Source organism: Leptidea sinapis, chromosome 1 (genome assembly GCF_905404315.1).
Source record: "Leptidea sinapis chromosome 1, ilLepSina1.1, whole genome shotgun sequence".
In the NCBI taxonomy this organism is placed as follows: domain Eukaryota; kingdom Metazoa; phylum Arthropoda; class Insecta; order Lepidoptera; family Pieridae; genus Leptidea; species Leptidea sinapis.
In genome coordinates, this window is record NC_066265.1 from 24,679,107 (window position 1) to 24,751,195 (window position 72,089).

Genomic DNA, 72,089 nt, shown 5'->3' on the forward strand with positions numbered 1-72,089 from the left:
ATTGGTTTGAACTGATACTGGGTTGCGCAAGACCAGGGATGACAGCAATCAATGCGAATGTAAGTTTGTTTGTTACGCTTTTACTCCTGAGCTACTGAACCGATTTTGATGAAATCTGGTAAAGCGATATACTAGAGCTTGGGAAAGAACACAGGCTACTTTTTATCCCGGGAAAATTCATGGTTCCCGCGGGATTTGTGAAAAACTGTAATTCACGTCGATGAGCTATAACTATATGAGTAGTAGGTTTAGTTTGCCGTACCAATCTTCCTTGAAATAACAATCATATAAATGTTGTGACCGGGAGCGAAAACGGGATCCGGAACTGGACTGGACCAAGATAATCTTCAATTCCAAACTTGCTTATTATTTTTAAAAACTAGGCCGACGAAGTCGCGGACTACACCTAGTACTTTATATTATGTGACTGTGGTTAGTGTCCATTACTTCTATCAAAGATATCTTGTGTACAGCTTATAATTGTATCATTAACGTATTACATAATAATTAATATCTACATGTAAATGTTTTATTTTAGATCATGAATCGTACCGTAGGCAAACGTTGTCAGTTGCTAGGCAAACGTTTGAACTACGTGCTACGTAACGTTCGGATAGGTACAAAATCACGTGTATAATTTTTTGAGCACAATTCATATATTATCTAAATATATAAAAGAAAGTCGTGTTAGTTACACTATTTATAACTCAAGAACGGCTTTACCGATATGGCTGAAAATTGGTTAGGAGGTAGCTTAGAGCCAGGAGACGGACATAGGATATAATAAGTCATAAAATATAAAAAAAAAATACGAAAAAATATTATTATAAAAAAAATATTTTCTGATACATTTTGTATGGATTGACATTTTGATGACATCTCGAGAATAGAAAGAATTCAATAAAGTTTTTTGTTAGTTTCACGCTACATGAGTTATAAAATACAACTGACCGTGCACGTCATGTTATTCAAGTTGACCGGTTGGTGTGTTTGTTTCGAGTTTCTATTAGCTTATTGTGCTGATATTATCATTAACAATGTCACGACCAAGACGATCAAATTATTCCCGACAAAGACATAATGCAACTAGGATTCGAAATATTGCGAATGAAAGGACTGAAGAAGAACAAGAAATTGCAGGTGAAAAGAACCGCGTTTGTATGGATCGTCTTCGTGCTATGAATCACAAGAGCAAAGCGTAGCAGCCCGTAAAACGGATCGGCTGGCAATACGAAATCATCCAGTAAAACCTCAGAGATCAACAACCTATAGATAATTTTCGACGCACAAGAAGAAGTTTATGAAGTCCTGATTTGAATCAAAAAGCGTTTCGATACGATTGCAGTATTTATACTGTACTGTAATACTGCTTGCATACTAGCTTTCGCATTGGGCCGATGGACGTTGTTTGCGAGTATTCTGCGGAGAAATGCAAGAATTATGCTGCCATGTTCTAGAAAACACTCAAAAATACAATGTTTGTTTCCAAATGACCTCATTTGGGGCAGACATTTAAGAACGAGGATTTAATCCGACATTCAAGGTATTTATTTATTTACATACTTACACACAATACAGTAAAAGAATAACATACGTACTATACTTATTCCTATGTATTGTGTATGCTAATTCTAAAAAAAGTGTTTATAAATCAGTAATACAGGTTTTGCTTTTGATATTGTAGATATAAGGACAGATTCACCATCGTATTGGATCACTGCAACCTCTCGAAGATGCACAGCTTTAATTTTTACAATTATACTTCATGGGCAATGTGGACAAATAACTTGATCGATGTCAAGAGATCAATGCAGCAATGATAATAGCAATTCTTCAGATCTGCAGCAACTACTTAATGAACATTTTGCATCCGTCTCGCATTCGCCCTGACCATTCAAATCTTAAGGCTTCCTTGAAAGTTTGTGGTATGAATCAAGACAATCCATTTCCGAAGTTCAATCTCATCACTCATCACGATATCTCTGAAACCACTAGAGCTAAAGACTTGAACTTTGGTAGAAATATTCTTTTCATCGAGTAGAGGTGTGCTAAGAACGGATTTATCAAAATTCCATCCGCAAGAGTTTTTTTTTTATTATGAACAGAACAACGTCTGTCGGGTCAGCTAGTAATATTATAAATACGTAAAGTGTCTGAGATTAGGTAGTAGGGGCTAATTTCTGGATCTACTTAACCGATTCTGAAAATTTTGTTGTCAATAGAAAGCCACTTTAATGTGACAGTCATAGCTTAATATATAATCCCGAAAAAGCAAGTCTTTGTAATCATTGAAATTAATTATTCTTATTTTTAATAATTTTGTTATCAATCCTATAACGCGGTATCCTTATAACGCGTCTTCGTATTAAGCGATTTCAATCCAATTCCGTATAACTTGGACAACTCGCCATATACCGCGATTTCCCACATACACATTTCTGTACTGTCAAATTTATAATGATTTGTACACTGCATAATTAGTTTCGCATACCTTTGTGCGTGTGTCATTGGTGTGATTAGAAAATTAAACTATTTAATTAAATTTGTGTTTTTAAAAACGATTGGAGATACTTATTACGAGTTGTGATTATTATTATTATTATGAATTACGAGGTCGGCAAAAAGCGAAAAGACCTCTATAGCTCGGAACCACTCGAACACTACCGCGTTATAGGAAGAGATTACCTGTATTTCGTAATATGCATGTAATGGCAACATTGGAACATTAACTTATATGGAAACACTGGTCAATGCGAACGAAGTCGCGGATTACAGCTAGTTTGCAACTAAAGCAACTGAACAAGGAGCATGATCGAGTATGTCATTTAACTTGACGCACGTACATATATGTGTAAAGCACGCTAATGGGAAGGACATGAGCCGGCGGGATTTAAACTTTTGCGTTGTGAAAACAGGTTTGTAGTTTAATGATTGAATGCATTTTTTTTTAAATTGAGCGTATAAATGATGATAATGAGCGTGGAATCATTCTTTACATAATCATTTGAATTAAGTAACCTATTTACAACCATGATCCATTCCCAAACAACCAATTACTTCCCCTCAAAAATTAATATCTGTGATTCTTAGAACATTTACGTTAGTTACCAGTAACCCTGTATATTATCAGTTATCAGAGGACGGATAGATAAGAACCTCCAAGTTCACTCGACCAAGACACCGCCCGCAAGACGGCGCTCACCTTACGATGACCTCATAGGGGAGCATCCACTCTCCCACTAATTAAAGAAGAAAATGACTTCAAAGGAGACTCCCGGTTTAAGAAGAAGAAAACCCCAAAAGGAGTATCCGTTCCCCACCCGACGATTTGGGCATCTATATACCCAGCAGTAGAAACTTGATCAAGAGGGCAAATTAGCCCCGAAGATCAGACCCCATGAAATGTAAGATGACATGCCATGATGATGGATAACTTAGATTGGGCTACAAACGCCAGGTATAGGCAGAGTTTCTTTGCGAGATCGAATCAGACATGAGGAGATCCGTAGGAGAACCATAGTCATCGACATAGCCCAAATTATTGCGAAACTGAGATGGCAGCGAGCAGGGCAAACAATTCGACGGACGAACCCTACCACATACCGGAAGACGCGTTGGTAGCCCCCCCCCACAGAATGGATCAATGATCTATTCTCCGGCATACGTTGGATGAGGAAAGCGCAAGACCGATCATTGTAGAGAGGTCTTCAGACTGATATGAGATGAGAAACTTAGATGTTGAGTACAATTCGGACCGATTCGGACTGGTAGATTTAAAGAAATCTCAAAAATAACTACGAAAATCAATTAATTTTTTTGGAATAACTTTTAAACGGCTTTACTACTAAAAAATAATCAGCTGATCATTAAGCCGGTGCCATCAAAATCGGTTGATGCGTTCGTGAGTTATCGTTGACGAAAGAAAACCGAAAAAATATTATTTCGGAATTCCTAGTTCGTTCAATTAAAACTCAATGATTCTTTATGAGGCTCAAAAAACTGCGTTGAATGCCGCCAACTGAGTGAAAATCGGTTCATTCATTCAAAAGTTTTCCGTTTGAAAAATCACAAAATAGTGTTTTATTACTTTTGTTAGTCAAAAGTTAAAATTTAATATCTGATCAAATTCATTTTCTGAGTCTTTTATAAAATATAAAAACGTATATACGTTTGGTTTAAATCGATAAATTTATTCGAGAGATAACAAAAACAGAAAAATAAAATAAAACTTCTCAAAAAATTTCTATAATTCTGTATCGAATCAAATTTATACTCACAATATTTTCAAGAAAAGATAAAAACTATGTCAATTGTCGTCAAACACGTGAAAACATTATATTGCTATGTGCATTAAAACTTTGCAAATTCATTCATTGATACGTTTTATAAAATTGAATTATAAAAATAAAAAAAGAAATGTCAATATGAACTTAATTGACATTACATCAAATTGATGGATTCCGATATATTTTTTGCGGGAAGTCGTAGGGATGGCCTTTAGGGTCAACCATTTTCCTAATATTTTTTGGAGTCCGATCCCCACCTTCTACTTCATCAACAAATAAGTAAGATAATACACCACACATATTCATTAAAACCACTTTTAATTTGATTGATTACATTTGCTTTAGTATCTTGTCACCATCCGTAAATCAGTCCTAAAACGTCAGAGTCCTGACGTAGATGGACTTGATAACCTCTTCTTTAGTTTGACGTCAATTTTATATTAAATAAAATCAGGTCAACTCATTACTGATTTCCATGAGCTTCTTAACTATATGATATACTTTAAACAAACATTAATATAAAGGCAATGATATTATATTATTAAAAGAGGTAGATATGTCACTAGCGCGCCGAAAATCAATCGCCTAAATTGAGTCAATTGGTTACTTTGGTCGTAGTCGCTCTCTCGATACGAAAACGGTACACACGCGTTTGTTGTTGACAGAATTGCTTACAATTTGATATTGGTACAACATTAAAATGCCGTCTTGTGTTATGGGAAGATGCACTAATTACGAAAGAAAAAAATCATAGAATTACATACCACAGGTCAGAAATCATGAATTAAACATTTTATTTGATTTCAATATTTATCTAACAAAATAAATATGTCGCCATGACAATGCCGATCGCCGCCAAGCCGATCATAGATTAACGTACAGAAATGACCAAATATTGATGCTGTCTGTTGCGGGATGATCGAGGTAGAATATTTTAGGAAATGATGTAAAAAAGTCGTTGTTGCAGTGAATGTAATACGAAATGTAATAATTTTTTATAAACAAGTGCCTATATAGGTAGCTGAACTATCACACTACTAAAACAAATTTTAGGGTAGGTAGCGGATGTAGACAGTGAGTGCTATTTGTTTACGTAGGAGTCTTTTCAGTAACACTGTCCCTTTCAGTATATCCCTTGCTAACTGCAGAAGAATCAATGGGTCATTTTCTTCTCCTCCCATTACCTTATTGTAATAAACCCTCAAAAAAAGACATTCATAAATAATATAAGATACACAAAATAATAATTGTAATCTTAAATCTTTTTGAGAGCCTAAGAACCTTTCGGTTTTGTTTTGGTGTCTGTATGTTTTTTATTATTTTATGTATAAATAATTGATATCATCAATGTGGCTAAATCTTATAAAAAATATTAAATATTTTTTATATAAAATCAATGACACATTATCTACCTAAGTTCAGTGCAGTTTTACTACTTTATAGCTTTTACTAGATGAACTCATGAATGAATCGTAATTTAGGCATAAATCAGGGTGTACGGTAAAAAATCATATCTGATGAATTAAATGTATTTCTTCTATACAAATGCGAAGCAATTAGCAAATTAGAGTTATCTCTTTTTCGCTTGCGATAATTGCATTTACTATCCTTCTTTGATGTGTAATCGTAATGTAGTATGCTATTGAAATGTTAAATTATTCATGTGAGCGTTAGTGTATCATTTTCAAACACCGAACGTCTAAATCGAACGTCGAATAGTCTACGTAACCTATCTATACTTTTAAATATCATTGTATAAAGGACGACACACCAACAGGATGCAAGTTCTATTAAAAAGGCATAAATGGCATTTATTTTCTCAATATTGATGCCTTTAGAATTCTTATTGATGTCATTTCTATTACTACTACCGCTTCGGAAACAAATGGCGCTCTGATAGGGAAGAAGCGGCGCAAGAAACTCTCACAGCATTCTTTTTGCGCTCTTATTAATAAAGTATATACAATATTGTTATTTTTATTGCCATAAAATAATCATAATCTAGTCCCAGTCAGCTGTGGAGTCGTAGGATTTACAACAGAGCCATTTTTTTATAAAACATTTAAATTTAACATAGATAATGCCTGAACAGTGGCTGGGACTTAATTATAAAAGTATACAAGTATTATGTATCTAATGAAACCTACTAGAATTAGTTACAAGTAATCCCTTATTTTTATTGCTATAATAATGAAAATCACTATTACGCAAGGGACGTTTACTCTGACCAATAAGTTGGAAAACGTGAAAAAATAAACATTAAGCTCCTAAAAATATGGGCGATAGATACCGCACATACAGAATTGTTTTTGGTATTAAAAAAAAAATTTGTTTAGTTTTTTGTTAACAACTTAAAAACTATAAATATCAAAGAAATTTATTATATATATATTATATATATATATTATTTATTAATTTATTGTTTTAAGTATCCACATGAAAGCATTATTGACATATTGAGATTTTAAAATTATCGTTTAAATTTATAAAAAAAAAATTATGTGATACACTCTCTTTTACAGCGGTACGCCCGTGCTGTAATGGCATCATGGAGCACTATTTTCAGCATTAAATTAAAATTAAAAATAATGGAGATAATAGTATTCCGGGAGTCGGGACATTATTATTGGAAATTCTCTTTTCCGTGAGTAATCATTTTTCTAAATTTCTTTAATAATGAATGTATGAATGAAACCTTTATTGCAAGCAAAGTATAAAGGCACATTTTTAACTTATTTTACAACTTAATTAATATACTAAATGATTGTATTTCACCTAATATATACTATATCTTATGTTAATCATTGTTCGCTTGTCCGCAGACATAGACAGTCCAGCAATCTTTTTGAAATCATCTTCCCATCGTTTATCTTTTTAATATTAATAGTTTATTATTATTAATAAAAAACTTAACGCCCTTATTATGGTTTTTTTTGTTGATAAAATGTGTACGTTATGGTAAAATCCTTAAAATACATTTTGCGAGAGGTATTTCGAGTTCATATTTTGAGTAGCTTTATATTTATTTTTCACCTTTGTCAACTTGTGGACTAGACTCATTTCCACTTTTGAGAGCACTTACCTGTTTTATAATTATCAAGTGTTTATGTCTTAGATTAAGGGTTGGACTTCGCTGCGCTCCATGTAGATACCGCACTACCTAAGAACAATAGCTGTTTATTACGGTTACTATTAGATGCTTGTGTGCGTGGCATCTTGACACTCAATGGCATCTTTCAAAATTGTAACATACGCTTCGTGTTATTTTACTTTGAAATTAATAAAATACACAATACTGACAGATGATATGTGATCCCAGTGTTTTTCTTATTTCTTGTAGTATTATTTTTACAAAGTTTTACTTCGTAGCACGGCATTTCAGTTACAATTATTAGCAAAGTTTAACAGAGCATGTAGCACGTCAACGTCACACATTGTTCAAGACTGGCTCGAGTACGCCCACTTGGGTGTAGCAATAGTTGCCGCACTTTGCGAATACGCCTGCGATATCTAGTTAGAGCGCAGTGGAGACGAATCCTAAATGTGAGGCTTTTGTATTAAAATTTCACATGTTCCATTTCCAGGCACATGTGGATACATTTATTATAATTTCGATCAAATGCGGCTAATTATGATAAAATGACAATCATGATGGCCGTACTTGTCCGTTAATGAAAAATTGTAGTTCTATATTTAAAAGCTGAAATTAAATCTTGTCGTATAATCTAGGAACTGAAAAAGTGGCCGCAAGAAAGTTTCTGGTGAGTTCGTAGTTCACGGCAGCCAATGAAGTTCAATCAATGGTTATGCTAAGGTAAGGATTGGTCTTGCGGTAAATTAGTCGATAGTTCCGAATCGAAGTTTGTCTGTTCTCTAACTACGAGCATTCCAAAGTTGGAAGTGAATTGCAGCGGTTAATTTTGGCTTAAATTTATTCTATACTAACCGTTCTCGGCAAATGAAATCAATGTGAGGATTGGGCCTAAACTGCGTCATTTCATACAAATATGAAGACATATTATATATGTTAATCCATTGATTAATTAATTATTCAATAATAATAATAAAATATAAGACTCCCATTTAAGCGCCAAAAACTAATTAGCGTATATCTAATATATAAAATTCTCATGTCGCGGTGTTTGTAGTTAAACTCCTTCGAAACGGCTTGACGCATTCTCATGAAATTTTGAGTGCATATTGGGTAGGTCTGAGAATCGGACAACATCTATTTTTCATCCCCTTAAATGTTAAGGCGATGTGTTATGTGTGAATGTTAAATGTTAAAGCCAATTTATTTTTTTTGACATTTATTTTTAAATTTGTTTGATTATGAGTCAGCATTAAAAAATACATACAACTTCAAATTTTCACCCATCTACGATCAACAGTTACTTTTGTATCGTGATTTTAATATGGGCAATACAACGTTTGCTGGGTCACCTAGTAACGCTATAAATATAATCATAAAAAAGCTTATACTTAATAATATGCATTGTTGTATCAAAAAAATGTAAATTTATTTTGTGGGAATAACGTAATAATAAAGTTAAGTAATTATTATAGAATTAAAATGTTCAGTTGTTAGATTGAGTATTGGTCTCCGCTGCGCTCCAACTAGATACCGCACTAACTGAGAATAATAGCTTTTTTATTACGGCAACTATAACGTGCTTGTGTGTGTGGCATCTTGACACTCAGTGGCACCTTTCAAGTTCGCTTCGTGTTATTTTACATTTAATAAAATACGTACTGATACGTAATCCATGATAAGAACACAAATAAAATTTGAAAAACAAAATTTTATGAACGATGCGGGATTCGAACTCACGACCTCCAGCGTTCCGTGCCGGTGCTCTAACCAACTGAGCTAACCGTTCGAATACCGCCTCGTTCTAAAATTCTGTTTTTTTTTTTTTTGTATTAATCTAGAAGTGAGGGTTATCACTTTAAAAACATAACATATTGCCATGGTAAGAAGTTAAATAAAATAAATATAATATAAAAAGAAATTACTTAATTTACACACGTGACTTAGAAATCTTTTTTTCAATTTTTTCATTTTTATTATTCTACTATTTATTACAATATTTATAAATTTTAGTTTTTAAATTGTTAAAATTACTGTCTTATAAACGTAGTAAAAATTATGAATGCTGTGGTAGCTTGTAAATGAATTAACTCTTATCCATATTATTATTATATTTTAAGTTTGAGCTTGTTAAGAGTGCAATTTGTTAGTTGCCCAAATAAATAAATAAATATGTGATCTCATTGTCTTTCTTATTTCTTGTAGTATTATTTCTACAAAGTCTTACTACGCATTAGCAAAGTTTAACAGAACATGTAGTACGTCAACGTCACACATTATTGAGACTTGCATGATTACGCCCACTTGGGCGTAGTATTAGTTACCGCACTTTCAGACTACTCCTGCGGTATCTAGTTAAATTTGAAAGTAAACGTCGACAATATATTTAATATATATCGTTAACAGAGAAGGTGCAGCATTATTAGTTAATATATTAATTAATTCTTAAAAGTTTTATGCAAATTACATGCAAATATAACATTCGGAATTGAATTTATTACATAGTTAATGTAAGCAACTACTACTTGGTTAAATAGAGCTGAAAGATCTCTAAAGAGATTTCGTTCTTAGACGTAGTTTCTTAATTAGAAATTCCAATGTAACGGGTAACATTCTCAGCAGACCACGGAGCCTTGGAACTCACAGTACAAGAGTTTTTGGCTCAGTTAACTGCTTAATTAAATCATCAATACTCAGTTCCCAGTGGAGTTGTGTGACCCGACTAACTTGATATATTGGATAATGATCACGACATACTAATGGAATTCTTTGTTTAAACACATACAGAGAATTACTTAGACTGTATTATGATATTATATATCACTTTCGAAATATGTTTCTACACAATAGTGGGTACATCTAAACGAAAAAACAAACCATTCTTGTTTTATCTTATTTTATTTTATTTTTAGGGATAATAAACAGTTGTAACTTTTATTAATTTTATTCAATTGTAATTTAGAAATTAAGACTTATAACTAATAATATATATGTCGGAGAATTAGAATATTAAAGTAATATGGCCTGAAATATTATATTCTATTCTTTGTATTTTGGCCGAACTGATGGCGAACGTCATCTGTCAAAGTGTGTTTGAAGTTGTCATTGTGTACGTCAATATTGGTCTGTGACCTGATTGAAGTATTGATCGTAGTACACTTGTCGGCGGTATCTCTTCGACGGTCACAGGCGGCGCTATTCAAAGGCAAGGTCGGTCTTCGTACGGTGTAGGGTAAAGACATCTTCCATCGATAATTAGCTTTCTGTTAAGGCAGTTGAAATCGATAAACAATAAGTTGTTTAAGTTTATTTTAAAATTATTCTGTAATGATTATTGTAAAAATACTACAGCCTAGGTATTTTTATAGGTATAGGTATTGTTTCATAAACATAAAGGGTGTCTGGCAAGGGGTTACCACGATGGTGTCTGGCAATGAATAACGTGATTTTGAACAGTAACATTCTGCTGGTAATACCGAAAACTCGCACTTTATTCTTTAATCTACTTATATCGGTATTTTACACACACATTTTACCTTTAGTGCCGTTTACCTGCCAAAGCCACTGCAAAACAAACTCCATAATGTACCATCGTTCTTACCTGTGTTGGGAACATGCGCTGACAAACTTTCAGCTTTTATAAAATGACGTAGGTCTGGAGTCCACGGGCTCTTGCTCTATAAAATTAATAATTGTAAAACTCACAATATTATACTCAGTTAGGAAATCTTAGGTCTTCGTATTCTAAAACGATTATAATTTTATGATGCTGTATTTTTCCATACATTTGAATTTAATTAACATATATGAATTATTAAAAAATTGCACCAGTGCATTATTAAATTACACTAGTCTAAAGCAGTGCCGTACTCAATTGACATGTGTGTACTAAACATACACAGAGAAAACAAACAAACGAGGCAGTTGTTTTGTAATACAGCTTCTTATAAAACTATTGTAAAGCAATATGAGTAATCTATTGTAGCCTTAAGAATTATGTTTTATATTATTGTTTTTATAATAACTGTATCGCGCTTGATTACTAATAAATAAATAATTCATGTACATAAATATTTTCTAGAACCTTTTGAAATTGGTGGTAATTGTGACCAATATAATAATTTCGCATATGCATAACATTTTTGTTACTTTTCAGGAGCTGGTGGTATAATTATCCAAATAATTTATTCTACGTTGCAGCAGTCAGTAACTCGGTAACATACTCCTTTCAATACCTTGGTACCCCAATATCAGTTATACCGATCATAAATAAACCTGAATGTTCACTATCTTCGTTCAGTTGAATACAGTTCACTGAATGAATCATCGAACCAAGGGTGCTTCTATTTGTACAAATAAGAATAAATCTCAAATGTTCTCGAACAAATTGTTTACAAAATCCGCTAGGTATGTCAAGGTCAAGGTATCTTTACGGCGGTAAGTACCTATTTTTAGGTCGTCTATTAAAACGATTTCTTTGCAATAAGCACTTTATTAAAATATATTATAATGACTTCACTTAATACTTGGAACAGAGAACTGATATGTATTTTAAGGCGACCACTCCGGTCAACTGTTGAAGATCAACTGGCTTGCTGATCGTTTGCATTAAACACGTTAGTAATCGACTGACAACTTACTGAGCAAAGACTAGATTAAGTTGTCAGGAGGTAGATTAGAGAGAAACAATGTCTATGGAATTTAAAGTATAGTAGACTATAATTTTAATATTTGTAACACTATCGAATTCCTTAACTCTCGCGAAAATTCGGCGTAACATTATCCAGCTACAGTACAAGCACTTTTTCTTGTATGATTTGCCTATCTTGGTAACGATCTTGGTTACTGGTTGCTTACCACGCGATCGAGCTCTACTTTACAGATATAATCTTGTTAGGGTCTCTCGTTAAGTTTATTAACGTAACGGTAACATCACGGAAGATAGATTAATTTGAAGATTTGATCCATTATTTGGTTGGGAGTGATAGAAAATTTCTCGAAAAACAGTGACTCCTGTGGAAAAATTACTCTTGTTGTGTGTTCTGACGATTAATAAAATTACTATAAATTAGTAGGTTAGATACGTATTGTATTATTTCAAGCTCAAACTTCTACAAAAACAGAGTAAATATGTTATATTAGTTTACTTATGGATGGAGACACAAATAAAGCCCACAATGAACTATTATTGCGATTCACTTGACGATCTAAAATGAACTACTTTGCAATTTCATACGTCGTCATTGGAGCGATCGAATTTAGATTGACGTCAAATCAAGTCGGAATTCGCAAACTGTTTTAGTTCATTCATTCATTCGTACCATGAGGTAATATTTCAACCTCAACTGTATAGCTTATGTGTCAAAGTTTCTTAGCGGAAAGTGAATCTCTTAAAAAAAAGTGAAACAATACATAAATCATGCAGAAAAGGAAAATGGAATTGATGAAAGATGAGATGAGAATACTTTAACAATACTTTACTTTAAGAATACTTTACTTAATAATTTAATTTAATAAATCTTGATAAGGTAGTAGGTATCTAGCCTGTGTATAGTCCAGCAAATATGGGAGTCCCTTGGAACATAATATAGTAAAGAAAAGGGTGATTTGCTTCAAATTTCGATATTCTTGAGACAATCATTGCAGATCTGGTAGATATTACAGCAGCTGCAAAAATAATTAAAATGTAATCATTAAAATCACTATGAAGTATAAACTATCTATATACACTATGTTAAAAAACCCTATATGATAATTAACACGGATATGAAGTTCATTGCCTGATTTTTGGAGTTTACTCTTTAAGAATCGATTTTCATAAAAGGCGCCCTGTATGAGAACAATATGGATAATAAAATCTACTCATCAAATCTCATAGTAACGTTTTTGGTGCGCATCATTTCTCGCGCACCTTTCACTGTTTTGTATTTTGAAGTATAATATTATATAAATTATTGAAATTGATTTATTATTAAACTTTCATAAAGTTAAGTGAAAATTCTATAAATTATGGAAGAATGTGGTGTAAATAATAGTGCCGGAAAATCTGATAAGCACGTAGGTACTAAGTAAGTTACAATTCATACATTACAACACTATGACATGTTTTGAATATAAAATAAAGATGTGTGCTATATATTTATTTATTAAACATTGAATTATTCAATATAGTTCATACAAATTTATATGAGCTATGCACATAATAAAATGTTTAATTTAACATGGAGAGTATACATATCGCATTCCACGCCAAATAAACAATTTTTAACCTAACCTATTATTTTATTTTTTAATATCTATAATTTTTTTAAAGTTATTATGATTTATTTTCTATTAACTATTTTTGTAGTTTCAGTTACGATAATTAATGATTCGATAATATAATTATAATTATGTTATCATGTAAGATTTACTTAAATGTAAAATATTTGATATATTAGTATAGTCGTAAAAAATGTAATAAAAATAAAAATATATATATTCTTTAAGAATTTTCATTAATGCGTTTATTTACCTTTACATATGATGTCGATCTTTTTTAATTAATACGCTTTTATTAGCCTCTGCTGTATGTCTGTTTCAGGGGCGTGCATTCAATATAGGCAAATAGGCAGATACAAATTAATATTACTTGAGATATCTGTGATGGTGAAAATTTTGTTCGATCGCTATTACTTTACAATACCTTCAAGTAACAACACGAAGAACACCGCAAAAACAGGGGTAAGCGAATTAATATCATTATTACCTGCTAAATATTAAACCTACTTACAATATGTAGAAAAATTTATTAGTTTTGAATGATAAGCAGACCGATTGTACTGTGTAATTTGTATTTAGAGTTTATAAGTTTGAAAATTATATGGATTGAGATTAAAGTTGTTTTGAACAAATATTTCAAATACATATTATTACAATAATTATTAGAGTTCACATTGGATCATGGATGAGAGATAGCTACTGCCCCTTCTGGTGACTTAAGAAATATGAAAGTACACAATACAATATCAGGTCATTATAATATTATTAGTGATCTTGAAATCGATGTTAAATTTATGCAACATCATAAATGCATGGAAAATTTACACAGTGATTTCAATTTGTGTCTTTACCGCTAGAGGGCGGTAAAAATGAAAATATCTATATCATAGTTAATTTTAATAACAAAATCATTAAAAAAAAACTACGCTTATCTGTTATGGAGCTACAATAGGAATTTTAGAGAAAATATACGATGAATAATTAATTAAAATAAAATTGTGCTGTGCAATACCTAAATTTTTAACAACATAATTTCATATTATTAGGTACTTGTACCTACCTAGAGTGATAAAAATTTAAATATTAGGTTGACCAATTAATGGTCCCGAAACTATACGCGTAACACAAACAACTTCAATATTTTGATCTTTTACCTAGTGCTGTCAAACTAAGCCCAACTACAACTAGTTTCATCTTCATGCCTACCTTGCTGGAAAACCAATGCACGCCCCTGGTGTGTTTGTAACCGACTCCATTGGACATGATTTTGTTAAGTACCTGTCCAAAGACAATCGTTCTTGAGGAGTAAACTCCAGTCGTGCGTCGGAGCTGACACACACACTTTTTATTTATTTTATTTTTAGTGTATATATATAGTGTATTATACTTAGATTTAATGATACATTGAAAAGAACATTTTATATTAAATGTTTGCAAAAATCTTAAGAGCCCCTGACTTATTTATTCTATTAGTAATCTAAGGTCATCGCCCTGGCCTCGGTCCAATGGCGCCAGCTGCGCGGCGCTGCGTCTCAAACGAATAAGGCGGGCGATGTTTATAAAAAACTTTCGTTTTTGCCGCCGCCCGCCCGCCGCGCGATCGCCTTCGCATGGTACATGAATGAAATGAGTGTGTGGGCGGGGAAAAATGGCTGCAGGCAGAGGTGTCCAAACTTTTGTAATTGGGTAGATACATTTATAATCTTTTTTTTACTTTTTTTAAACGCTTTTTTCCTGAAAATCAATATTTATTTGTTCTTACTACTAGATACCAATATACGTCTCCAAGATAAAGTACAGGATTTCTTAAACACCACAAGTGTGTGTATTATAACATAGACGGTTCATCTCACTTCTTGAAAAGTGGCATAATGATCAACATTTGTTTAAAATTAAAACAAAATTTATTTTTCTCAAAAGTTATAATTTATTTTAAAAATTTAACAACGAAAATTTAACTGGACCCAGCGAATATTCCCGCGAAGATTGGTGTGTTTTTGAACAGAATGTAGTAAACAAATGGTCGATCGGCGTCAAATATTTTAGGGGGCCCTAATACTGCAGTCGTACCAACCCGAATAGCTGTTAGTATAAAGTTATAATATATGAGAAAGTAAATAAGTAATAGGAAATTGTTAGAGTTTTTGGTAGGCAATCCTTAGGAAACTGCATAGTAAAATACCATTAAAAGTAAAAACTTTAATCAAAAAAAATCATAACTACATTATAAAACGTCACGGTAATAAAACAACGCCATGACGACACTCAACTACAAAAGAATACCTAAAAAACAGAATTATAGTATGATAAAAAAGCTACATAAGTGTGGAACTGGCGACGAGATCTACGAGGGTTTCATACTGATGAAATAAAAAGAACAAGAACAATAGATGAACGTTATTGAAATAAAACTTCTTTAGACGCGCTGAACACTTTATGTTGTGGGAATTGAATAAGGCTGAGCTGTTAAACTCGGCAATGTAATGTTTTTCGGAAAAAATGTCGGCTAGGATTAAAATTGAATAAAAAGATAGCAGCAAGTAAGGCATCGCGGTCAGTCTCAACAAAATTTACCACAATAATTTTAAGGCTAGTTTTCATCAACTTGATAGCCTAAGATCCCAATGCTCAATTCTGCTGGTATGTGTTTTTTGATAAAACTAATTTTGAATGGGAATTTTTTAACTGGCAACCATGGTTTATCGTAAAAAGTAAATATAGAACTACAATTTGGTTTTTAAATAATAAAAAAACTGGTGACTGTAAATAATCTACAATAATAGGTATACCTGTTTACACCTGGGAAACCTAATGTTGCGGCTGACTGAGAACTGGAAACCATATTATGTTCTCAATACTTTACATAATTTCCCTTAAAATGACGTCAAAATTTTTAAAAATTGCAAGAATTGCAATTTATATCAGAAAATTAATAAGACTTAGATGAATTAAAGGTAATTGTGGCCATTTTTGTATAGGCAACCTATCGCAAAAAAATTGCATACTCCCTCAACGTTAATTTTATAATTAGTTTTACCGAAAAAACACATATCTGCAGAATCAAGCAGCATCAAATCAGCATTGGGATCTTGTTATATGATATTATGTTACTTTTTATCTTGAATTTTAACTATGCCAAGAAATACGGTGATGCAACACATTCCGTAATCTATGTTAAATTTACCGTTACTGTTGGCGTTAAATTTGACTTAAACTTTAACTATAACAGCTAATATATGATGTAATCCAGCCTTAATTACATTAACCCTTTAAATAGAAAACAATAAAAAGTGTTGCATGTCATTTGATGAACCTCGCCTTACTGAAGTTTTGATTACTGTCGTCAAAATTCAAGTCAAAGTTAAAATAAGAATTCTCGAGCACGCAACGGACAGATGCACATCGTTGCTTGTTTTGATAAGGTTGTCAGTAAATGTGTAATATAGCAACAAATACCGATTTTCAATTTGATTTGTTTGTGTTAAATGAATATAAGCCTTATTTAATAATTTCTTTATCTTTTGGTTGAGTTGCTTTAGAAGCTTGTCTGATTTTGAAAGATTCAAGAGACCTGAGAGAGTATTCAATATGGAATCACATCTTGATTTTTCAACGGGCTTCTGAAAAAGAGCTTAAAAGGACAGATAGGACATTTTAACATATAAGTGATCCTATAAGAGGAAGTGTTTTTGTTTGAGAGGCGTTAAGTGGCCAGCATTAAAAATGTTACCGACCATTGTGAGTATTAAGCTCGGTGAAATCGGCGTATTAGGCTCGGTGAAAATTCAAGAGAAACATCTCAGTTTTAAGCATAGCATAATCTAGAAAAAAAAATATTAAAACTGAATTCATACCATTTGCCGCCGCTGCTTCAGAGCCTAATTCATTTACTATTATTTTTGCCTTTTGAATTGCTGTCGAAACATACAAGTATTCTGGGTATTGCAGTATGCCGGACAAACCAGTAGAATTAGTATTAAATATATCTGTAACCCCATTCTGTAAAAATACGATCATTTCGATAAGATGAAGCTTTAAGGAATACTTTAAGGAACTGGAACTGGGCTATATTTTGTAATAAAATAAATGGAAGACCATTAACGAAATTTGCAAAATGGAGCACTCTAGATTCTCTCATTATTAATCCTTAAATTGTTTTATATTCATTTGCTTTTCATTTTTTAAAATGAAATGTTTAATTTTGAATGTAATATAATAAAAATAAAATAATTGATGTATCAGAAATACAACTATTGCCGTGGAACTCTGTTAGAAGGTTGCCGATGGCATTTGGTGATGAATCCCGTAATTCCGTCGTAGTGTGTGGGCATGGTTGAAATACATCGCTTTGACATAATCATATCTATTTCGATTCAGGTATAGATAGAGAAATCATTTTTTAATCAGCAAATTAGTATTGTTAAGGCTTTCAAAGGTATTGAAAATCGAATAGACTCACGGTAGGCCTTTAAACGACAAGAGACATATGAGTACAAATCTGTGCCTAATTATGTGTTACTTATAGTTGAACCTCAACCAACGTGCGAATGCTCTAGAGCTCTTTTTAATATTAAATCACACTTCTAGAACACAAAAACTATTACTCTTGTACTTTCTTATCTTCGGCAAATAATAGTTGTTTTTAACCATTATAATAATGTAATTGTGGATTCTTAATAGAAAATTATATCTTACCTTTCTTAAAATTTCTTTTAAATCTGTTGTAGTAGTCGTATCAATTTTCGGTATCGAAACATTCACGTGCTGTTGGTGTAAGTTGTCAATGATATCCGATTTCAAATTTAGCATTTCTATACTTTGAGCGAGCTCTACTACATCTTGTTCAATATCTGGCAAAATTGCAACGAAGGAAAAGTTTTCACTTCTGTACGGAAGCTTTATAACCTTAAATTACAGAATATTTTTAGGTGGTAAATTTTTTATGAGAATAAGTGACGAGACTTAATGGTTAGCTCTACCAAATACAATGCAGTACCGCTCAGGATTCTAGAAGAACCAAGATTGTAATATAATCGGTATTGCTCCAACTTAACACCTCATGCATTGTTGTGTATTACAACTAGCACTGGTAATTCGATAAAAATATTTATTTAAATGGACTGTATTTGATAATTTTATACTTAAGGAATTAATTAATTCTCTAAGATCCGTGCCAAATCGGGCCAAAGATAAAATAGTGACCACTAATCTTAAATTTCCTCGCCTATTCCGGCCTCGGATCCAACACCTTAACTTCCAGCTCATGTATGTATCAAAGTGACCACACTTGTAGACATAAGATATTAAGTCTCATTAACACACTAATATCACTAGCTACGGCGTGTCTCAAACCGAAACAAACTAGCGAGTTTAAACTACTATTTGGAGCCGCTGTGTTAACCAGCTGGAAAGAAATCACACTGTTTGAAAAACATCGAATTTTTTTTATTGTGAAGATCATATCGATGTAAGTATTTCTTAACACCATTGTTATAAATTATTATTTATCTAAGTATACAAATAATTATTATATACTTAAGCAGACTTCAGTAACAAAAATATTATATATAATATTATTCTTTTAGTCCATATCCTGCTTTTGGCATCTCTGTAGCTGATTAATTTTACGTCTTGGTAATCTCTGTTTTATCTATTTATTGGATGACATATTGGCATATTAAGATTGTTATTTGTGTTATGAATTTAATGGGATTCTTAGAGCACTTTCGCACTACGTCCGATCCGAATTCGATCCGTATCCGTGAAAACACGATCCGAAATAGTCGTAGAACTATTTCTATGAAAGTTTACGCACTAGATCCGGCTTCCGTCATCCGATTTCTTTCTGTCAACCGTTAGAAATAGTTTTACGACTATTTCCGACTGTATTTTCACGGGTACGGATCGGATTCGGATCGGACGTAGTGTGAAAGCGCTTTAAATGTTCGATAAGATATATTGAAGGCGGCTTTAAATCAAAGTCAATTACGTAAACTAGAATATAACTTCAAAAAAGACATTTTGATAAATAAATTAATTGGTCAAAAAATTAATAATAATTATATTTTAAACTATTTTTCCTAATTTTTTACTTACCTTAGAGTTAATACGGTCTATATAGGCATACTGGAAATAGCTAACGTGGTTCATCATTTTAACATGGGTATGCTGATGTTCTGAGACATAAAATCTTTTTTTGGTGGTTCTTTTGGGATCAAATGGTGTCAGCCAGTTTCCCTGAGTAAAAAAAAATAATTATAGCCTTTTATAGTATCAGTACTCTTAACTCTAAAAATATAATGAGCTCTTATATCCGATATCAACAAATTTAGTTATTTTTAAAGTGACTTCATCATTTTTGGGATTAATTAAACAAATTTAATTGGTATCAAAGTTTATGGACAGTGTGGGATTCGAACCCGAGCTCTTACCAATTAAGCCGTACAAATGACGCACTAAATGGTATTGGTAAAAATAATCTTGGTATGGTTGGATCTAAAGTACCTGCTCAATCCCAATAATAAGAATAGTTGTTTTTGTAAATAAGAATTCTATGTTTACTTAATATTTGTATACAAGAACTTACAAATGCACATGAATATAATATTAAAATATTATTTAAGTATAAATCATTGGGGACCTATTTAAATTTGAAAAATTTGACCAAAATACAATAAAAACTTATGTATATCTGGGTAAATAAACATAAAATTTACACTCTCCATTTAGTACCTTTTCTAGTGTTGGAATAGTAGGTCAAAACATTTCCAACTACACAGTCATCTGGAAGGAGAAGCCAAATTGAACTTAAACAAGCGATCTGTCTGTGTGTTTATATCTATATTTTTTAAATGTTATATCTATATGTTTTATAATTTAATATTTTAAATAGTCTCTTGTCTGTTTGTTTACTCTAATACAAACCAGTATTAGCTTGGACTATTTGACCGCATGTAACACATAGCTGCTCAATCTATGAAGAATGCAGTAAGAATCAACGGCTCGATCCCTTGGTTTTGTGTATTCACATCGATTTTATCGTTTGATCACAGAATACAAACTGAAATACCAGTGTATAGTTCCTCCAGAGTGGGGTTTCCAGAGAATTTTCTTCCACTGACAACCAAACTGTGGAATTAATTTCTTTTTGCGACTTTTCTATATCGATAGTGACATTTCTGATATTTCTGGTGTTGCTACAAAGCATAGACGACGGGAAATACATAAGTGCGTTTATGCTATTTACCGCTACTATTGACCACTGGACTAGCGGCTATCAAAGTGCTTTGTGCCTGTTTGATATTCCCCATTTTGGCGCTATTGGCCATGTTGCGAGAGTCTGCAACGTGCAAAAGTGACGACACTCATAGCGAAACAAATATATAGAGGAACACAATTTAAATAAAATGTGTAGTTTATTACGTTGATTCCTGAAGTATAAATGAAACGGAAAACGACCGAAATTTATTCAACATACAAAAATATTTCAGTGTATTGTACGTTTCTCTCGCAGCCATTTGTATTATACGTCAAAATTAGTTCTCTGGACGCTCGAGAATGGCGCTTCAAATAGACACAAAAAATTTGCTGTCGAACATATGGAACAGCATGTCCAGTGGTACAGGTCAGTGGTTTATTGCAATGTAAAATTTGTATGTGAATACATATTATGTCAATGATAAAAGTCTACCTTGAAGTATATAGCATTAGTCAACACAAGTCTTGTATCTTCATCCAAACTGTTAGGAGATATTAAGTCATTGATGAGGTTATTTGTTTTTGAAGCAACCTGTAATAGAACGCGCGATTAGCTTACTAAAATATCATTATAAAATTCAATAATATTGTTTCCTTTTTTAATTGACATGATCAGATTAATTTGTTAATAACTAATAAAGCATCTTTTGAAAGTTAATATTTTAAATAATAATTATATAAATTTTGGTAAGTAGAGCAGATCCAGTTGACCAAATATGACCATAGAAATCTTCAAGCCATTTCACATAGCGCAAGGAATATGCCGGAAGCTCGTAATCTCGGACCTAAACTTTGAGAGTCATGTTATCGAACTGAGTTATAGAGCTTTAGACTCAAAATATAATATGGTACATTTCAGACTACTTAAGTAAAGACAGCATTAAACTGTGCGACTCTTTTGGCTCGTCTGAATTCAATTAAGGCGATACAGGTTATGGGTCGTGAAGTGGTAAAAGTGCCTGTGCATATTTATACACACCACTGCACACAGAAGAAGATTCATCTTCAACTTTCCAACTCGAAATCACTATATCACTCCGCACCTGAACATCGCCGGCAAACTCAATATGACGATGCGTAGGGAGATTGACTTGGCCAATTTTTTATTCGACATATATAAAAAGCAAGGGCCGCTTGGAATATCTCTTAAAAAAACCGAGTTGTCGCCATGTCTCAGGAACTATTTGTCATAAAGGACTTCCTTTATATAATATAATAATAATACTTATTCCCATGAGTATTCCTCTCCACACCATTTCCACTTTTCGTGAAAGCTTCCGATATGCTGTCACCATGTGTTGGAATAATATGCCACTCCCAGTTAGGAGTTGTACTTGGATGCATATTTTTTAAATTAAAATAAAAGAAATTATTAACACTATGCAAAAAGAATCCACAAATAGTAGGCAAAATTGTTCCCAGTACCTTAGATAACTAAACTGTATAATTCTCTCTTATGCTGGCTAGTGGCTAGTTTTACATTTGAAGCGCAACTATTATGCAATTATTGCATTTATTGTTTGTACCTATCATATTTTGTTTAAATTTATATTTTTTTCCTTATAAATTTGTATGTATTTGCTATGTCTACGTGATTGTGTTTGTTTTGTTTTCCCGTATTTATTTGTTGTTCAAACGTTGTAACATATGCTGAGCGGTAACAATTTTCACAGCAATCTCGTAATTCTATTTAGTTTAAGTGATTTCGCTGTGTATGATTGTATTTGTTTTCCTTTATATTTATAAATGTTTATGCTTCTCTATTAAAGTATATTTGTCTAAAATCGTAGAATGTATTCAATAATAATAAGGTTTTATAATAAATTTCTAGTTACCTTTAGTTAAAATTAAAATATTAATATGTAGATATATATGTTGTTCTTTTTATAAAGGCATACGATTTTAAAGAATCCATCCACAAGATACACATACTGATTTTGACGACCTGTATAGCCGAGCGGTTAGCGATCCTACCTATCAAGCTAGAGGTCCCGGGTTCGAATGCCGGTAGATGCAAGCATTTATATGATGAATATGTTTGTTTCCGAGTCATGGATGTTTAAATGTATTTATGTATATTTAAGTAAGTATATTGTTTTAAATACAATCGTTGTCTTGCAACCCATAACACAGGCTATATATGCTTAATTTGTGGCAAGATAATTTGTGTAAAAAGTGTGTCAATATTATTATTATTTTAACATCCATTAAGTAACTAGGTACGGAAATTCATTTAGTGATTAAGGATAAGAAATTCGAAGGGAGAAAACAAAAAGCAGTTTTTGAGAAACACAATGAATAACTTACCCAAGTATTAATTGTTTCCGCAGCCACATCAGGTTCAGAAAAGTCCAAATTTTGAGCCTTTGACTTAAAAATATGTTTGGTGTCCCGTTTGAAGCTTTTACTTAAGGGGTAGTTAATGCTTCCGTACACTTTTTCAGCTAAATTAAATGTTACATTTTGTTGTTGCGTAATATCGTCCAAATAATTTGGTATTGCTACTGCAATCTGGTATATTAAAAAAGACTGATTAATAATTAAAATTACATTTTATTTTATAAATCAATCAGTGATTATATAAAATCTTGGACTTAAACGAAAATTTATTAATTTCTCTATTAAATTAAAATTGTGGTATGCAAATGTATTCTAATTATCGTTGTACAAACCACGTTAAGAATTATATTATGTTCAATATTAAAATATTATGAGAAAATCCCAATGATTTCTTTACTGTTTATAGATTAGATTGCATATGTACATTAATAGATATTTTTTTATGACAATAAGGGACGAGACGGGCAGGACGTTCAGCTGATGGTAATTGATTCGCCCTGTCCATCACAATACAGTGCCGCTCAGGATTCTTGAAAAACCCAAAAAATCTGATTGACACTACAACTGCGCTCGTCACCTTGAGACATAAATAGGTCTCATTTGCCTAGTAATTTCACTAGCTACGGCACCCATCGGACCGAAACACATTACTGCTTCACGGCAGAAATAGGTGCCGTTGTAGTCTAGCCGGTATCCTGTGCAAAGGAGCCTCCCACTGGTAAATAATTATGAACTTATTGGCTAAAACTATCTTGCATTGTATCGTTTGTATTTTATAATATTTGTTTATTAACCTACCTCTTTGCGGTCTTTGATGTTCAAAAATTTTGCCAGTTGGTGATAAGCCTTTCCAGTTGCATACAGGGCTAGTTGTGATAAAAGGAACATCACACTAAATGGTGATCCTATAACACTGCTATCAGGATTCTCTTCGACAACATCCTATAAAAAAATATCTGTTTTAATTCCACCTTCGCACGACACGCCACAACTTAGGATATCATCCCCACCATCTGGATGTGTGGCGGTCCTCCACAGTGCGGTTTTCAAGGAGCTTTCTTCCACGATACGACATGGGTACCTTAAAAAAAAGCGCGTACACCTTCCTTAAAGGCCGGCAACGCTCTTGTGATTCCTCTGGTGTTGCAAGAGAATGTGGGCGGCGGTGATCACTTAACACCAGGTGACCCGTACGATCGTTTGTCCTCCTATTCCATAAAAAAAATTAATTACTCGATTAAGGCGAAACAATCATCTAGTACTCATGTCTGAATAGATGCGTTTTTCATAGTTTTTACACCGACTAGATCCCTGTTACTCATGTCCAATAACTCTTTATTCAAAGTTTAAAACTTTACAAAACCTCCACTTACCGGAGGGCTTATGGATGAGTCAGTTCAGATAAAACATAAGCATGTAATTACCAAATAAATCGTGTGTATTTATAAGTATTCATATAATGTACCATGAACAACAACCAAATTTAACAACAAAACATACATATAAATGATTTTAGCAACTTTTGCATTGAAATGTACAAAATACATAAGCATTATCGTGGTGGCTCATTGAGCGCTCGTTCTACTCATATAATAAATTTACGAAATAATTAAGTATTGTTATTTTGAGTAATAGTAATTAAGAATAAAAACTTGAACTTTTTTAACAGTTATTAAAGTAATTTTACTAATTTAGTAACATACTTTAGATTTCAGATAAAAAAAAATTTGATATCTGTAATAATTACGGTATAATTGCTTGTTTTCACTTAACGATTACATCCTGTATATTAATATTAATTAGACTAGAATTAAGTATTAACTTACGGAAATAAATTTCCCAGTGAATACGTTATTTCCCTGATCAAAGTCCTCTTTCCAATTATATTCCTTTGGTGCCTTTTCTGCAGTAGGCAATAACAGTCAATATAAATACCGTTCTATGATATTAAGCATATGATAATGATTACATGACATCAGAACAGAAAATTTTAAATATCGAAGTGAAAAAAAGTGCTTGCAAATATTAAACAAAGAGAAAGCTGCAAACCTCATTTTCAAAAACTAAATATTCTAACATTACCGTACACATATATAATCGAAATATGTAAGTTTGTAAGAAAACACCCAAATCTATACACTAAAATCATAGACGTGCCCCGGCACAACACACCTCGCTACAAAAATAATCTTAAGCAAACTAAATCTAAATTAACATTACACAGTTCCGGTCCCTTCCCAATGTCAGTTAAAATTTATAATAAGTTAATAGAACACTTAAAAGCCGAAACCAATATTAAAAAATTAATAAGCTCTTTGAAAAAGTTACTTTTGGAAAAATGTTACTATTCCATTAATGAATACCTAGAGGAAAAATATATTTGAGATGTCTGTCCCTCTGTCGTTCATTGCTATGCCTTATTACGAGGTGTATGTAATAATTATTTAGTACTACAATTTTGTTTAAGTCGCATGTAACGAATAAATAATAATTGTAATTCTTACTTGTTCTTTTTGAATGAGATACATTGCTCGCGGAAAAATTTGTATCTAAAACAATAAAAAGTAATTAAAGATTATATTAGACCAATTTTACTGTTCGAATTTTTAAAGAAAGTTAATAATATTATATATCAATTCTAATTACGCAGTAAAATTAGAAGATATAAAAATTCTTTTCTATTCATAATCGTTTCCAACGCAATCTATTGTACTGTGATCAAAGGTATACAAAACATAGCTCAGTTTATATTTTAATTATTATATCGTGTCCATTAATTGAACATGTAATGCTTTATTTGTTGTATCGTGAATTAAAGTCGTGACACTGCATAAAACTAGTAGTTTAATGAAACTAAATTATTTTTTCAGTTTATAAGCAGTTATCCAGAAAGAGCCCACATTGGCGGCGGCGCCCACATTGGCGGCGGTGATCACTTAACATCAGATGACCCGTGTGCTTGATTATTCTTCTCTTCCATTAAAAAAAGAGATCAGAAGGTCAACAGTAACCTTTTTTCTGCAAAAGTTATCAGGGGCGTGCATATCATATAGGCATTAAGGCAGTGCCTACCTCGTTAAGAACCTAAACAAATATAGCACTTGTGTTAAAGTGAATTTAGTTTAATTTTGATCCGTTATTTTATCACCAAACTTCTATTGAACACCCAATCATAAATTTTTTCCTTTCACTAGATACTAAATATCTACGGTAAGCAATTTTTGCTTGCTCCAAAGCTCAATTGGACATAGTTCCTGAAAACATTCTAAACCACAAATATAACATTTTAAGGAATTCGTGTTTAAATATTTGATAAATAAAAAGTTTTCCATATATGTATGTGGGTTGGGCTAATAAGTCATGATCTCATCTAAAGAGTGACAGTAGGGCTGCCATTTTTAGTCAGTTCGTTAATATGAATCACGTGATCAGTTTTGTGTTCTTAACTCAATTTCAACATTGTGGTTTGGAACGTTTTTCTGAAATTACGTCCATTTACGACTTGTTAGATCCACAGTGCCTACCTTGCTAGGAAACCAATGCATGGCCCTGATAGTAACTCAGCTCCCTGACCAGCGTAAATATTTATAACGCCTTTACTGTTATAAAAGTATTTCCGTTGAGTAAACAAAATAGCTAACCTTACCTTTACTTATCCCATTATAGTTATTTTTCTTATCTCATCAGATTACATTTGCACGTTTTATCCGAAAACCAATAAAGAGGTGGCTTGCTACCGAGTTCATGACAGCAATAGCCACGATGGATACTGGTGTTTAAAATAAAGCACAGCATTTCTTCAAGGCTGCCCACATTCTCGCGTTATACAAAGCTCAGGTCCAGCCACATATGGAGTATTGATGTCGGGTATAACTATCATCTCGGGTCTAGCGGACCGCAGTATCAGCTCAAATGATTTGACCCCAAGTGACGCAGAGCTGCTTGAATTGGGATCCAATGCTGTGTCAACGTATAGATTAGTGTTTACGTTGCGTACAGACGTCGCTTTATTGTGTGTATTCTACCGCATCTATCACGAGGAGTGTTCTGAAAAGCTGTTTTCCTGATTCCTTTTGCCGAATTCCACCTTCGCACGACATGCCATGATTTAGAATATGATCCCCACCATCTAGGTTTCTGGCGTTTCTCCACATTGTGGTTTTCAAGGAACTTTCTTCAACGTGCAACCAAGCTGTAGAATAAGCTTCCTTATGCTGTGTTTCCAAGATGATTTGACATAGACACCATCAAAAAGGGCGTACACCTTTTTAAAATTCCGGCGTGATTTCGGTGTTGCAAGAGAATGTGGGCGGTGGTGATTATTTAACATCAGACGACCCGTGTGCTTGATTATTTCTTCTTTTCTATGAAAAAAAGATAAGAAGGTCAAGGGCAGTCTTTTTTCTGCAATAATGACTCAGTTCCCTGACCAGTAAACAAAACAGCAAAATTTTCTCATTAATCGGTTTATTGGAAATTTCCGCTTAATATTTCCGTTACTGTGAACATTGTTGTGCTGTAATACACTCTCCAGAGTTATTCTTCTTATAATATCCTTTCTGGCAGCGACAACCTTTCATACAAGGTATTCTTGGCCTGTAGCAGTTAGTTTTAGTCTTCCCAATATTATCGCAACTTTGAGAAAGACAATATGAGTTTATGCAATTGTCGAGATATTCATTATTTCCGCATTTTTCTGAAAATATATATTTTTGAATAATATTGATTTATCTACATTAATTTATAGCTATTAAAGCAAAAACCATTTTTAATGATACAATTATTTGTTTATTTTTCTATAAAGATTTTTTCCATCTTCAACCGAACATTATTTAAATGTACGGGTTGCAAAAATATGCATTTAAATCATATAATAAATTAAAAGGATTATAAGAAAAGCCTTAAAGTGTGATTATCAAGGTCATTAAATCCAGATTTAAGCTATGATTTAATATAAATAATATCCCAAAAGACACTGACTCGATATCTGAGACTGCTGTGTATCACTTGCAAAAACATTGGCAGCTAAATCTATAAAAATACAATGTAGCTAAATACAAAAAAAAAAGTATTAACACTAATTCACTAGAGAATTGAATTTGGTTAATTACATAATGTAATAACGAGATATTTAGAAATAAATTCCACAGTTTTCATTTTTATTTCCAGCTTTCAATGCGATAAAAAAAGCAATCAAACAATTATTTAATAAGAATTCGACTACATTAATATAAATGGTTCTAACATAATTACTATTTATGCTAGTCGTGAAAAACAATCGTGACATGCTCATATGGTAATTACATACAAAAATCCCATGTCATGCAATTATTTAATGGTTGTATAGATCGTTTTAATAATGCTGTTATAACGATTCTGCAATATATAAAAAATCATCAAACACGATTTAAAAAAATTAGTTTCAAGGTTGGGGAAATAAATGAATAATTTAAATAAGCAATAAAGGCGCTAGAGACCGATGAAACACCGAAACTTTTTTGTCTGCAGCAGTTAAGAGATTAAAAAGATAATATTTCTGATGTCTGAAATAATAAAGACAGGATTTTTTATAAGTTTCTTTCTTAAGAATCGATTTAGAGTTATATCCACCAGGGGCGTGCATAATATCATAAAGGCAATAAGGCAGTGCCTACCTCGATACGAACCTTTATAAATATAGCACTAGTGTTAAAGTTCATTTATTACCTACAGTCTACACATTGCATATACGAGTACGAAGCACACTTGCTAGTAGAAGCATACTTGAAGTAGCGTTCCATACAATTTATGTCGTAATGTTAACTCCATTAAGCGCAACTACGACTACAACTAGTTAGATCTACCTTGCTAGAAAACCAATGCACGCCAATGATAGCCACCGTTAGAAAATTTTATGGAGTAAAATCAAGCGTGGCCCTAAATTAGCCCGTTACGTTACTGGTAATTTTTTTTCTTTTTTTGCACTGTACATCATGTACATTCAGCCAAATTGGAGACAATGTATGTGTATATGCCTTAGTGAGTTTTTTTAGGGCTGTTTTATTTAAAAAATAGGAATCACAAGAATACATTGACCTAAATAAGGGCAGACCATTATTTAACGAAAGTAAACTTTTTTCAAATTTATTGACACCTATTTTTGTTGGCCTTTCATGCGATGTTTGTTTTATTTTTTCATTTCGCAATCTTTTCTAATCATTTTTAAAACTAGAACATTAAAAATGTTCTAAACTATTATGAAATTGCAATATATTTTTAATGAATTACATGATTGTACCAAAAAGTGTATTCTTTGGAGCTGACACATTCAAATGTTTATTTTTAGATTTATTAAATTTTACATCAGAGATGACGTCACAAAAAAGTTTATAAGTGCACACTTCATTATAACTAAAGGATAGGTTCAGAAAAGGAATAAAGTCTTTGATCTTTTGTCATTCAATTTAATTATTTAAAAACTGCCACACTACGCTTCTTATTTCCTTACTCTAAACATTGTTGTGGGGTAATACAGTCTCCAGTATTATTCTTTTTGTAATATCCTTTCTGACACCGACAACCTTTTCTGCATGGTATTCTTGGCAAGAAGCATTTAGTTCTTGTTTTACCAACATTCTCACAACTTTGAGAATCACAATACGAATTGATACAGTGATCCAGATACTGATTTTTTCCGTGGCATTTTTCTGAAATGTACATAATATTATGTTGTATCTATTTCTTGTTACCATACGCAAATAACACCGTTTTATATAAACAGATGTTTTGAAAATATAATGGATACCTGATGCTAATTCGACTCGTGCATCAAGATTCTGTTCTGATGAATTAAAATTGTACAATACATAATATTATATTATTATCTTTCGGATTAAAGTAATTAAAGGGTGCAATTTACTCTTTGACATTAATATGATTGAGGCATTTAGGACTTTGGTAACAACTATAAACTTAATTTTGATTTTGTTACAGTTTCATGGGAGCGTCACACGTAAGTATAAAATGTAAATTTCTAGTTGAGTTAGATTTGCTACAATTTTTGCATCATAATTTCGATTTCAGTTTTCATCTTTCGCAAATGTGTTCTTCTTATCAATAAGTATCTTAAAAATTCCACTCAGAATAAATATATTTAAATTTGATTTGTTTAAAACAACTTACGACAGTCATCAGCAGATATGCACTCATTTATTTCATTTCTGTAGTACCCTGGCTTACACCTGCACGATGGCTTACAAATTGATGGCTCCGGCGCACATTTGAACTTAGCAATAATACTAAAACAAGTTTGTGGTGGACATGTTACGGGACATTTATCATACACTTCGTAGATACTCTTACAACTTTCTACAATAAAAAATCGGAAAATAGTTTAAAAAAATAAATACACGCTAAAGAGCAAAAAATGTACTATGATATTCGAAAATATTCTAATATTCGATAATGCGGTTAAAGATAATGTTTGAAATTTAAAATTAACATCATTTCCTGCCTTATCGACGATAGATGAAAATTATATAAATTAACAAAAATCTTATTTTGCAAATTGAGAAATGGAATAATTTTGTCAAATTAATGTATTGTCATCGGTCCTCGATAAATCTACGAATTTTTAATAAAATCTGGCCGTTTAAAGTGGGTAAAAATCGCGCCAAAATGAGTCGGTTACAAACAAATATACAAACAGATGAAAAAATTTTTTACTAGTTAGCATGAAATAATTAGCATGTAAAAATAAAAATAAAATTTGGGTCACTAGGACCATTAGATTTGTTAGGTTCTTTGATACTTATATTTTTGAAGAAATATATCAGAGATTAAGTACTCTATGTTTGGACAGCATTTTGTAAATTTAAAGTCACAAGAAATAAATTACTAAATTTATCAACAACATCACATAGCAAATATGATGACTGCATTATTCCGAAATTAGGAAACTGAATCCCTACTATTCGGATATCAAAAAAACTTAACGTGATAACAAGATGTATGAAAATCGTCAATCTTGCAAGTAAAAATTTTTTCAAAATTTAGACACATCGTTACTTTCTGGAACCCGCTAGTGTTGTTGCCCATTTATTAACACATCAAATTTGCTATTTCTAACACGAAATGGATAAACATTTTTGAATTTTTTTTTATGATTAAGGTAAAGTAGTTCTATCCATGCGTTCATTTAATGTCACTATTGTGGCGCCACGCTTTATATATATTTTTCAAAAGAATTGTAAAAAATCGTTTGTGTGGTAAGTAAAGTGGTAAGTACAATAACATAAATTATTTTCTTAATGATACCACAGACTGGGAATGGAGCGAACACCCTCGAGATATTTAGTTATAATTTTAATTGTACGATATTAATTATATTGATGCTAAATTAACAAAATACCCACTTATTTTCTTACGTCTGTTCTTTTCAGGTCTGAAAGCAAACTATTTCAAATGGAAATTTTTGACGTTCAGTAAGTAATTTTGAATCCTATTTTGAATAAAAAAAATGAATTTGAATACCACACTGTTCCTTGGGGACACATAATCCTTCCCAATTTCTGTAAAAGCTATCAGCACATCGACAGCCTGGCTCACATTCTTTATCTCCCAACTCTGGAGGTTTCTTACACCTTATTAATGTTTCATTAACATCGCAGCGCTTTGGAGGACATTTTGATGGACAGAGATCGAAGACTTCATTCTTCTGACATGGTGCTTATAGGAAATAAAATTAAGAAAATAAACAAAATTAAAAAAATATTATGAACGCAATCAACCAGTTCTTGCTTACGAAGTTCAGTTAGTTACTATTGAAAAGTAAGAGAGTCCCAACAAAATAATTTTCAATAAATTTATTTGCTGGAGTGCATATAACAAACACATAAATTATATAACTGATACTGAAATATAGCTTTAAATATTATAACTTTTAAATATATTATAATTGTTAATTTTACAAGATATATAAATTAATATTTGGAGTATGTAGCAAATGAATTTTTGTATGCGATTCGACTTACTAGCTTTAATTACTAAAAATAATCCTATTTTGATAAATTAAGATACCAACACTGTGGTTTTGTTTTGAACTGAAAGGAGTTGTCTTAATTTAATATGAATATGATAATTCTAGTTTAAATGTAAGGCGTTACACTAAAATGCATTAGTTAAATTTAAAAGTTAAATTCATACAATTTTTACCATTGTTCTGAGGAACACTTTGGTTGACATAAACCTGAGATTCCGCAAGCAGTTTTGAGCTAGAAGCAGAAGTCGAAGCTGACGCATATGAAGCAGCTAAATCAGCACCTACAATACAAATGTATTTCTATATCGACCGCACAGGAAGTTATAAAGTGAATTTTGCAGTTGTACTTCTTTAGGCGCGTTATGAAAAAATGATGAGAGTGAAATTTTAAGATGCGCGCGCATCACTGTAACACACAAAAAGTAACAGGTTGAAGTTGGTTCCTATAATTTTCTGACGTTTGCGTCATTCGTTGTTTTCTTTTTTTGGTTTCTTCGTCCATTATTAGGACAGGCAAAGGGTTCAAGCCAATACAGCCGTGTTCATTATTTTATAATTAATTGTCAAAGCCATCTTTGCAAGATTTTTATAGAGAATAGCACGAGGAATAAATAATTTTAATGATTTTTGCTTCGTTAGGCCCAAGAAGTATAACTTCTTGCGTGCATACATAAGTACACACACACTTTTTTTATATATCAATACACACGTGTTAATTCAGGAAAAAATAATGCCATAAAGGCAACACAACAAGACGTGACTAACATTACAACCAATATAATAAACTACCAGTCTATTAACAAGTTCCACTATTAAACGTTACTTCATTTATAACCTTAACTTGTTTATTCAACGATAATATTAAAGTATAATACTAATAGCATAATATAAAATAAAAAAAACCTTTGGATTACTTACAAAATATCTTAAAATACAATTTTTTATTGCTGATGCTAGTTGGTGTTAAAACTTAAAAAAAAATAGTGGGTTAGTTTATAAATTTTCTTCGCAGGGGAAGGCCTCTTCCAAACAAATCCAATTCTATCTGTATTGAGCTTCTTACATATCACTTGCCTGGTGACTTTAGTTATTTTGTTATTCATTGGGGCCTTCCTCTCGATGGTCTGCCTTTGGGTATGATCTACGATTAAATGAAATGAAATATATCTTTATTGCACACCACAATATAATTAAATATAACATAAATCAAAAGTACATGTCAAGCAGTCGGCGGCCTTATCGCTAAAAAGCTATTTATTCCAGGAAACCTGTACTGGCTTAATTGAAATAATTTTAGATGATAAGACAACAGTAAGTGGTACATATCATTTATACAAAAACATACAGTAAATAATAACAAGAAAAGAAGTAATGAATTCGTCACAGTGATAATTAATTATAACTCCGGAGCATTGTTTTGAAAGATTTAAGAGTTTTAGCCTTTCTGATTTCAGTGGGAAGAGAGATTATAGGCAGACCGAATATTTAATTGGTACCAGCTTAATGCTGAAAATTTTCCCTTGAGATATATAGGAGTTAAATATGACACGATAGAGAAATATGGATATATTCTCATCCATTTCAGTATTCAGACATCTGGTCATAATTACATAAAAGGAAATCCATCTTTTAGTCATAGTGTTAATAAAAATTGCAAAAAGAATAGGGGACATTACACCACCTTGGAATGCTAACGGAAAGATTAGACCAGTCCCGGGTGTTGTCATCAATTAAGTCCTTTGTTGGCGTCCGCATAAACAGTTCGAAACCACTCAATCATTGTTGGAAATACTTTAAAGGAACTCGACAGGCTAATCAATACTTGAAAGTCAACTGTGCATAATGCATTACTGTTGTCTTATTAAACCTACCTCACTTTAGTGGACAAATAAACGCATACCTTCTATGATCTTATTACTCCCAAAATTAGTTTCCACTACTGTATCACTACCAGCATTGAAAAATTAAGAAAAAAAAGCGACCGTGCAGCAAGATTTCGTTGGATAATTCATTGTCCACGCACTAGCGAATTTCGCTAGTATCGCTTATCCTATTCATGATTCAAAGAATTTTTTGCTCATAACATACGGAGAGTAATTGAATATTGGCGAATTAAAGAAAAGAAACGTAGCGTGGCATTTTGCAAGAGATTTCGTGACTTATATTATATGCATAGCCTGTAAGACGAGTAAATCGAAGCATATACAGATATCCGCATGTACAAACCTCTATAGCATCCTATGCATAAATCCTAGAAGTAAAATATAATTTCCCCCTCCAATACCTCATACTATAGGGGGTGCATTTCTGGTAGAGAAGTAATTATACAGATGAGTTATAACTCTATCAAACTATAATTTATCGTAAATTTTTGGGTTTCGTAGTCAAAATGACATCTTGACAGTATCACCATTTCCACTTTTCTTACTGTTTATCTGCTCGTCCTAAAATTTTTCGTAAGAAATACTAGTGCGTTCAAAGCAAAATTTCACCACTTACCTACTCTAGATTTTCAATCAATTTATTTTACAGTATTTTGAATATTGATATTTTTATAATATTACTCAGACCGAATATATATTATTATGACAGTATTAAGTTTTGTTAACGAGTAATAGGACTTAGAAGTACCTATTCATTTAACCGGCAAGAATTCTCTATTTCAAAGGTACTATTCAATTCTAAAATTATTACGTTATACTTAATACTTCAGCGGAATTATCAGTTTTTGAAATGAAATTTTCGTATGGATAGAGTATGGGGATGATCCATGACAATTTTCATATTAGGCATGAAAATCGTTTAGAAACCAGACAGGTTAAAGTACCGAAGCGCGCTTTTAACTCTTCAATTAGACTTAATACAGTTAAGATATTTTATATTTAGCCTTATAAAAATAAAAAAATAAATAAAATAAAAAAGCCTTTATTACTGCTTTTCCTTACATTTAGTATATAAATGTCTACTAACTAAACACTTGATTGATTTAATCTATTCTATTATTTGAACTATCGGCAACTGGATGTTTGTGTAGGACAGCTTGTCTATCGACAAAGGCCTCCTCTAAAGATTTCCACGTATTCCTGTCAAACGCTAAACGGGTCCATACCGGACCAGCCACTTTCTTGAGGTCATCTTCACATTTTTTGCTTTGTCTGCCTCTATTTCTTTTGCCATCTCGTGGGTACCATTCTGTTATTAACTTAGTCCATTTTTCTTTAGTGTCTCATAACAATATGTCCCGTCCAACGCCATTTAAGCTGTCTTTATGCAGTGTGTGCATTTTTGAATTTTGTTTTCGTTTTTATTTCTTGTAATTTTACTTTATCATTTCTTTTTATACCTAAAATACTCATTTCTATTCTATTTTGGCAAACTTTTAATTTATTTTCTTGTAATAATAGCATGGCATAATGCACCTTTCATATACTTTCTTTATTTCTTTCATTGGCATTTCTTTATTCTTCATTACTTCTCTAAGAGACCAAAGCCTTTTCCAAGTATTACTTATTCTTCTTACTATTTCTTTATTCATGCCATTATCTGAAGATATAAGTTGGCCCAAATAAGTATATTCATTTACATATTCTAGTTGTTCGTTATTTACTGTTATTTGTTCATTGGTTACTGCTTGTTGGGAATTAGTTATAATTTTGGTCTTAGTTGATTGATTGATTGATTGATTCATTGTCTGACCGGCCTCGGCATCGGATAGCTGCTGCAACATTAGTCCCAGAGTTCCTGCGTCCTCTGAGAACAAAATCAAATCGTCGGCGAAACGTAGATGGTTGAGGTTTTCTCCATTTATATTGAGCCCATTTTTGGTCCAACTTAAATTCCTGAAGATCATCTCTAGTACTGCTGAAAATAATTTAGGTGATATAGGATCTCCTTGGCGTGTACAGCTCTTTTAATAGAGAATTCGTTACCCCTAGATTCCAGTTTTATTTGTTCTGTACTCGCTTTAATTACGTTTTTAATTAATCGTATGTATTTTGCTTCGACCCGTTGTTTTTTTAGAGCGTATATATAAATGTTCCAATGTATCAAACGCTTTGTTAAAGTCAACGAACCCTATGTAATATGTTTTAATATATTCTTTATACTTCTGTATAATTTATCTTAGAGTGTGTATATGGTCAATAATTGAAAATTTGCTTCGGAAACCAGCTTATTCCTTAGGTTGGTTTTCCTAACTAAAATTTTAACCAAGTACCTACAACTTTTTAATTTTTGGTTCACGTTGAATGTCCAATATGTTAAACTTTTTATTGCTTTTTTATTTTGACTTACTGGTGAAACTTGTTTAACGATTACCAGCTGTTGTTGCAATTTGTGGACTGTACATTATTATAGTATGTTGGTAATTCTGTTTAATATGATTTTTTAAAGTACTTTATAAATATTGGAGATTAAACTGATCGTCCTGTAGTTTATTTTATCGCCCTTATTTCCTTTTTATGCAGCAGTATGGTTGACGATTTCGTCCAGTCTTCCGGGATGATTTCCTTTTCCAGGATTTCATTGATCAGATCTGTAAGTATTGGTGCTACCACTGGTAACGTAGTGTATAGAAGTTCATTTGTGACTAAATTGGATCCGGGTGATTTATCTAGCTTTTGTGTTTCGATAGATTTTTATTGTTTCTTCCTTTAGAATTGGTTTAATCTCCTCTTCATTTTCCGAATAAATTTCCTCAATTTCTTGTTTTCCATTATGACTTTGGTATAAAGTTTGATAGTATTCCGTAGCGATTTCTAGTATTTCTGGTCTTATACTGGTCTTTCCATTACCTTTATTTTCCATGTTTGGTATCCAGTCTATTTTGATAATTCATTTCTTTTAAAGTCTTCTTTATTCTTCCAGTTTCTTCGATATGATTTCTTAATATTGTTAACTTTTTGTTTTTCGTTCTTTTCTGAGTCGTTTGCTTATCTTTTTGCTTATTTCTGTCTATTATTTTCATTGTATTTTCCTTGTTTTATAAGTTCTATCCGGTCTTGTAATAATTGCTTACTTTTTAATGTTATTGCTGTCTTACTAATCATATTAACTTTATCACTTTCTGTTTTTAAATGTTTAAGCAATCTATTGTATTTATCTTGCGTGGATATACATTCTTTTCCTCCATCTTGCAAGGTTGTTCAGAAGTAAATCAGTATTACCGGTGCATTCAATGGTTTTCATACTGTTGTGAAATAGTCGTGCTGTTTTGATGTGTCCCTGATAGTTTAGCCCTCACCATTCTATTATCTGAGTTAAAATTAAAGTCGTTTAAAACAGCAATATCTTTAATTTTTTTTATATTGTTAGGCATATTGAAGTCGATCTCGTTCTTATGCTGGCCACTAGAAGATATCCATATCCATTTCTTTGATGGTTTCTTTCCGTGAAAACCGTTTAGGATGCTTAATTTATTTTCTATAGCAAAGGATACTAGTCGTGAGCCGTTTTTACTTCTATTGCTATATCCATACTTCCCTATGATATTTTCTTCTCCAATTTTTTATTTGCCAATCTTTCCATTAAAGTCGCCCATATCTATTATGTTTTTGGATGCTTTTGAAATAGTGGATTGTAAATCTACTTAAAAATTTTCGATTTTTACTATGTCTTCTTTTGTATTTGATTCGGTAGGCGAATACGCCTGTATTATTGACCATACTTGATCTTCCTCACCATCTACAGGCAATTGAATTTTGAGAAGGGCCTTTTATGCAGGTATAAATTAAAAATATATAACCAAAATTTTAATCAAGTACCTTTTCATTTTCACTTCACGTAGTATGCCCAATATGTTAAACTTTTTTATTGCTTGTTTATTTTGACTTTCTGGTGAAACTGGTTTAAGGATTACCAGTTGTTGGTGCAATTTGTGGACTGTTAATTATGGTATAAAGTTAAGGCGTGAATAAGAGGACTGAAAAAGGGAACAAGGGCACTTACCTGGAATATCATAAGGGTTGCTGATGGTATGCTCATGCGCAGATAAATCCTTCATACTACACTATAGGTATCTGTTTTAGCATGCGCTTGCGAGGAAGTGAGGGAAAATTAATAATGGATAATGAATATTAGTTAATTGGCGCGAACACTTACTATCATGTATAATTTTGTCATAAATGAAAAAGCACAGTTGAAGGATGCAAAATGTGTTTTTTTATATATAAAAATAAAAACAATGGTTTTTGCGCAACATTTAATATTAAAGAAAGCATTTTATATTATTACAACAGAAACATTGAACATCTATAATTTTCTGATCAATAATAATAATAATAATAATTATTATTATTATTTATTTGCATAATGTGTGTATAAAAGTTAACAAAAAAATACTATACGAATCAACACATTAGCTAAAAAGGGCATGCAATTACATCAGTTCCATTCCCATTAATTATATAATAATAAAATTTTAACATTATTAGTACATACATATTTCATTGTTATTATTATTTTATATCAACACAAACGATATTGTCGGTAGATATTATTATATTCGGTGTCCATTTAGATTAAGTTGTTTTACACTTTTTCAAGCGATTTGAAGATTGGTTTTATAACGTCTATTCTGTAACATAAAAGAAAGTTAAAGAATTAAAAAATTATAATTATAGTGTATTAGAACTCGAAATTTAAGCAGAAAATATAATGTTAATTAATATTGCAGAGGGGTCAGAAATAGACAATTATAAGACAAGGGAAATCTCCGTAACTCCCGCGCCTATCAACAATTTTACAGCTTTATTGATAGAAATTGAAATAGACATATATTTGTTTGCCATAGGGAGTGACAATAACATAACATAACATATTATAACAATACTTTGTAAACGTCATGAAGCTACATCAGTTCGTAAAGGGGCTTTGACATGGGGATTAGAACTGCTATGAAACTCCCAGCCCATGTTTTAAATCATAATACAACTTAGCCTAACAACCTTGCCTGAATATAATATGCTAAATTAAATTTGTAACCAAAATTTATAAACGATGCGGGACTCGAACCCGCGAAATCTCAGGTTTCATCCGAGCGCTCTTCTACTGAGCTAACCGTTCGAGTGACATCGTTTACTAGTAAGTCTTGGTCCATCTAAAGAATCTACGATACAGTTGCTAACCTACTCAGCCTCAAGAATTGCATATTTAGGATGAGACGTCTTTCAAATCTAAACAATTTGTTTTTATAAAGTGATATCCCTCACTTTTGGGATATTAAATTAAATTTGTAACCAAAATTTATAAACGATGCGGGACTCGAACCAGCAATCTCTCGGTTTGTTCTTTTGGTTATTTTATGGATTCATATAATAATATACCTAAACATATCTTGACTTGCACTAAATAATTAATAAAGTTTTATAGTGAATAAAGCATTTTTTTTATATTAAAGAAATATAGAATCATATTAGAATTGTGCTAATTATTAGTAGTAATACCTTATACGTAAGTATCCATCCCTAAAGAAAACCCAAGCAGTGGTTTGATTATCTTTATGACCCCACTCCATTTTAACATCACAAGAATCTTAAATACAGATTGGCGGAATTATGAGCAAACACAATAAATTGATGATAAGATGATGATGACTTGTTTTTGTTTTATGAAAATGTGTTAAAAAATTTGATACAGCGTAACGTACCCAAAATACCTCAAACAAACCAACTGTAAAATTCAATCTCTGTTAGACCGGATTGAAATTGCAAGTAAAAAAACTTAACGCAAGAAAATTGTCGGGGTGAATGCTTATTTCAGTAGATGTATATAATAACAAAACAAAACTAATACTTACTAGCATGAAGAGTTTTCTGGTTGAACAATCTCTCCAATTACTTCATTATAAACGAAATGAGGTTTACAATCGCAACCGAATAAAACACAGATATGAGGATATATCGTGATGTAATTAGAGCACGTTGTACAGAAAGTCCCACATCCAGATGTTGGTGTAACGACCCCTCCACATGACGCTGAAATATATTATGTTATTTATTTGTAAATGATATAATTTGGAGACTAAATTGGACAAGCATATTCCAGAATACACCTGACACACGTATAGTAGATAAATTTAATAGGTTCTATACCAGAAAATGGCTTGCACGTGCGCAAGGCAAAGCCGAGATTTCTTACGCTTTTATTTTCTGTGTAGTCAATATGGTCACAGAGTAACATTTTGTGATCAAATTACGTTTCAAAATAAGTTTGGATTTCTGTAAAAGAGTGCCATTTAAGGTGTAGTTGTATTCAAAGGGCTTTGATTTACGCGTATAACTGATTTGCACGCATTGGAGTATGTTGACGGTAATATTGTTTCTTTTATAATATTCAAAAAAACTGTCGAGATCCTTTTACATCAACTGATAATCATTTATAGATTTTATACTTACGATAGATCTTTATATAGCAGGAACCGACATTATAAGGATATGAATCATAAAACAAAGGCCCTAAATGCGAACCCTGTGGTACGCCGCAGGTAATATCAACAAGATCAGATGTGTAACCACCAATCACAACCGCTTGAAATCTATTAGAAAGCTACGACTGTACCCAACGAAGTACATCTCCATGAATTCCAAGGAGCTGTAGTTTGTGGAGAAGGATGACGTTATACACAAGATCGAAAGCTTTTTCAAAATCAGAATAGATCACACCAACCTGACCAGATCGCTAAATTTTAAAAAGTACATAGTCGGAGAAGCACGCCAAGTTCGTTGAAATCGATCGCCTCCTCAGAAAACCGTGCTGTTCATGAGGAATTGCTTTAGCAATTATATGATAAATTAAATTGTATATGATAAATTCGAGTAACTTAGCTACGATAGCATTGAGATACCCCTATTCTTCTCAATCATTGTCCTGCTACCTTTATTGTCAACGGGCACGATGTACGCTGTTTTTGATCTGTGTGGAAAGATATCTTCACTTAGAGAGCGATTGAATATGATTTTTAAGGGCAGGTCAAGCTTTCTGCACACAAGCGCCAAAATGTGGAAGCAATACCATCACAACCAGCGCCTTTCCTAGTGTTAAGTTTTTTTTTATTGGGGGCATTTGTGCGTACGCAAGAGTATGCGTCAAGCCCATAGAGACGTTTTCTGGAAACTGATCCGTCTTATAAAATTAAAACCGTCGCAAATCGTACTAATAATATATAAAAAATCTAATCAATTACTTCGCAACTAATTTAATAGGCAATATCTCGAGATTTCGAGACCAAGTATTCCAATACTAGGCAAGTCTGTAAGGAAAGTGTTGTCGAAGAGTGGTGAAACTTAAGTCTTCTGGGTGTTAAAGAGAGGACTCGATAGAAGACACAAGTTTCTCCCGGTACTGGTCGGCAATTTCCCGAGAGAGACCTGTTAACAGTGACAGGTGGATAGGGTGAAGATGTCTATTAAACGCAATGTCTCCCTAGCGTATATGGATCTCGTCGAGATCGCCGGAATTGGTTGGATGAGGGCAAGGCAAGACCGATTGCTGTGGCAATCTTAGGGGGAGGCCTTTGTCCAGCAGTGGATGTCTCCCGACTAAAACAATGTTGATGAATAATGTATAATTTCAATGTGAACGAAGAGATAGAGTAAGAAATAACATGCAATAATTGCTGTGAGCATGAAAATAACATTTGAAAGAAGAACTTAATATACCGATGTGATACGCACGAATTGGCATATTATGTTCCACTCCATAAAAAAAAAGATAACGTAAAGGACCAAATTAAATAAGATTTTTATAATTGAATAAAAAAAACTTACGGCATTCTTTTATTGGTATACAAAGTCCATATTCATTTAAAACATATCCGTCGATGCATACACAACCAGGTGGACCAGAATTGTCATAAGTTTTAGAATGATGGTAGCAATCCAAAGGATAACCCAAATCGCTGCATTTTCTTGGTTTGCACTCCTCGTTTATATTTTTAACATACTTTTCATTGGCTTTACATTTCGCTGCAATAATATTTATTAAATCAATTGAATAAGGTTTATCGTTAAATAAGGTTTATCGTTTACAGCACAATAACTTGCATTTAAAATATATCTTTGATTGAAATTCAATTAATCTGTTCCGATGAATTACTTGTACGGATATTTCCTTGGTATAGCTTCGAAACGTCGTTTTATTGTGTATTTTGTACCGTGTTTGCGGTGTCTACACTTGCATCGCACGACATGCCATTAACTGAAATATCATCCTCACCACCTAGATGTGTGGCCTTTGTCTACGAGCTTAGTCACGTTTTCATTTCTTAATTTAGCATCATGTAAGGTTTTGCGTCTGACGATAGAGCACGGCAATACTTCAAGCCAACCCACATTCTAACGCTCTACAAAGCGCAGGTCATCTCTGGTCTGGCGCACCACAGTTTCAGCTCGATCTATTTGACCGCGTGCAACGCAGAGCAGCTTGAATTGTCGGGGATCCAGTGCTCTGTGAGTGGTTGGATCACTTGGCGTTGCGTAGAAACGTCGCTTCATTGTGTGTCTTCTATCGCATTTTTCACGGGGAGTGTTCCGAAGAGCTGTTTAACTTGATTCCTGCCACCGAATTCCACCTTTGCACAACACGCCACAAGTTACGATATCATCCCCAGCATCTATGTGGCGGTCCTCCACAGTGCGGTTTTCAAGGAGCTTTCTTCCTCTTACTACGAAGCTGTGGAATGAGCTTCCTTGTGCGATGTTTCCGGGACGATACGACATGGGTACCTCCAAAAAAAGCGCGTACACCAAGTAAGGGCCGGCAACGCTCTTGTGATTCCTCTGGTGTTGCAAGAGATCACTTAACACCAGGTGACCCGAACGCTCGTTTGTCCTCCTATTCCATAAAAAAAAGACAATAATCTAATACTTACAACAGTTTTCAGGTAGAACACACTTTTTAAGAATTTCATCATATACGTTGTTAGGCTTACACTCACAACCGTTCAGTTCACAAACTTCTGCACAAGCAACACCGTGTTGTTGGTAATTAGCACATGTTGTACAAAACGTTCCACAGCCAGCTGTTGCGTTAAAATCTCCACCACATGAAGCTGAAAATTCATTAGAATATATTTTTTCATTGTTACCAGAGGTGTAGCAGATGTACGATATTAAAAACTATAAATAAAATATTTTATAAGTATAAAAAATTACAAAAAAAACTCGAGTATACTACCATTCAAATGCGTAGGCCAATAAATTATAAAATGTTTCGATTAACTTAAAAATACTTACGGCATTCTTCTATTGGTATACAAAGTCCATATTCATTTAAAACATATCCGTCGATGCATACACAACCAGGTGGACCAGAATTGTCATAAGTTTTAGAATGATGGTAGCAATCCAAAGGATAACCCAAATCGCTGCATTTTCTTGGTTTGCACTCCTCGTTTATATTTTTAACATACTTTTCATTGGCTTTACATTTCGCTGCAATAATATTTATTAAATTAATTGAATAAGGTTTATCGTTAAATAAGGTTTATCGTTTACAGCACAATAACTTGCATTAAAAATATATCTTTGATTGAAATTCAATTAATCTGTTCCGATGAATTACTTGTACGGATATTTCCTTGGTATAGCTTCGAAACGTCGTTTTATTGTGTATTTTGTACCGTGTTTGCGGTGTCTACACTTGCATCGCACGACATGCCATTAACTGAAATATCATCCTCACCACCTAGATGTGTGGCCTTTGTCTACGAGCTTAGTCACGTTTTCATTTCTTAATTTAGCATCATGTAAGGTTTTGCGTCTGACGATAGAGCACGGCAATACTTCAAGCCAGCCCACATTCTAACGCTCTACAAAGCGCAGGTCATCTCTGGTCTGGCGCACCACAGTTTCAGCTCGATCTATTTGACCGCGTGCAACGCAGAGCAGCTTGAATTGTCGGGGATCCAGTGCTCTGTGAGTGGCTGGATCACTTGGCGTTGCGTAGAAACGTCGCTTCATTGTGTGTCTTCTATCGCATTTTTCACGGGGAGTGTTCCGAAGAGCTGTTTAACTTGATTCCTGCCACCGAATTCCACCTTTGCACAACACGCCACAAGTTACGATATCATCCCCAGCATCTGTGTGGCGGTCCTCCACAGTGCGGTTTTCAAGGAGCTTTCTTCCTCTTACTACGAAGCTGTGGAATGAGCTTCCTTGTGCGATGTTTCCGGGACGATACGACATGGGTACCTCCAAAAAAAGCGCGTACACCAAGTAAGGGCCGGCAACGCTCTTGTGATTCCTCTGGTGTTGCAAGAGATCACTTAACACCAGGTGACCCGAACGCTCGTTTGTCCTCCTATTCCATAAAAAAAAAGACAATAATCTAATACTTACAACAGTTTTCAGGTAGAACACACTTTTTAAGAATTTCATCATATACGTTGTTAGGCTTACACTCACAACCGTTCAGTTCACAAACTTGTGCACAAGCAACACCGTGTTGTTGGTAATTAGCACATGTTGTACAAAACGTTCCACAGCCAGCTGTTGCATTAAAATCTCCGCCACATGAAGCTGAAAATTCGTTAGAATATATTTATCATTGTTACCAGAGGAGTAACAGATGCACGATAATAAAAATTATAAATAAAATATTTTATAAGTATAAAAAAATTACAAAAAAACTCGAGTACTACCATCCAAATGTGTAGGCCAATATATTATAAAATGTTTCGATTAATTTAAAAATACTTACGGCATTCTTCTATTGGTATACACATTCCATATTCATTTAATACATATCCGTCAATGCATACACAACCAGGTGGACCAGAATTGTCATAAGTTGTAGAATGATAGTAACAATCCAAAGGATAACCCAATTCACTGCATTTTCTTGGTTTGCACTCCTCGTTTATATTTTTCACATACTTTTCATTTGCTTTACATTCCGCTGCAAGAATATTTGCCAAATTTATAATATAAGTAAGAAAAAAAAAGATGTTGTCATTCACAACAAATAATTCACAATAAGTGTATCTCAGATTCAAAGACAATAAATAGATTTTTTCCCTGAATTAATTAATATAAATAGACAATATAGAACATTTTCGCCCAATAAAGCTTTCCTATTGTGTGTTTTATAGAATGAGTGCTCATCATAATGTTTACCACTAACCAATAGGTTAAAACATAATTTTATTCAATGTGGAAAGGCTTACTCACGTGGACATTGGCTAATTGGTATGCATTCATGATCAACATTTCTCGCATAACCATATTCACAATAGCATTTTTCGTTGCATTTGATATTTACGATGGGACAGTGTGTTTGGTTTTGTTGACTTAAGTTATAACATTCATTGTCACATGCTCCACCGCAAGAGTAATATTCATGGGGTCCTGTACATTTCACTGAAATAAATCATTTTTACTTTAAATTACTAAATCACATTCTAACAAAGCGCTCCGGTTAACCTTGAAGAGGAGGCCCCAAAATTCCGCCGTCATGTTGAAAGGTGCCGTGCAGTGGTTAAAAGATTTAACGGAGTTACTACATATACGTTCAATCAATTCGACATTCAATCTTAAAGCGCCCTGACAGCAATAGAAGTGCGATTTGATTATTGTTGTATAATATTACGCTATAGTTTGATTTTGTCTATATTTTGTGACATCTTATAACTCAGTCCATTTTTCACAATCACGGCTGATGATTGTTAATATCAGTTGTGTCATCGTACTTGTAGCTTTACTAAAAATTATAGCCCATTATATACTAATGTTGTTTATAAAATAATAATAATAAATAGATGTTATCGCCAAATTTCACCAGGTAAACTATGATTTAATCATCATATTGAATTTCCCACGGACTAAATTGAGGCTTAAATTATTAAAAATATATTGAAATAAAAATATACACATAGTCAACTTACAGCAATCTTCAGTAGATGTACACTCATTATTTAGATTTTTATAATAGCCATTCTCACATACGCAAGAAGGAGTGCATACTGCGTGTTTCGGGTTACAGGGTGCGTATTTCGACCAGATACTAGAACATATTTGAGGCGGGCATGTTTGTGGACATTCGTCAAAAACTTCATGTTTACCTGAACATTTGTCTGAAATAATAATAAAAAATTATTTACCACAAAGCCCAAAATAAACTGAAAGGAAGAAAACAAACTTTTCTGTTGAAATGCCTTCTAATTTATCCAATATCCAGGTGTCATAATCTTGAGCGATAGTGCAGTGACTAACTGGTAGTCAGAGTCAAAAATGGTTTGATGAAACTGGGTGTTATGAAGAGCTGAGTAATATTTCACGTAGCTTCAAAGACTAGTAGCGCTTTATATGGAATTACAATACACGTGGAATTCTTCCTCTCATAGTTGGGGTGATAAAGTAGCAGTTTCAGGTCAAATCATTTGTGCGAGACCAACGCAGAGCTGCTTGACAAATTGTCAAGGAGTCTAAACCCCGTGTTCTATTTGCATTGTCATCACGTCTCCCCATTTTGTGTCTTTATGTGTATATTTGCGACATCAGTATTCTACAATAGAGGAACACGCCTTAAACTGATATAGCCCTTGCACAATCTGGATGTGTTCGTCAATAGTGTTATCACATTGATGCCCTTAAAAATGTACCTTGTAAAAATACTAACATATATATATTGACATTATCGTTGATATAATATATGTAGTCTAGTGATCTCGTTTTGTCAATGATTTCGAATTTATGAAATCTTGCTTTTTTTTCTGGCTAGTTTGGTTTATTTTTTAGTTTGAATGACTGCAAATAACCAAACGTTTCGGACTTCATCAGAGCTGAAGACTGGCTGCCATTTAGTCACGATCTTAATCCGCTAGATGATGATTTATGGTCAGTTAATTAACGTACTTAACGTATTTTACGTAAAATCGCCATGATAATTTGGAGTCCCTTAAACGATCCGTACGATTGGCAGTAAACAATTTTCCCATGGAAAGAGAGTATGCTTCTAATGATAACTGGCCTAAATGTTACATGGACTGCATTGCAGCAAATGAAGATGACTTCGAAGAAGCTTTTTGTATTTTAAATTGTCATATGTTTATGTTTTAAACTAACACACTGTAAAAGTAATAAATGTTATTTGCAATACAAATTTTATTTCTTTGTGTCAGTATTTATGGCAAGACTTGGTATATCTTTGATTGAAATTCAATTAATCTGTTCCGATGAATTACTTGTATGGATATTTCCTTGGTATAGCTTCGAAACGTCGCTTTATTGTGTATTTTGTACCGTGTTTGGGGTGTCTACACTTGCATCGCACGACATGCCATAAACTGAAATATAATTCTCACCATCTAGATGTGTGGCCTTTGTCTACAAGCATAGTCACGTTTTCATTTCTTAATTTAGCATCATGTAAGGTTTTACATCTGACAATAGAGCACGGCAATACTTCAAGCCAGCCCACATTCTAACGCTCTACAAAGCGCAGGTCCGGCCACACATCGAGTATTCTAGCTGTCATCTCTGGTCTGGCGCACCCCAGTTTCAGCTCGATCTATTTGACCGCGTGCATCGCAGAGCAGCTCGAATTGTCAGGGATCCAGTGCTCTGTGAGCGGCTGGATCACTTGACGTTGCGTAGAGACGTCGCTTCATTGTCTGTCTTCTATCGCATTTTTCACGGGGAGTGTTCCGAAGAGCTGTTTAACTTGATTCCTGCCACCGAATTCCACCTTCGCACAACACGCCACAAGTTAGGATATCATCCCCACCATCTGGATGTGTGGCGGTCCTCCACAGTGCGGTTTTCAAGGAGCTTTCTTCCTCTTACTACGAAGCTGTGGAAGGAGCTTCCTTGTGTGATGTTTCCGGGACGATACGACATGGGTACCTCCAAAAAAAGCGCGTACACCAAGTAAGGGCCGCCAACGCTCTTGTGATTCCTCTGGTGTTGCAAGAGAGCACTTAACACCAGGTGACCCGAACGCTCGGTTGTCCTCCTATTCCATAAAAAAAAGACAATAATCTAATACTTACAACAGTTTTCAGGTAGAACACACTTTTTAAGAATTTCATCATATACGTTGTTAGGCTTACACTCACAACCGTTCAGTTCACAAACTTGTGCACAAGCAACACCGTGTTGTTGGTAATTAGCACATGTTGTACAAAACGTTCCACAGCCAGCTGTTGCGTTAAAATCTCCACCACATGAAGCTGAAAATTCATTAGAATAAATTTTTTCATTGTTACCAGAGGTATAGCAGATGTACGATATTAAAAACTATAAATAAAATATTTTATAAGTATAAAAAATTACAAAAAAATACATAAAAACTCGAGTATACTACCATTCAAATGCGTAGGCCAATAAATTATAAAATGTTTCGATTAACTTAAAAATACTTACGGCATTCTTCTATTGGTATACACATTCCATATTCATTTAATACATATCCGTCAATGCATACACAACCAGGTGGACCAGAATTGTCATAGGTTGTAGAATGATGGTAACAATCCAAAGGATAACCCAATTCACTGCATTTTCTTGGTTTGCACTCCTCGTTTATATTTTTCACATACTTTTCATTTGCTTTACATTCCGCTGCAAGAATATTTGCCTAATTTATAATATTAGTAAGAAAAAAAAAGATGTTGTCATTCACAATAAGTAATTCACAATAAGTGTGTCTCAGATTCAAAAACAATAAATAGATCTTTTCCCTGAATTAATTAATATAAATAGACAATATAGAACATTTTCCCATTAAAGCTTTCCTATTGTGTGTTTTATAGAATGAGTGCTCATCATAATGTTTACCACTAACCAATAGGTTAAAACATAATTTTATTCAATGTAGAAAGGTTTACTCACGTGGACATTGGCTAATTGGTATGCATTCATGATCAACATTTCTCGCATAACCGTATTCACAATAGCATTTTTCGTTGCATTTGATATTTACGATAGGACTTTCTAGGATATTCTAAAGTCAGTCTGCTCTGTGGGTGTTTCGTTCAGAAGGGCTGCCAACTATAGTGAAGAGATTTTGAAGCGTGGGGTAATTTTGGTAGACTCGTTTTACAGAAGGAAAAGTCATTTACGCAACAATTGCTTAAGAGAATTGAAAAGCAGTAAATGCAGAGTCGTATACTAAGAATTATTTGCCACTTGTCTATGAAAGTGTCGGGAGAAACGACCTCGCAGTAGGATCCTTTTTAATCATTAGAACTCTCTTCATGCACTGACAGGCAAACGATCGACTATCGACCGAACAATCGACGTTATAATAAGTGTTCGTACTGGTTCATCCGCCGTATACCCGCGACCTTGAATCTCGCAAATTTATTTACTCCCGAAAATAAAAGGTTGCCGAAACAGCAATTGCCGTCGAAAATACGAGTGGGCAATACGCTTTTCTCAGTGGTTATATCGGAAGCAGCAATGCTATGACGTTAATGGACACTATTTTGACAATATAATATAATAAAACTTGCTAGTTTAATCAGTTATTAATTTGCTGATATCTTTCAGTTTGACCCTTGTATCTAATTTATATTTGACATAATTAAAAAAATGTCTCTTTTGAAAATGTGTATAAAAAGTGCTATCTCTTACTTATACGATAGCATTTGTGTTCGAGTCCGGATAGCACTTGGCCAGTTTTGTTGCTAATTCGGACATCTGAAGCCTGCAATTTGATCCAATTGAAGTGGTCTGTTTCATTTAGTTGTAAAGAGGAGATAGGACCAAAATAAACTATATTTTTGTAATTGAATAAAAAAACTTACGGCATTCTTCTATTGGTATACACATTCCATATTCATTTAATACATATCCGTCAATGCATACACAACCAGGTGGACCAGAATTGTCATAAGTTTTAGAATGATGGTAACAATCTAAAGGATAACCCAATTCACTGCATTTTCTTGGTTTGCACTCCTCGTTTATATTTTTAACATACTTTTCATTTGCTTTACATTTCGCTGCAATAATATATATTAAATCAATTGGGCGAATAACGCTTATCCTTCACAGCACAATAATTTGCACTCAATTTATATCTTTGATTAAAATTCAGTTAATCTGTTTCTATGAATTAGTTTTACAGATGTTTCCTTGGTATAGCTTCGAGACGTGGCTTTATTGTGTATTGTACCTTGCTTGGGGTACTCTTACATCGCACGACACGCCATTAACTGAAATATCATCCTCACCATCTAGATGTGTGGCGTTTGTCTACGAGCTTAGTCACGTTTTCATTTCTTAATTTAGCATCAAATAAGGTTTTGCGTCTGACAAAAATCTAATACTTACAACAGTTTTCAGGTAGAACACACTTTCTAAGAATTTCATCATATACGTTATTAGGCTTACAATCACAACCGTTCAGTTCACAAATTAGTGGACAAGGAACACCATGTTGTTGGTAATTATCACATGTTGTACAAAACGTTCCACAGCCAGCTGTTGCGTTAAAATCTCCGCCACATGAAGCTGAAAATTCATCAGATTAAATTTTTTCGTTGTTACCAGAGGAGTAACAGATGTACGATAGAAAAAATTTTTAGATAAAACAATTTTGCATGAAAATCACAAAAGAAACTCTTTTATATAATATCTTTATGGAACTCACAAATTGACCTCAGTACCAGCCAAATATAATGTGTAGGCCAATAAATTATAAAAACTTTGCATAAACTTAAAAATACTTACGGCATTCTTCTATTGGTATACACATTCCATATTCATTTAATACATATCCGTCAATGCATACACAACCAGGTGGACCAGAATTGTCATTAGTTTCGAATTGTTCGTAACAATCCAAAGGATAACCCAATTCGCTGCATTTTCTTGGTTTGCACTCTTCGTTTATATTTTTAACATATTTTTCATTTGCTTTACATTTGACTGTAACATATTATCTTTTAATATTTGTAATATGGGAAGATGGTATTTCATGACGACCTGTAAAGCCGAGTGGTTAGCGCTCCTACCTACTAAGCTAGAGATTCCGGGTTCGAATCCCGGTAGGTGCAAGCATTTATATGATAAATATTGATGTTTGTTAGCGAGCCATGGGTGTTTATATGTATTTATGTATGTTTAAGTAAGTATATTGTTTAAATATATCCTTGTCTTGCAACCCATAACACAGGCTATATGGCTTTATTTGGGGCAAGATAATTTGTGTAAAAGTGGGTCAAGATTATTATATTATTATTATTATTACAAAATCAATGAGTGAGTTTATCCACTGCATTCATTTGACTCTTACGAAAGCTTCTATATCGAAGTAGTCAATTATTTTTAATCTATTCACATTAATATGATGTAGATCTAGATGATGTCACAGCATTACTTGATCTGCATATACTATTTATATTATAAATGTGAAAGTTTGTATGTCTGGATGTATGTTTGAACTTCTATAACGCAAAAACTACTGATTGGATTTTGCTGAAACCTTACAATAATATAGCTTACACACCAGAATAACACATAGGATATTTATTATTTACAAAACTATCGCGTGAATTATACTTTATATGGCAAAACAACGTTTGCCGGGTCAGCTAGTAACGAAATATATGAAATTTGCTAGTAACTACAGAAGATGATGCCGCTAAGATTTTACTTACGCCATAATTTGTTTTCAACAACAGTTTGTTTTTTTTGTCAACCTCTCTTAATAGAACTATCCGCGGCTTCTTTATATTAAATGAAATCTTAAGCTTATTTCTTATTATACGTATAGATAATGTAATAATCCTTACTGATATTCTGTTTAGGTTCGCACAACCCATTCTGGTTACGACAGAACTTTTCTTTACATTGACAGCTTGGACTGCAATCGCTGTCACCAAGCTTGGGTGGATCCGGACACGTTACACTCTCATCAACACCGCATTCTCTTTGTGAGCAGGGAGACGGACAGAAATCAAATACTTCGTTAACGCCGCACGGGGCTGAAATAAAATATTTAATGATGAATAAAATATTCAATATAAAAAACGGTTATAGATAACGGTACGTGTGATCAAACCACTGAAGAATATATATTTTAAAAAATTATTAAATTATTCTTAAAAAGTATGAAGTGACGAGACTTGTAAGACGTTTATCAGAGCGTAAGTGATAAATATCGACAACTCGATATGGGAATTGCGCACGTCACTTTCAAACATAAATATTAAGTATTATAATTGTAACTTACACCTGTAGAGAGACTGTGAGAACTGATAAATATGTAGAAAAATAGCGCCAAACTGTTGACTTCCTTTTTCAACAACGCACACACACTAAAACATGCGTCGTACAAATTGCAAGAATAAAACATGTCGAGCGCACTAAATTAATAAACCTGGCCTTTTGTCATACATTGCGTAACAGCAAGAGGAGAGTCTCTCCTCTCTAGATTGAGATCAAGACGTATAAATATACCATAAACTAGCTACAACAATTTACATTATTGCTTCACGACAGAAAAATTTGCCGCTGTGATATTTACTTACTCGGCATTTGTCATTTGGGTTCCGTAGGCAAAAGGCGAAAAACGGAACCCTTATAGATTCGTCATGTCTGTCTGTCAATCTTTTAAAATGAAAATAATACAATTTTTTTAATTTACTTACGTATTGGGCATTCTGTGATATGAACACAAAATCCTTGCTCGTTGCGGGCATGATTTTCTATACATTTGCACCCTGTTCTGCAAGCACCTTCTATCAGGTCAATACAAATTCCTCCTGTTCCTAATTGAGTACAATTGAATATTCCGCAACCTCCATTAGCACAACCATCAATAACTTCATTCGGTCCACACACAATGGGATGATGACCTAAAGTGTTAAAAAAAATTATGTACGCAAGATGTTTTAATAAATTCAAAAAATTCAATGAATTAATAACGAAGTCTTTTACTGTAGCAGCCGTTCCCAATATTCAGTCTATCTCTTACTTGAGATAACAATCGTAACTATCGTTGACTTTTCTGTCCCAATAAACTTATTGACGGTAACTCCCCTAATCCGTCTGTCAATGGGACGACGTATAGCTTACGAGCGATAGAAGTTTATATGGAAATTTCAATTCATGCGTCCCAATATAAGGCGATAAGAATGTCTTATCAGATATATTGGGACAGGTTCAGATTATTGACAGCTTATTACTGACAGTAGAAGGTAGTAGTATTTATTAATAGTATATTGGGAACGGCCGTTAATAAATAACATTAAAAACTTAGTAGTGGTAATATCATGTTGTGATCTTTGGTACTTTGATCTTTGGTTTGGTTTCCTTCCGTTTTTTTGTATATCCCTACTGGATAACCTGCATAACCATCCTTCTGTTGAACTCATAACTGTGTGCGTTAACTACTTAAAAGTCTACATTTGACCTCCATGATTTGAGAACACTCCCCTAATTAACATTGTAAGGCGAGACAGTACATGCGTATGGGTGGGGGCTCCTATTACCAGTTTCTTCCATCTGATTGTATAAAACTATGAGCGTATTCAATCACCGATATCCGATCGGCTGCGACGAGATATGAAGTCTCCTATACGGGGCGTGCTCAGAATTTTTTTTTTAGGATTAATATCGGCAGCCGGTTGTTATCACCACCACCACATTACACTGATATCCAGACAGTCACATATATGTCAGGCAGATCCTACGAGGCATCATGCTCACCATCTATCTGGAATCATCTATTGGCTACTTAGTTCCAGAACCGACCCAAACCAGGGACTTTCAAGGCACGAGCATACACCCATCGTAAATGAAAGCAACGCATCTCTTTACCAGGCACTCGCGTGTTTGCCTCCACAAATAATAATAAAAATATATTGTTAAGTTTTAGATGTAATCAAACGTCAAAACAGAATAGTAGATATTGAAACAAAGCATAACGAATGTATCGATTACGATGAGAAAATATACTTACCATATGGATGTTGATTTGCATGTGAAGAACTATGATTTTCTGCAGGAGCTCTTGAACCATAAGATGAAAATGACGACGGAGATGCAACAGAGATCGCTACATCCGCATCTGAAAGTAATGATAATAATAATAATATTGACATCGAAACCATAATATTAATTTATGTATCAAAATTTATACGTACAGCAACTTAGCAATATAGCCAAGAAGGCTACATATTCTAACGTGTTCAACATAACAAAAAATAAGTAGAACTGCGTTCATGTCATGTCTGACATTGAAATTTATAGAACTTTTGTAGGAGAATTAAGGTTAAAATGATAATTATAGAGTTCACTTGTATTGTCTAAATATTATTTGTCCACCTGTATTTTATTTTTATCTTGTTTTTCTTTATTGGAATGTTTATTTAATTTTAAATCCATTTGTTTATTAATTAAAAAATAATGATTCATAATTTCAACCGAAAGATTTATCCACAAAAATTTGTCCACTGCAAACACAAATACCTCCCCAAAAGATCGCCATGACGGTCTGTCCTACGCTGCCCTCATCCAACCTATTCCGAAAAAAAGAATAATTGTTAAATACAAACAAATGAAGATTTGATATAGGACGTGGTATTTGGCGATCATATATGAAGAAAAAAACATTGGCACCTTATGTTGTTACAGGTGGTAGGTCGAAATGTAGTACTGTCTCGTCTTATACCGACATATTTCGAGGCCAATTTGGTATAATTATCTTCCGAGAGACAACAAAAAAAAATCACTAGCTACATATGCCACGTATTAAATTTTCGAGTTCATTCATATTTATTTGACGTTTAATAAGCTCGACAACACTCATGTGATATCTTTGTTACAAGAGAATCATAGGTTTCGCGGTGGTCACACCATCAAATTAACCCGAATGTATGCATGTTAGGCGTCCTCTGCTATAAAAAAACATTAGCATTAGCATTATCTGGGTCATAGGATTAACCAACCTCGTCAATTTTTTTTATATGAACTTGTAAAATTATATTGTTCGTACATAGCTCAGTCATTTATTTAAAAAAAATGTTCCATAAAAATATACGTTATAATACCAAATGATAAAAGATATCACAACTCAGTAAGAATAGGGAAAATTAAAAACGCCAAGCACGACATTCGAGTAATTCTGTCATATAAGGTTTTAATTGTGAGCTCACGATAACATAAGACAAGTAGAAAGAGTCGTAAATTGTGTGGCCATTTGCATGAGAACTGTGGAGAATACTTGAAACCTGCTTTAATGTTTGAACTATTTAAATGTCGTCTCTTATTAAATTTTATAACGCTATAAAGTAAAGTAATAAACAGCTGTTTAATCACGTAAATTATATTTGTACAGTATTTGCGTAGGTATGCTAAAAATACGCCGAAGAATAAATATGAAATAACATAACGATAGGTTGAGGATTAAGTTTCTTCACATTTTGGATGAACATTAAAAAAAATTAGGAATACGGTTGACCCTAAAGGCCATCCCTGCTACTTCCCGCTAATTCCATACTTAAATGCTTCAAATTGTAATTCAAATTGGAGTTCAAAAAAATAATTTGTTTTGTTTTGAGCTCTTCGAGCTCAAAGAGTTGGAGCTATTCCATGTTTTTGAGCTCTTTATAAAAGAACTCAGATCATGCATTTGATGAGATATTTAATGTCAGAGTAATTTGAAAAAATCGTTCTGAAAGTCATGTCTGATAAAAATTTAAATAAAACATTATTTTTTGAATTTTCAAACGGCAATAACTTTTGAATGAATGAACCGATTTTCAAGCAGTTGGCGGCATTCGACGCATTTTAAATGGATCGAACTCGGAATTTCGGAATTGAAGTGATTCCGATAAAACTATTTTTTCGGTTTTCTTTCGTCACAGGTAACTTACGAATGAATCAATCGATTTTGACCGGCTTGGTGGCAATCAACGTGGTTTTTGGAATCGATTGGTCAAGCTGTTTAAAAGGTAAACCCACATATGTAAAAAAATGTTTTAGTTTTTTTGAGATACTAAAATCTATCAGTCCGAATCGGTCCGAATTCAATTCAAAATCTAAGTTTGGTCAAGCCCTTTCGAATGGCAACAACCCCGATAAAATCGGTCGAGCCATTCAAAAGTTATAAGAGGCTTACATACATCCATACACACATATACACATAAATACATATGTACGAACACCATCGCTGGAATAGTCAGGGAAGCCTCATAGGACATTAAAACTTTGAGATCTGATGAAAACTCGATTTTCGAAAAACGGGGTAACCCCGGCTAACGGGTAAAAACCAATAAAAAACCGAATTTGGGAAAATTTTCAATTTTCTTAGCGGAAAGTTAAAAATATTTTTATTGAATTGCAATATATTATATCTGATACTTTGTTAATATCCATGAAGTACAACATTATCTGTATGACAGCTTTACCATAATATAATATTAAAACTTCATAGGCGTGAATTGTCAAATGTATCAAGATCGAAGCGACCTATGTGTGTATTACACCTTAGAATATAGATACTCTAAGACTATATTCTAATTCTTGACACATTATCTATGTGTTGACCAATTATTATAGGGCTACGTTAGCGGTTTATTTTAATAGTGTTTATTTGATCTGCGCGTGTAGTAAAAACACCGAGAAGGGATGAGTGGCGACAGTGGTTCCCATAAAAATAACCCGTGATGACCATACTAATCTCGTTTATCTTTTCTGTGGTTAAGACAGTTATACAAGCCGTATGAGGTGAAGATTGGTTCACATATCGGGGCTTTCTCAGTACGAGTTTCACCATCATTGTTCAAAGTTCACTTTAATAGACAGCTGCTGTTATTGCTTGACCGGATCTGAAGTAACTGTAATCAATTACAATATGAAGTGATGGATATGGAAAAGCTTTGCTTTAGGCTATTGTTATGGAGTTTCATCTCTATTCAGACGATTACCGTATTTTTTACGTACTTTTCCCAATTCCAAGTTTCAAAGTGTGACTTTTTCTGTATGGTATGGTATAGGGGCTCTTGTTTCCGCAATGAAACCACTAGTATGGGTCCATTTTGCGTGCAGTATTGGCCAGTTACTCCAACCAGCCCATCTCCTTCCAGAAGTTCAGAACATTCCTGGGGTGTTTGCAGACTACCTGGAGCGACGTCGTATTGGTGAAGTTTTTGCCCTTTGGTAGGCCACCCCCGCATATTCCAGGATTACGTGAGTGACTGTTTTGTCCTCAGCTAGACAGCCTCTGCACTTAGGACTGTCCGTTACGCTGATTGTGAAAAGGTGCTTGTTTAGTGATGTGTGACCCGTTAGGGTGCCGACCATTATACGGATGTCATGTCTGTTGAGGCTGATAAGTCTACGTGTCAGTTTGGGCGACAGTGCAGGCATCGCTTCTTTCGACTGTCTACAGCATGAGACATTCATCCATCGGGTGTTGTGTAGGTTTTTGGTGAGAGAGCGTATCCTTGAGCGCATTTGGCTGAAGGGCAGCGGCAGAAGTGGCAATGGACCAGTCACTAGGGTTGCAAATGCCCGCCTTGCAAGTTCATCCGCTGCATCATTACCCAACGAACCGCTATGTTCCTTCTTCCATTGCAGAGTTACCCGGTTATAAGAGGCAACTTGTTCCAGGGTTTGGTGACACTCGTATATGAGCGCTGAGTTGTAGGTACCCTTCAGCGCTGTTATTACCGCCATACTGTTAGAAAGAATTCTGATTGACTCTTTCTGTATGTAAATTAAATCTTGCCTAAAAGTACCACTAATTCCTTCATTGTTGATGATAATCAGCTTCTACTGTTGCATTCAATTCATAATTATTTACTCTAGTGTCATCCTCCGAGTTTATTGTTCAAGTCGAAATTTCGTCTACTGAAGTCTAAGATTAAACTAAAAATGGTCTGTGCCGTGTGCGTTTATCAGCCATATCTTCTCCAAACATAGCATTAATATTGCGTGTTTGTATCTGATAATCATTCTTATTTTAAATTTATGTTTGTTTTAAATCCGAATAAAATAATCACAATCTAATGTAGTGCATTACAAAATCTAGAATTTAATAGCTGTTGTCTAAAAATGGTTTCACTCTGAAATTTGCACCAAGGAGGTTTTATTTAAATCCAAATTAGCCAGTACGCCAAAACGGTATTTTCATCCTTACACGCCAATATGTCTGGGTTTATTTAATATCTTTGACATCTATGATGCATAAGCTGTTGTTTTATTATTGTTATCGTAATTGAGATAGCCTGTAACATAATAATATTGGAAGTTGGAACACAGGCTGTTGGATAGACAGGCGTTGTCATATACTGTTAAGTTTTTTGGTATCAAAATTTTTATTCTAAATCCGATAAGGACGGATTCTAATAAAAATATTTAACAAGAAATTAATTTAGATCTAAATGTAAATATAAAAATATATAATAATGAAATCAAAAGTAGCTTATCCATAGTGGTTCAAATCGATATCAACAGACAAAATATCCGGAGCTAATGCCATGAAAGACTAATCGATTGTAAGCGCTTTAGTCCGTTCAATCAGTGCCATCCACTTTACTGATTGATTTTTAAAATTCGTGCCTTCAGTACACTGGCACCATACAATTTGTTCATAATAATACATTTTAGATATTGTTGAAGCTAAATGATTACAAAAATTAGGAACTGTATGAGTTTTTTGTAGTATTCTTGTTTCAAGCCAATATGATAATGATCGTAATATTTTTATCATTAGGGTAACAAAAAGTACGCTAAATTTCTGTTTGAATTTTTTTGCGAGCGTTATATGGTTTAATTTTTTAGTTAATGATACTTTATGGTACTAAAATTGTGGTATTGTACTATCGAGTATCTTTTTTTTTTTTTTTAATATATTTATTTAAAACTTTACATATTTATATAAATAAAGCAGCAACCAAAAATCACGAAGATTTGTCCGGATTGCTAACATGAGTTGAGTTCGCAATGATAATTAAAATAAGATCAGAAAAAACTTAAGTAAGTACATACACAAGGTTTACAAGCAAAGCATCACTAGATCAGGTTCGCATTCAACCGGTCATCGTTGATTCATATCTCTATGCGAAAGCGGGACACTGCTATCTTTCGATCGCGCTATTCCGTCGCACACGCACAGCGATATGTCTATTCGCTCGGCCGGTGGGCGGTGACAAAGAACCCGATGTTTGACCCACTTAGAATGTAAGCTACAGGGTGTTCAAAAATTGCAATTTTAACTTATCTCTAATATTTTTTTTGGTGATGCTAATTTTTACAGATGGATCAATATCATTTAATAGCCGAGGAACCAAATATTGTGTTGTGCGCGAACCATAAATGTTATTGGACTTTAATGTTTTTAAGTGATTATTTGTGATTTTCCTAGTGGTTATTTTATGACAAATTTTACTTTGAATTTCATGATTAAAAAATTGTTCCTTAAGAAGACAATACTTAAATTTTGTGTGTATTGGTAAGATTTTACAGTGCCTGAAGAGATCGTTATATTCATTCGCTTTATGTTGTTCTTTTACTACTGGGGAGACTATTTCTTTAATTATCCTAATTTGCATGTTTTGTATTTTATCTAGGTAGGTCTTAAATGTTCTGCCATAGCTGGTAATACCATAACTTATAATGGAATCGGCTAGTGAGTTATATAATAATAATAATATTTTATATGGTATTCTACCCTTTATTAAAATTAAATTGGCTAAAAATGCTCTGAGTTTGTCACATACAGTATTGATATGGGGGAGCCAGTTAAAACAACAATCGATAACTAAACCCAAGTACGTATGATTTTCAACAGTTTCAATAGTGGGACAGCTACATATTTGTAGCTTTTGATGAAAACACATATGGCAATGCGCCTTAAGCTTCTTGATTGTGTCATAATTAGTTTTAAGATATGGTGATCGAATATGCATCAATTTCGTTTTATCGGCATTGAGGACAAGCCTATTGTCGTGGCACCATTTGTTAAGGCGGTCGAAGTCAAACTGAAGGTTCTCAAGTGCTTGTTCAATGTTTCTATCAGCGATTACAAGACAAGTGTCATCAGCGTATTGATATGATGTACAATGCTTCAGTATATTATTTATATCATTGACATACGCGATAAAGTGTATTGGGCCGAGCACTGATCCCTGTGCTGTTCCTTCAGTAACTGATAAAACATCACTCTTGGCATCTTCTATTTTAACATAAAATGACCTATTTTTGAGATAATCCTCACACCAATTTAGGGTCGGGCCTCTGATTCCAGAGTTTCCAAGTTTCGAAATCAAGCATTCGTGATTTAGAGTGTCAAATGCGCGCGAGAAGTCAATAAAAAGGACAAAGACGTGTTTGCGATTACCTAAGTGACCGTTAATTTCATCACTGAACTTGGAGAGCAGCAGCGAAGTACTTTTGAGTGGTTGAAAACCATACTGGTTTTTGCTAATAATATATCTATTAATATATGTATAATAATTTAGTATCTTAGCATTACTTATCACTAATTATAATTATAACTATTCACACACGTATCCACTAACAAGAACGCCTTAATAAAGTGAAACTTTTATTACATCGTCTCAAACTTTTTCGTCTGTGTGTTGCATGTCGCGTGACGGTCGGGCGGCGCCTATAGTTCGCAGCAGCTGACCGTGTAGTGTGTAGACTATTTCTCATTTTTGCCAGTGCTCCACTATGCTATGTTGTTTGTTTTTGTCAGTGTTTAATGTAAATGTTGCTGTTATTTACACCCGTAATGGAATATTATTCCAAAAATTTTTAGTTTAATGTCTGTAATGTGAAAAAAGTTTCACTTTTACCGTGGTTTCATAGAACTACACAATTTCTTTTTATTTTATCGTGTTATAATACGAAGAAATAATGAAGCCATGAATATATTTTTCTCTACGCGATCATAATGAAATCGTACAGGATGGAGCGCAGAGCAGAAACTTTCACGAAATCCACGAAAACCTAAACAATCTGAACGTATCCGAGTAACAACCTTACCGAGTAAGAACGTGGAAATATGGACAACTGATAAGACTCATAATGGATGTAAGGTAGGTTTTGTGATCCGATTTTTTTGTTTATGAAATAAGGGACGAGACGAGCAAGACGTTCAGCTGATATTACAATGCAGTGCCGCTCTAGGATTCTTGAAGAACCCCAAAAAATCTGAGCGGCACTACAATTTTTTTTTCTGTACACTAAAATATTTTATTGAAGTAGGCGTAACTTTGCGGAAATCCATAATTATCCAAATGATTTGAGTTTTCTCTAGTGTTAATTCCGCCAATATTTGTGTTTAATCAATTCGACACGTGTTTCGCCTCTACACGAGGCATCCTCAGGACGTGTTGTCTCGTCAAAATCTGGCACGAGACTGAGTCTCGTGTTGTAATCTTGTTAATATTTTTAGTATTCTTTGCCCATTTCTATTTTTGCGACTTGAATTCTGTTTTTCATTCTTGATTTACGTATTCATCGGAAAGCCAACAACCGCAATGAAGTTTTCAGTGATGTATCTAATAAATGCTGCAAACAATATACGATGTCCAATAATATGAGAGTTCATAACGACAATCTGACCAAGTTCTAAATAATAGATTATTGTTAGTTTGGTCGACCCTTGTCAGGATAACTGCGTGACTGCGGACATTTTTGTCACGGGATAAAATAAGCTAACACTCTGCGAAATACTGTAATGGCTTTTTATGAATGTTCTTATAATTAATTTCGAATAACATCTAATTGAATAATGATTATTTTCTATAGAAATAGGAGGCAGTCTGTCTTATATGTCTTTTGATAGAAAGTATACAATTTATTATGCGTAAAAAACGGCACTTTGAGTTTTCTCCCTTTGTACATGTATGTATAACGCATAGTGCATAATGATAAAGTGGTGTACATTTTATTTAAAAAATTTCAACAATATTAATATAACATTAAATTAAAACTAAATGGATTTGGATGGATTCGCTGGGTGCTGGTATGGGATGCAACCTGTTCATACACGCTGGCCACTTCCCACAGGAGACCAAAGAGCTGGCAGCTACTTCGGACAAAGAATTACTATTCAAAGGGGAAACTCTGCCAGTATTTTCGGAGCCTTACCTAAAGGGACTCCTTTTAATAATATCTTTTAGTTATTATATTATATTTTTTAAGGTTTTAAGTTTTAGGTTCATTGTTGTAGTATATTTTCTGTATAGATAACTGTTAATTAAACTTGAATTAAAACTATCATTGATTCTGTAAGTATTTTGTATAATGTGCTTCTTACATAACATTGCGAATGGTAATATGGATAGTCACCAATTAAGTATGTTAAACTTTGAAGTGCCAACACGATCTGTGCGTATTCCATGCCTATTTTTCTCCTCAAATAATAATATATCGCAAAACAACCCGATTAGGAGAATTAGTAGAGAATTTAATGATGTTTAAAAATACTATTTATAAAACTAGCTAGTTTACGTAAAATAATTTTATGTTTTATTTGAATTTCATTATCATGTAATTTCTGTTGTGTCCACTTATTTTTATTTGTAACTGTATTTGGTGAATGGTGTGTACAATTTAAATTGGATCTCAGGATCATAAAAATATGCTGTACTTGTTATTAAATGATAGTTTTATCTTATTATCTGTTATTGTACCTAATTTTAAATAAATAAATTACTTAAAAGTGTAAATTGTAAGTCTCATTTGCCCAGTAATTTCACTAGTTACGGCACCCTTCAGACCAAAACACAGTAATGCTTACCATTCCTGCTTCACTGCAGAAATAGGCGCCGTTGTGGTACCGATAATCTAGCCGGCATCCTGTACAAAGGACCCCCCACTGGATTTCCACAACGATCGCTTATAATAGCTATCTCGCAATAGCTAATGGTTGGTTCTGGTTGGATCCTCTAGATCACTATATGTATATAGCATCCACTTACGGCCGTTCCCAATATACTATTTATTTATTTATTTATTAAATTCCGCCAACAAGGTATACACTAATATAAACACAGTATAATACAAAAACAATGACATTCACATGGTAAGTGATGCCTCAATTATAGGCGAAAATGACATGCTATTCAAATAAATTAAGCCACAAAATAAAATAAGCACTAATAACTTAATAATAATAATTACTTATATAGCTACGAATACAATCTTCATATAAATTTACACAAAATATTATCGAAAAATAACGATTGAGGTCATCCCTCCCTTGAAAGAACCGTTTTAATATATACTATCTACAGATAGAGATAAATTCCTACCTTCTACTGTCAGTAATTAGCTGTCAATAATCTGAAGGTGTCCCAATATACCCGATAAGTCATTCTTATCGCCTTATATTGATTGGGACGCGTGAATTGTAATTTCCATACAAACTTCTATCGCTAGTAAGCTATACGTCATCCCATTGACAGACAGCGTGTACAGATATGGTGAGTTACCGTCGATATGTTTAATGGGATAGAAAAGTCAACGATAGTTACGATTTTTATCTCAAGTAAGAGATAGACTGAATATTGGGAACGGTCGTTAGTGAATCACCTAAGAAGCGGTTATGCTGTAAATTTGGGGCGATTAAAAAAGCACCAAAAATACACTACTGGTGTTTCGTTAGAGGGATGATAGCGATGAACATTATTACAATAGTTTTATCCTTATAGAATTCATAGTTGAAATTATGACATCTCAACGATTCAAAGAACTATACATAGAAAAATGAATAATATTGACACACTTTTACACAAATTATCTTGCCTCAAACTAGGCATAGCTTGTACTATGGGTACAATATGATGATGATGACACGCAAATTCGTGAAGCTTACCACATTTTTTCCGAGTCATGTCTGTTTTTTTTTTATGGAATAGGAGGACAAAGGAGCGTACTGGTCACCTGGTGTTAAGTGATCACCGCCGCCCACATTCTCTTGCAACACCAGAGGAATCACAAGAGCATTGCCGGCCTTTAAGGAAGGTGTACGTGCTTTTTTTGAAGGTACCCATGTCGTATCGTCCCGAAAACACCGCAAAAAGAAGCTCATTTCACAGCTTTGTAGTACGAGGAAGAAAGCTCCTTGAAAACCTCACTGTGGAAGACCGCTACACATCCAGATGGTGGGGATGATATCCTAACTTGTGGCGTGTTGTGCGAAGGTGCTGTTTAGATGTATTTATATTGCATTAAATATGTCGTTGTCTTGCAACCCATAACACAGGCTATATTCCTAATATGGGGCAAGATAATTTGTGTAAAAGTGTGTCAATATATTATATTCATCACATAAATGTTTGCACCTACTGGGATTTACACCCAGGACCTTTAAGTCTATAGGCAGGGTAACTAACCATCGAGCTATATGGGTCGTCAAATAAACGTATCTTTATAAATAATGACGAAAATTCTTGAACTTTTATTACTTTTACAACAAAAAGCTAATTGAATGTTATCTACATTGTTGCTTGTGCTTGCCTCTTCTTAAAAGTTTGTAAATGTCCTTTTTGTTATTACAAAACTTGCCTTCTTAGCTTCACAAAGTTTCGAAGAAAATTTCGATATTTTTGCTGATTATTATTACTACACTGTGGAAGTTATTATTATTGCCCAATTAAGTACACAAGGATCAAGTATTAACTATAATTACATTTTATTTATTTATTAGAACAAAACAGTCTTACAATACTAAGCTTACAAATATATAATAAACTAGAAGACAAAACAGTTTCATAAATTAAATACTAATTATGTTTACAATGGACAATAATGCAAAACAAAAATCAACAAAGATATTTAAGCCAAAAGTGAAAACTACAAAATTACAACATACAAAACGAAAATTTAAACAGTTATAAAAGTATTGTTCAGAACAGCACACAACATCAATGATTTTATTATTTAGAGCTAACAATTTTTTTACATTGAGTATAATATCACCTACTATTTTCTTATATTTTTGTATATTTAATGAAAATATATCAATTTCAGTAAGATGTATATTGTAAAAACTACAAGAGCGCCTCACAAATGTATTCCTGCATAATTTTATTTATTAAAAGCGTGGTAATAAGCCTAATTAATCTCTATAGTATTATATAATCTAAGATAAACAACAAAAGAGAAACATCGAATTTCCATCAGAAGAGCGTCCTTATAAATTACACTCATTTATCAAATTGTCACCTGCTTTATTTGCAAACAAGGTTCCACAAGGTTTTACGAACTTAATTAATCAGAATAAAAAGTATAGTTGCTATTTTGTTAACGAGATCAAATTAATTAAGAGAATTAATGTATACTTTTTGTGACGTACGCATTTCGAGCCTGATTGATGGAGCTGATAAATTTAATTACGACCTTCATGCAAAAAGCCCAAATCTGTGGTTTGCTAGCAATCACTATGTTCTGTCATCGCCAATGCTATATAAACACATTAGCCACCCAATTTACCTGCCATTTCACTTGGCATGTTTATATAATTTTATTCTGACTAGACAATTTATTATTAAAGCGAAAAATAATTATTAATTTCAATCTGCCAATTGTAATTTATCATAAATATATTTTAAATATCACTGTTTTATTTTATATTGGTATGTTATCACTTTTAAATTTAATAGGTTAGTGACTTTTAGTAAAAATTTCCATGCGATATACGAATATAGCGAAGCTATGAACAAAAATATCAGTTGAAGATTAGTTCGTAGATACGATTACGAAATCCCTTTTCGCAAAACACGCGCCTACCAACTTCTTACTCGGGCAGTGCGCTCAGAATACTTTGTTAGTAGAATTCAATTAATATTTACGTGGGATGTATAGCTTAAAGAAACTCTAAAACTAACTCATAAAATTAATATATTTTATTCAATATTTTTAAATAACTCTCCATCAACATTTTTCGCTGCCCTACTGAATCGCTTCACTTTGATGTTGGTTAATTTTGAAATAATCATAAGGTTTGTTTCTGGGTCGTTTTGATGAATCCAATTTTCATTGTAAAGTCCCCACGACATGTCTGCTTCATATTAACTGATCACGACACCATTCCACACGGGCAAGTTTTGGTGAGGTCGTGTGGACCACAGCGCGAAAGTTTCCTCATCACACAAAGGGTTCAGAGGTATAAAAATAATAATAATCAGGAATAAAGAAAGCTTCAATAAATCAAAATATATCCTATTTAATTAAATGAAAAAAAAAAAACTTTTAAAACTCCCAATGGAATTCAATCTTTTTAGTTTCTTCTCTTTTTCTACTATTTTTAGACGGTCACTTAAGACTTATAACAATAGGAACCGTGTTGTCTACGGCTGCTGTCAACAGGTCGACTTGGATATCTAGTGAAAATCAGTGTTGGAATTGGCGTGATCCTTATTTCAATTTTTAATTTGTTAACCTTACTATGTATATAATATATTTTCGGTTGTCATGAATAAATCCATACTTTAGTTTACTTTACACAAATGTTTTCATGTAGGTTCTTGTGAATACTTCTAGAAGAGTATACTGAATCTCTTTGTGTATACTTTATCTGTATTCTGGAATAAAATTTTTCACCGTTCATACTCTCAGCCATGAATGACCACTTTATTTATTCAGCTGATTGCTTCAGAAAGTCCTTTATCGATGTATCTATTTGAAGTCAATGTAAATACTCATGCGGTGGTAAGTGCTAATTGTAGCCTACAATTGAAATTGTTAAAAATCATCGCATGAAGACACGAGAGACACGATAAGCAATTTAGCTCCAAAAAATATGGATTAAAATTCGAAGAATATTTTATTTTACTTTTAAATAGCCACATTTTGTATAATAATTAAAGGCCCTGGCCATCTATAAAACTTTTTTTTTAAACACGCTACTCAGAAGTGGTCTGGTATTTTTAGGACAGACTTATTTTTTTATATTATGAAAATAAGGGTCGAGACGAGCAAGACGTTCAGTTGATGGTAATTGCTATGCCCTACCCATTACAACGCAGTGCCGCTCTGGATACTTGAAATACCCAAAAATTCTGAGCGGCACTACAACTGCGCTTGTCAAAGTGGTACCCTTAATCCAGCCGGCATCCTGTGCAAAGGATTATATATAAATATTTATATATATTATATATATATATATATATATTATCATCCACTTATATCAGATTGAAAAAAAATATTTTTAAGCAAATGTTCTGTTCATAAAATAATTATAATATAATTAATTAACTGGGTCAGCAGAGTTTAATAACAGTACTCATCGGTATAATTAAAACAACCCGATACCATTGTAAAATGTTGGCTTCGATTGCATTTGATATTTACTTGATTGGGAACTTGATACATCTGGAAGTACCTTGCATATTCACTAATTGAATTGCGACAAGGTCTTAGGGAAATGTTGGGCTTTCAATTAATTCAATGTTAAACTCCGGTCAGCTATAACTTTCCTCATCAAAAAAATCACAATATATTTAAACAGACTAACCGAAGTAAGAATTTTTTATTTCATGGAGACAATTTTTCAATGAAATGTCATTCAAAAATGGTGATTGGAAAAATACTTCAAAATTGTAAAACTTTGTCTATAACTATTCTAAAAGACTGTTTTGAGAAACACAGTTTTTTGTATTTAGTGTATGGAAAAATATGTTTTGCTGAACTGCGTACAACAAACAATTCGGATATTTCCTTATTGTCCTATCTTTATATAAATGATAACAGGAAATATAATAACAGAGTTACAAACAAGTCCCCGACAATACTGGAACCTTCGATTTAGGATCGGTCTCCGCTGCGCTCCAACTAGATACCGCAGGCGTAGTCGCAGTGCGGCAACTAATACAACGCCCAAGTGGGCGTACTCGAGCCAGTATCGAACAATGTGTGACGTTGACGAGCCAAATGTTCTATAAAAGTTTGCTAATAAGTGAAAGTAAAATGCCGGGTTGGGTGGTAAATCTTTGTAAAAATAATACTACAAGAAATAAGAAAGACTCTCGGTTCATATATCATCAGTAAGTATTTTGAAATTTATTAATTTCAATGTTAAATAACACGAAGCGTATGTAACAAAATTTGAAAGATGCCATTGAGTGACAAGATGCCATGCACACAAGTTTCAAATAGTTGCCGTAATAAAAAGCTATTGTTAGATAGTGCGGTATCTAGTTGGACCGCAGCGGATAGCAATCCTTAATCTAAGACTGGAATACACACATGGAATGATGAAAACAAAGCACCATAACCAATAGAAAACATATAGAAAAATCGTAGCATAAAAACAAAGCCGAAATATGTAACATGTCACAAATTACACAATAATAATATGCTTCGACTGCAGCTATATTTATACATTGCCGCTTTTACTCCAGTTATTTAAAATACTCTTGGTCAATAAGCAGCAATGTAATACATTTATACAGTTCATATTTACTAAGGAGAAAAGTGCCGTTCCACTATCAGACTGCGAATGATATATCCTTTTATGTGCATGGAAAGTCATGGATTTATAAGAATCCGAAGGTAAGGATTTATTATCATAAATAGCAGGCTTAGCTCGCTCATTATTGAGCCTTATTTGCATAAATAACAAACGATAACAGGGCAATAAAAATAGAAAATATTTAAGTTAATACCTAATATTATTTTAGGTGCTTATATATGAAATTGGCATTTTGTCATGCATCTCCTCTTTTGTTAAGAGTTCCAAATTTAAATTCATAATCTATTTAGCTGTTACATCACAGTACATGGAAAAAATTCAACTCCAATGTGACAGTCCAAACCGAGGGCAGAGAGTTTATTGATTCTTAACCCCATGATTATTTCAGTAAAGGGATCAATGGACTGCCTATGAGATGGCAAGATGGCAAAACAAATTAAATTTGTGTATCTACAAATTTGAGGGAAATCATTTAAAATAACAAATCAGATAGCGAGGCTTACATAGTAATTCGATAGTGTATTATAGACACTGGTTATTTATGGACAAATGTGTACTTATTACCCTTATATGCGTCCATAATGTTTTAATAGTTTCCTTTGCCTTAGCATAAAGTAATTTACATCACAAGGGTCGTATTAAACCGGGTAAAGACGGAGGGGCTTTTTACGTGTAAAACAATCATCAATTATAAATAAAGAAATCGGTGAATTTAAACGTAGTAATATTTTACAGATATTTCCACCATTGAGAAGCCACAAAAATGCTTCGTGTAATAGAAATGATTAATCGCAAAAAATGTCCAGGCGCGAATAATTTGTATTTGAAATTATTATCTCATTACAAGATCAATGATTTATGTAATGACAATGTAGTTATTGTTATTAATTAAGACGTTGATATAAAATATATCGGACTCTCATGTCAAGCGAATATTACAAAATCGTAAATTAGGAAAAATCAAAACAGTACCGGTTAAGGTAGGATAGTGTAACGTAAGTGACATATATACAGACGGACAGCTGACTCATTCCAGCGGGAAGGGTTCCACTGTTACCTCATCGGGAAAGGAAGCCTCCCTTAGTAGTATTAGGTTTGGAAGTATCCTGTTAAAAATTTATTTTAAGATTTGTGACCCTTCACTTATTCTAATAATTTGAATATTCAGTAGCAAATTTAGCATAAAATAAAAATAGGTATTTTTGAAGTGAAACCTTTTTCGACGCGTTGGAAATTTTTTGATATGGAATAGTACATTACGATGCAAGTGCGCAAAGTAGGTCGTTCCCGCACGAGCGAAGCGAGCGCAGGATGACCTACGTGCGCACGAGTATCGTATACGAGTACTATTTTTTCTATTAAGTTGCGCAAAGTTCGACCACTACAATTATTTTCAAACATTCCCGCACACTCACCCATTCCCGCACGCTCAGCTCCATTCCCGCATGCTCAGCTACATTCCCGCACGCTCGTGTCAACGTGTGGGAAAGTGGTACTTTGCGAACGCAAACACATGCGCAAAATCGAAATTTGCGCACGATAATAGGAAAAAAAATCTATTAAAACCGCGACACTGTTACTGTTACCGACACCTTTGTATATATGTATATGTATATTTACATACATCGGCCCCACGAGAAATTTGCACTGAAATATTTTGATAGTTAAATTTTTTTTCATGACAATTAAAATAATATTTAGTGACGATTCAAAAATAAATTCGAAATTGTTAAAGTTTTTTTTGTAGCTGTAAGGTAAATATTTTCATCGGTAAAGATTAAAGGATATGATTAACATGTATCAGTCCTTTAAATTATATGAAAGAAGGAATTTAAGAAAAACAGTCGGGTATTGCCTATACCTACTCGACTCATCGCAGTCATAACATTTTCCTGACAGATGGAAAAAATATTTTAAGTAGAATATCAATTGACGTCCAATTTCCAACTTCCAATTCCAACGTCCAACCAAGGATAAGTTTTATACAGCCTTAATATTACATATAATAATGTTTCATATATAATTGTTATTTTTCATTTACCTTTTCGATTGATGCCTATTCTATGTTAATATAAATATTTCGTCAGTTTACAGAACTTTTAATACAAAAGTGAAAAAAATGTTATTTAAACTGTTGCGTTTGCTTGTCCCTTCTTAAAAAGTTCGTATTATAAAACCTTTCAAATTTAATTTGCTCACAACAATGTTTACTAAGATTTGATAATTTGGGAAATTTGCCATAGGTTTATTTTTATAATGATAAACAACAAGGACAATATTTAATAATATCTCTGGAAAATGGAAAATATCTTAAAATTCTTAAAAGAAAGGGTTTTGCTAACACTAGCCTCTTATTTAATTTCCTCGACTGAAGTTTCACCGGAATGGCGACTTTTAAAAAATCACTCAATTATCAAACTGTTACCTTTGCCTGCTTTATTTGGGTATTAATGTCCATAAGGTTTCACAAAATTCAAAATTAGAATAACAAAGTGACATTCATGTTATGCTAGTAAGAATAACAGGACTTGTATTAAGAAAAAAAACCTTGTATTAAGCCGGATTTACCCAAAGTATCCCCTTACGTGTAAAACTACCATCAATTATAATATTAAATATCGGTCAGCATACGCCCACTCAAATACATAAAGAAATCGTTGCCGACGAACTATTCATAAGAGGTTCTCACCGTTAATAGAAATTACAGTATTTCCAATAATAAGTAGATATTCACGAATTTGTAAGCTGATTGCTTCCTTAAACATATAGAATTTGTATGTAATAAACTAAGGTCAATACTTTCTAGATAATCAATACTTAAATACAAAATGAACTACAAAATCTTGAGACTACTATATCTTGCCCTGGCTGACTCTGTTGTTGGATACGGGTTGTGCTGTTATGGCAGAACGTATAAAACATATTTATAAAAAATTCATAACTTACAAATAAGATTACTTAAAACCATTGTGCCTAACCATGTTAAATATAAATTTACTAATAACTGCCAAGAACTATTTTCCTATTGTAATGTCATGTCAATACACTCTAAAATAAGATTCGCTATTTTAGTTGTAGAATATAATAATACATATTGTAATGTTAAGACATATGAAAGAAAAGAAAATATGAGGAAACTAGCCTACCTAAATAAGTTTTGTCTAACTAAATATAACAATGTATATATTAAAAGAACCTGTAACTATGTATTATGATCTAATAGATATATATCTGCAAAAGAAAAATTTCAAAGTAAAGCTAAAAAAATTCTATCTAGAAGTTAATAACCAGGAATACCTGTGATGTTTATTTTTAGTAATACTACTATATGTTATATTAAGTCTTAAGTAATTAAAACAATTGTATTGTAATGCGAACTTACCGCTCGCACATAAACCTTAGAGGTTTTGCGAGTATGTCTTTATTATTATATATATTAAGATAATTTTGTTCATTA

The 72,089-nt window shown here is 33.2% G+C and overlaps 3 protein-coding genes across 3 annotated transcripts; all 3 read right to left on the reverse strand.

Moving 5' to 3' along the window:
• Positions 1-12,895: 12,895 nt before the first annotated feature.
• On the reverse strand, positions 12,896-18,508 carry LOC126969882 (antichymotrypsin-2-like). The gene is made up of 3 exons (XM_050815476.1): positions 18,334-18,508; positions 17,493-17,637; positions 12,896-13,044 (listed from the first exon to the last, which is right to left on the reverse strand). The coding sequence occupies exons 1-3, from the start codon at positions 18,445-18,447 to the stop codon at positions 12,917-12,919; spliced, it is 387 nt and encodes a 128-aa protein (XP_050671433.1). The 5' UTR covers positions 18,448-18,508; the 3' UTR covers positions 12,896-12,916.
• Positions 18,509-19,623: 1,115 nt separating this feature from the next.
• On the reverse strand, positions 19,624-24,153 carry LOC126964978 (serine protease inhibitor 3/4-like). The gene is made up of 5 exons (XM_050808351.1): positions 24,034-24,153; positions 23,203-23,406; positions 21,329-21,427; positions 19,735-19,875; positions 19,624-19,632 (listed from the first exon to the last, which is right to left on the reverse strand). Exons 1-5 carry the CDS (start codon positions 24,121-24,123, stop codon positions 19,624-19,626), a joined length of 543 nt encoding a protein of 180 aa, XP_050664308.1. The 5' UTR covers positions 24,124-24,153.
• A 5,504-nt stretch (positions 24,154-29,657) lies between these two features.
• On the reverse strand, positions 29,658-54,443 carry LOC126964984 (zonadhesin-like). Its single transcript, XM_050808365.1, has 21 exons — positions 54,345-54,443; positions 54,161-54,268; positions 52,848-53,054; positions 51,990-52,181; positions 50,926-51,123; positions 50,527-50,706; positions 49,998-50,195; positions 48,613-48,810; positions 48,240-48,419; positions 46,134-46,322; positions 45,421-45,609; positions 44,951-45,148; positions 44,590-44,769; positions 43,486-43,683; positions 43,122-43,301; positions 42,019-42,216; positions 40,050-40,227; positions 38,112-38,134; positions 31,747-31,941; positions 30,397-30,582; positions 29,658-29,921 (listed from the first exon to the last, which is right to left on the reverse strand). Exons 1-21 carry the CDS (start codon positions 54,394-54,396, stop codon positions 29,719-29,721), a joined length of 3,630 nt encoding a protein of 1,209 aa, XP_050664322.1. The 5' UTR covers positions 54,397-54,443; the 3' UTR covers positions 29,658-29,718.
• Between the last annotated feature and the right edge of the window lie 17,646 nt (positions 54,444-72,089).

Bases quoted from the DNA above. Each gene is read 5' to 3' on its own strand.
- LOC126969882 (XM_050815476.1), bottom strand. From the start codon at position 18,447: ATGCTAAATTTGAAATCGGATATCATTGACAACTTACACCAACAGCAC. The intron at 17,638-18,333 runs GTAAGATATAAT...GTATTTTTACAG, and splicing joins TAAAAGAAATTTTAAGAAAG to AATGGGGTTACAGATATATT. The intron at 13,045-17,492 runs GTATGAATTCAG...TTATTTTTGCAG, and splicing joins TGAAGCAGCGGCGGCAAATG to CTGCTGTAATATCTACCAGA.
- LOC126964978 (XM_050808351.1), bottom strand. From the start codon at position 24,123: ATGTTCCTTTTATCACAACTAGCCCTGTATGCAACTGGAAAGGCTTAT. The intron at 23,407-24,033 runs GTAGGTTAATAA...TTAATATACCAG, and splicing joins ACATCAAAGACCGCAAAGAG to ATTGCAGTAGCAATACCAAA. The intron at 21,428-23,202 runs GTAAGTTATTCA...GTTCTATTACAG, and splicing joins CGGAAACAATTAATACTTGG to GTTGCTTCAAAAACAAATAA.
- LOC126964984 (XM_050808365.1), bottom strand. From the start codon at position 54,396: ATGTTGAACACGTTAGAATATGTAGCCTTCTTGGCTATATTGCTAAGT. The intron at 48,420-48,612 runs GTAAGTATTTTT...ATGAATTTTCAG, and splicing joins TATACCAATAGAAGAATGCC to CTTCATGTGGTGGAGATTTT. The intron at 43,302-43,485 runs GTAAGTATTTTT...ATGAATTTTCAG, and splicing joins TATACCAATAGAAGAATGCC to CTTCATGTGGTGGAGATTTT.